This window comes from Peromyscus maniculatus, chromosome 4, assembly GCF_049852395.1.
Source record: "Peromyscus maniculatus bairdii isolate BWxNUB_F1_BW_parent chromosome 4, HU_Pman_BW_mat_3.1, whole genome shotgun sequence".
Taxonomy (NCBI): domain Eukaryota; kingdom Metazoa; phylum Chordata; class Mammalia; order Rodentia; family Cricetidae; genus Peromyscus; species Peromyscus maniculatus.
In genome coordinates, this window is record NC_134855.1 from 122409266 (window position 1) to 122469152 (window position 59887).

A 59887-nucleotide genomic window follows, 5' to 3' on the forward strand; every position below is an offset into this window, starting at 1 on the left:
TCTGAAATGGTAAGACCCAATAAACTCTGTATTCTGTAAGCTGCCTTGTTCATGGTGTCTTATCAGGGCAATAGAAAAGTAATGAGGACGGGGAGTTGGGGAGATAACCCAGTCAGTTACATGTCTGTTGAACAAGGCTGAGGACCTGAGTTCAATCCCCAGCTCCCGTGTGGCATGCTGGCATTTACTTGAAATCCTGTCACTGGGGAAATAGAGACAGGTGGATGATCACCAGAGCTTAAGGGCCAACCTAGCATAATTAGAAAATCCCAATGAAAGACCTTATCTTTAAAAACAAGACACTTAAGAACAATGCCTCTGGTTCACCTCTATGACATACACACTTCCAAAAAAACTCAACTATGATTTAAAAAAACAATTTTTTTTAATGATTTATTTTCATTTCATGTATATCAGTGTTTTGCCTGCATGTGTGTCTGTGTGAGGGTATTGGATTCCCTGGAACTGGAGTTACAGATAGTTGTAAGCTGCCATGTGGGTGCTGAACCCAGGTCCCCTGGCAGAGCAGCTAGAGATTGTAACCACTGAGCCATCTCTCCAGTGGCCCTCCCTCTTTGAGATGGGATCTCTCTATGTAATCTTGACTGTCCTAGAACTCATTATATAGACCAGGCTGGTCTAGAACTCACAGAGATCTGCCTGTCTCTGTTTTCCAAGTGCTGGAACTAGAAATATGTTTTACCATGTCAGGCCCAAAAAAGAAAAAGTCGAGAGATGATTTTGCCTGTCCTATAAAGACCACAAGACGCCCATCATAATCCATTCTCTCACTTTGTCGCATAGAAGCTTTGTTGAGAAAGCTATACACCCCACCCTCGGTTGATGTAGCTACATCCTCCCCAAGGATCCCCCACAAAAGAGTATAAAAGTCACATACTTTATACAGCAAGTATCCTCACACCTTTTCCAGACTTGTACAGACACAGATATCTCTCTCCTGTGGTTCATCAGCTTCTGGTCTATGGCCTGAAAGCTGTTTCTGACTGACCACTGTAGCTCTCCTGTTGGGGGAAAGAGGGGTTCCTGGTACAGCAAGTATACTTGGCCAGTGCAAGCATGGACAAGTTGGAAGGGCCCAGAAACAAACACCTCCAATGGCAGAAGACCTCAACCAATGATGGATGAGGAGTTCAGGGGGTTTCCTCTACCTACCCCATGAGAGGGCAGCCAGGCATGCTTTCTGCCTCCGAGGTCTCCAGTTGCCCGAAGCAGTAACTTTCCAGCTTCTGTGTCCTTTACCAACACTGTCTTTCCTTCCTAGCACCCTTGCCCAGTGCGCACACACCCCAGTGCTTCCTGGAATCACCTCCGAATCCCTGTAATCTGGACACTTGCCTCTGTATCAGTTTCCTGTAAAACCAAGTCCAAGATGGCTACCCACGGTTATATTGGCTTCAGCTAGCATGTATTAGCAACACCCTAGGACATGACAGAGTGAAGCAAGGAGAGAAATCGGGGTCCCTGGTATGCCACACAATTAACTGGGCATCTTTGTAACAGAATTGTCTGGTTTTTAGAAAGAATTTGATTATTTTTAAATTGTGTGTGTGTGTGTGTGTGTGTGTGTGTGTGTGTGTGTGTGTGAGTGTAGGTAGGTAGGTAGTGGTGGAGGCTAGCTTTGTGGGTGCCAGGGACCAAACTCTGCAAGCTTCTGCAAGAGCAGCAGTGCTTAACTGCTGAGCCATCTTTCCAGCCCGAGCTGTCTGATCTTAGCCATTACACCTGCCCAACATCCGTTTTCCCTTTGGGTCCCATCACCCTGGTTTTCTGCTGGGGAGCCACTTTCTTAGGACTGTAGCTAATCTGTTCACTACACCTGATTTAGGGGCAGTGGGAGCATGTGCCTCAGGTCTAGGCCAAGAGAGCAACATGTCCCTGGGCACAGTGATGGTCCAAAATGGGTCCCAGAACCAAATTGACCACGATCTCAGGTAAAAAGGGACAGTGTCCACTACACTACTGTACCAGTGAGACAGAAGTCTGGAGCTGTGGATGGCTATCAGAGCTCCACCTGAACCTCCTACAGAGCCACAGAAGGAGGAAAAGAAGTTCAAAGACAGAGGGCAGTGGTGGTACATTACTACCTAGCTGCTTGGGAGACTTAGGCAGGATTACAAATTCAAGACCAGCACAGGCCATATAGCAAGACCTTGTCTCAATTTCTAAGAACACAGAAAAGATGGAAAGATGACAGTGCTGTTACTTAAGCATTATATCTGCCACCCTGAAACTTGAGCTCTTTAAAAAAACGCTGCTTGGATAGGGGCAGGGTGTGTAGGTGCCATGGTGTACATATGGAGGTTCAAGGACAGTTTGTTGGAGTCAATTATCTACTATGTGGGTAGTAGAGAGTAAACAGTGTGACTGGCTCAGAGACCCAGAACCTTATGATTCTCAGCCCTGATTCCAGCAGGTCTTTCTGAGGGCAGCTTCCTGCCAGCTCTTGGTCATGAAGAAGCATGCAAACTATTGCTAATGCCATTTTAAACTGGGTTTCTGTCACTTGCAACGGAGCAAGCTGTTTAATAAAAAACTAGCCCTAACGGGAGCATTCCCTTACTCACCAGAGGCAGCCAGCCACACGCTTGCAGCCAGAGCAGCTCATTTTGTCCCGTCACTACCTGCATAACTGGGGGAAAGCAAGTCAGCTGCCTTTCCAACTCTGTGGCAACAGTTTGTCCTCTGAAGTAAGGGTGGAGCCCTGAGTGATGGCTGCACCCTGGGCCACATGAAGTCCCAGGTTGAGCTTCTGCCATTGCTGACGCCTTGACCACAGCTGTTCAGCTGTAGCTCTGAAGCTGTAACCCACCCACCTGGTGCTTCAGGGAAGGCAGGACAGACACCCTGGGATCTGCAGATGTCTGATGAGCTGAGCATCCTCGGGCATCGGGAGGAGCGATGACCTTCCAAGCCACTCTTCTGACCCTTGTGTCTTTCTCTGCATGGTCCCAGTTGAACCTGAAACCTTTCCTCTGCTTTGAAGGAAGAATGAGGAAGAGGCGTTTTGACCAGATCTGAAGATCTGAAGGTCTCTGCACTGACTCACAGAAACAGGGTTGCTGACCCATGGGATGTTTTACAGATGTTCCAGATGACACCTGCATGGTGAGGAGCACCCAGGTTAGTGCCTGGCACATCACTAGTGCTCCACAGAGCTCTCTTCCAGAAGCAAAGCCGGAGTCGGAAGAGAAACGGTAATGTATCTCCTCAAGTGTCCAGCCCTTGGCATGATACCTGCCTCAGAGTAGAGAAGAGAGAAGCGGGGAGAAGGTGGAACTAAGGGAAGAGAAAGTGAAGAGAGACGACAAGAAGGGGAAGGATGGAGGTACAGAGAGGGGAAGTAAGAAAATGTCCATGTCATTCAAAGGTTCCCCTAGACCAGGAAGCTCAGCCAGGGTCCGGGGACAGGACTAGGCAGTGAAGACAAGGATGACGAGATCATCATCTCGTCCTAGTCAGTTCAGGGGAAGTAGGCTGTCACACCGGCTGGCAAGGCTTTCTTGGCTAAGGGGCTTCCCAAGGGAGGGTCTGGGCCCTTTCCTGCTGCCCAGTGGTCATGGAAACCACCTCCTTACCCACTCGGCTTGCAGCTTCCCTTTTTCCTCTGGTGTCCAAAGGTCGACTCGACTATTAACCTCTCCCACATTTAGGAATGGAGCTCCAAGGTGAGGAGAGAGGGAGGTATTGCTCAAGGTTGCTGCATTCCCAGTCCGGCACCCTGAAGGAGACCTGTCCACTGCCCAGCCTCCCAGCAGGTATGCCTCAACAGGTGTACTTCATGCTTGGGCTAGTTTCTCACGCTCCAGGGTTTGTCACATGCTTAACCTAGGGCCAGTCTCCAGGGAGGAAGCAGGGCCCTTCACCCAGCAAGTCCTAGCTCCTGAAGCCAAAGACCACAGGAACCTCAGGGTCACCAAGAGCAGAGAACAATGTGTTGCACCTCAAGGCTCATCTATCCACAAGCCAGCCTCTCAGCGCTGGTTTTATCCCACCAACCAACGATGTGTCCTACCCAACTGATAAGATTTGCCTCCTTAAATCCTCTCCACCAAGACAGAACCATCGACCTCTCTCCGGGTAACGGAGTCCAGTGTCACATAAACCCTCAACAAGACAGCTGAAACTCAACACTATTTTGTTTTTTAAAGAGAAGTTTCACATGAACATTTCATTTATTAAAATAGTTTCTGTAAACTCTTTCAGAAGAATATACATTTTCCTTGCTTGAGAAGCATTTCAAGGCACCATAAGATGATGGTCTCTTTAAGAACACCCCTCTATTCATGTGTGAAAATTCCATCAGAAAAAAAAAAATACACATCACACACACACACACACACACACACACACACACACACACACACACACACGAACCCGTACGTGATCTCAGCCACCAAGAAAACAGACACAGGGTCCAGGGCCTGTTGTGGCAGAATGACAACTTTGGAGGGCATCTGACTGTTGATGTCCCAAAAGAAGAGGTGGACTGAATACTTGTCACTGAAAAGAACCCGTGAAGCCGAGGAGAGGTACGCCTCAGAACCCAGAGTCCGAGTAAACGTGGCACCGAGCGTCTCTCCTCCACTTTCTCTCTTCACTTTTTTTCCTCCTCTTCACTCAGGGTGGAATTCTCCTGCAGCGGGGACGTCAGCTTGTTCTGCAGAAGGGCCGCCAGCTTTTTGGAAGTCTTTTTGAGAAACGTGCTACCCGGGTGGGCACTGTTCACGTGCAGGTACAGGTCCTCCTGGGTGGGGCCCGTGTAGCCACAATCCTCACACACATAGAGCTTGTCCCGGCGCTGCTTGTAGGCATACTGCTGCTGCACACCGTGGATCTTCTTCAGGTGGGACTCCAAGGAACATCGCTGCGTGAAGGCTTTGTAACACACATCACATTTGTAGGGGCGAATGCCTGTAAGGATGAGGGGCAGACAGGTCACCAGCTGGTCATAGCCAAGCCCAAGCTTCCCCTCCTAGTAAACCACGGAAGCGTCCCATAACCAAGATCCTTGACAATGTGAGGAAGGCGGGGCCCGAACCATCTACAAGGGTCCCGACATCTACACAAGCAACCCTAATACAGGTGGGCACCAATGAGGCAGAGCCCAACACTTGACGCTAGGAGAAAAACTTGTATTCTTCCCACTCATCTGCCTTAAAGGTTTCATCTTTTAGTGGCAAGGTAAGCCATGTTTTCATTTTTTGTACTGTGGGCTTTCCTGGAAAGAGACACGGAGACAAAGATCCTAGAGTAAGTTTACTGGAGAGGCCATGCCAGGAAGCACGGGTCAGGCAATGAAAGAGAAAGACGCGGAAGGGAGGAAGCCAAGGGTGAACTGTGCTGGAGATGACAGGAGGCGGTGCAGAACACACTCACACTGTGCTAAGCATTTCAGGGGACAGACGAAATGAAGAACTAGCAGTAGGTGGCTGTAGCTCAGCTGGTAAAGGACTGGGTCTGGGCTCCATCCCCAGAACCTGTATTTTACAAAGCAAGGGGTGGGTGTGGTGGCTGTCAGGTCCACAGGAAACTCCATTTGATTAACGTTAAAATTCTGACCTTTAGAAGTCTTACTGTAACAATAGCACAGTGGGAGGGGAAGAAATTTGAAACATTTCTCATTTGCTCAGAACTGTGCTTGTAGCCACTGCTAAATGCGAATGTAACTCATTTACAACGGCACACACCTTTAATCCCAGCCCTCAAGAGGCAGAGGCAAACAGATATCAGGAGCTCAAGGCCAGTCGGGGCTACACCATGAAACCCTGTCTGCAGTTTCTAGGAACCAATGACAGGTGGATCCCTGGCACTTACTGGCCTGCCAGCCTAGCCTAATTGGCAAATTCCAAGCCAAGTGAGAGACCCTTTCTCAGAAAAAGGGGCTGTGGCAGGTCGGGGGCACAGTGAGGAGACTCAGTAACTAAAGTTGTTAGCCACCAAGGCTGACCAGACGATGCCAGAGTTTGGATACCAGAAAGCACATGGTGGAAGGAAAGAAAGAATTGCCTCCCATAAGTTGTCCCCTGACCTCCAAAACTCACACACGGCAAGCACAGGCAGACACACACAGAGACAGACAGACAGACAGACAGACAGACACACACACACACACACACACACACAGACAGACAGACACACACACACACACACACACACACACACATACACACACACACACACACACACACAGGGTGGGGGTAGGGAGAAGATAGAGATCAATAGACACCTGATGTCATTGGCCTACTTCTGGCCACCACACGCTTGTGCTCACACATAAAGATGACTCAGTGTGTTGTTTTGTTTTTTTAAATGAAATGCTGTGTGCAGTGGTGCCTTATAATCCCAGTTAGAGCGTAGGGTCCACCTGGGCTACTCTATATAGAGAAATTCCATCAGCTAGACGTAGGGGGACATTTAAATCTAAAATCAACATCAGGTTCAGAAGCCCATGTCTGTAGGCCCAGCACCTGGGAGGTGGAGACAGGAGGATCAGGAATTCAAGGCCAACCCAAGTCACATGACTACATAAGAGAGATCTCAATAATAAATAAACATTGAAAAAAAAATCTAAAAAGGCCTCCCTCACCTCATACATGTCTCTTCCCCTAGCCCCGGCAAGAGTTTCTTGAGGTGTTCTGCTTTATACAAAATAAAGAAGACATATGTATAGGTACATATTGTTAAATATATTTTTACATGTATTTAATTGCTCTGGACATGGTCTGAACAAGGACTGGGCTCGGTCTGGGGTAAGAGAGGTGCTTGGGGCATCACAGCAAAAATGCTCACCAATCACCAGAAAGCATATTTTTGGCCAGTGAGGCAATGCAAGCCTGTAATGCTAGCATGGGCCGCATAGTGAGAGGCTGTCTCAGAACCAGACAAACAGCAAGCAGACTCCAGGTTCCGATGGGGCAGAGCTGAGACTTTGTCCCTTGTTGCTGAGATAAGGTTTCACCTTGTCACCTTGGCTGGCCTCTGCCTCCTGAGGGCTGGGACTAAAGGCGTGCACCAAACTTGGCCTTCCTTATGATCTATCTCTTCAAGGGCTGGAGAGATGACTCGGCAGTGAAGAGAACTGGCTGCTCATCCAGAGGCCCCAGGTTCGGTTCCCACCATCCACATATACAAGAGACCTAAAACCCTCTCCTGGCCTCCATGAGCTCCAGACCTGGGCTGTGTGCTACACAGACATACAAGTGGACAAAACACTCCCCACAAAAACAAAACAAACAAACAAAAAACTCACATACACAAATAAATAAACAACCTTTCCATACACACATAAAACCTACTTTGATCCTGTTCACACCCCTAACGCTATCACCTACTTTTTATCCTTCCCCATTGCCTTCCTCGTCTCAAATGGTCCACTTTCCACTTTAAAAAAAGCCAGTCAGTGGTGGCACACACCTTTGGTCCCAGCAATTGGGAGGCAGAGGCAGGTAGATCTCTGAGTTTGAGGCCAGCCTGGTTCGACAGAGTGAGTCCAGGACTGCCAGGGCTACACACACAGAAACCCTGTCTCAAAAAACAAACAAACAAAAGAATAACAACAAAAAACAAAGCCAACCAAACAAAAACCAACCTAGATTCCACATAAGAGAAAAAACAAATATCTTCCTTTCGAATCACTTATTTCATTTCACAATTCCCAGTTCCATTTTCCCGCAGATGACATAATTTCACTTTTTTTTTAACAGCTATATGATATTCCATTGCACGTATATATGCAAGAAATAAATGCTTCTGGTCCTAGGTGTGGAGCTTCCTACTCCAGGGTGACCCAGACGACACTGGACCTAGCATGTGCAGAACCATATCACCTTTCCTGTAGTGTTTAACACATAGTCTGCACATATTTTCTACGGGCAGAGCACCCAGCAAGGGCTGAGAAGCCAGGGCTAGGAGATTTTGGGAGCCCTGCATTACCTGGCCAGTGAAGAAAGGGGCTGACTAGGAGGTTTCTTCCAAGAGGATATAGTGTAGGCGCTGACCCTGTTTTTTTGTTTGTTTGTTTGTTTTGTTTTGTTTTTTGAGACAGGTTTTCTCTGTGTAGCTTTGCACCTTTCCTGGATCTCGCTCTGTAGACCAGGCTGGCCTTGAACTCACAGAGATGTGCCTGCCTCTGCCTCCCAGTGCTGGGATTAAAGGCGTGTGCCACCACCACCCAGCATGACCCTGGTTTTGAGGCTGGGTGCCTCATGAGGTAGACACAGGAGACAGACCATAAAAGCTCTAGTTACGACACGGCTAGCTTATAAACCTGCCCCCTGCCCCAACGTCCCTGCTTCCTCTTCTGACTCTGTAATCTCATTCCTGCAGACAGACAGACGTCTTGTCAAAAAAGCTCCTTCCTGGGCTTGGGAAATAGCGCTTCGATCCCAGAGCATGGCTGTTTGCCACTCCTTCAAGGGAATGAAGGTAGATTGGTGTAAGGGGGATGGGTACTAAGCTCCCCTCCCCCAACACCGAGACCTCGCCCTTCATCTCACTCTGTGGCAGAAGCCCATCTTGTCCTACTCAAAAGAACAGGTTGGGAACCGAAAGCACCATCTGTTGCCAGACATAATTAACCTACTGACACCTACCTGAGTGGTTCCAAAGTCCAAGGCCACTGAAAAGCCAGGCACTGCACATCTGCCACTCATTAACGGAGTCCACGGTTAATCTGTTAACCCCTCCGCAGCTCAGTCTCCTCACCCACAAAACGCAGAGAGTACTCACACCCAGGGATGGCTGGTCCCAGGATTAACTGGATAGCACAGGCACAGGACCTGACCTGGCCAACACTAAGTATTCAGAGAGCTAGGGCCTCAGTGTTTAGAATCCAGCTCAACACAATGGAAACACGGCACGCAGGAATCCGCTGCCATATCCCTAAGTAGTGTTTGTCTTTCAACTACACCTTTCTTATGCACTATGTATTTCACAACAACAAAAAAGGATTTTTAAAAAATGTGGTTCCTAGGTGACTATTAGCGATGTCCCTCGCCGACTGATCTTTTGAATTCTCTATCCTAGGCCTTTATTACCTAGTTCAAAAAAAAAAAGTTTTTTGGGGGGCTTAACAAAGAGCTTTGAGTTGCTTATTCCGAACCCTAGGCTGAGTTCATGTCCCACATCTCCAGGTAAATCCCTCACTGCTGGAACTTTCTGCCTGCTTCCCTGCCTCAGGTCAAGTGCTCCTCTCCTGACTCTGATCCGACTGTGAACTACAGCAAGAAGCTTTGACACTGGCCTCCTTGTGGGAGTAGACAGAGGGCCTCCCAGGAAGGGAAGCAGGCCATACCCGTAAACCCAGACTCTTCCGGCCCTTTGGCCAAGTAAGTTCACTCATGGGAAGTTACGTTAGAGACAGACTCACGTTGTGTGTGTGTGTGTGTGGGATAGACAAGAAAATTCATGGTGGCATTGTCAGAATTAAATAAAACAGAAGGGGGTGGGGGCGGAGATAACCTGAAAATGGAAGCAAGCAGTTCTATTGGGAAGCTAGAAAAGGTCTGTGCCTCTGTGACGGAAATTTTGTCGTGATTTCGTTTAAATGGACAGTGATGGAAAGGAGTAAGGTACATCCACTAGGTAGACACCAAGCAAGGCCCAAGGTCTAGTTCCCATGACAGCAGCTGCATGCCTTAAAAACTTCCAGGAGAAAAACAAAACAAACAAACAAACAAACAAATGGCAAATCGCTTTCAGAAAGGAACTAGGCTTGTATGGAGGCTTGCTTTTTTAAAATCTTATTTTCAATTTCCCCCACACACAAATATATTATCTTTTTGGCTGAAAAAAAAAATATAAGTCAAACTAAAAAGGAAACCACCGAGGAGGCAATTCCGCAAGCGAGCTGGGGAGCGGATTCCACACTTCTTCAGCTAGCAGCCCGGCCGGCCTTAAACTTCTTTCTGATCTGCATTTTTCCCAATCCAGTCAATCCTTCTCCTTAGCTCCAAACAAAGACACCATTGTCTTCTCTGCTTTAGTCGGGCTGCGGTTTGTTTGCCTTCTGGCCTCTCTCAATGTAGCCCCTGATGGAAGATAAGGCAAGAGGGCCCCTGTCTGGTGGGCAGCCCCTCCCCAGCCCTGACCTCAAATTGGAATTCCTCAGGTTCTCTCTATGGAACTCAGTGCACAGGAAAGGCATGAGCCTCTTACTTCATCTGGGGCTCCAAGGTTCTTTTTAATTTTTTTCCTCTAGCCCAGGTTGGCCTCAAACTCACTGTGTCTGGGGATAACCGTGAAGACCTTGATCCTCCTGCCTCCACCTAGGAGTTTGAGGCCTGCCTGGTCTACATAGTGAGTTCTAGGTCAGCCAGAATTACATGGTGAGAACCTGTCTCAAAAACAAAAAAAAAACCCACAAAATGTATTTATTTTTATTTTATGTGTATGAGCCTACATGTATGTACATGTACCACGTGAGTGCAGTGTCTGCAGAAGCCAGAAGGCATCAGATCCCCTAGAGCTGGAGTTACAGATGGTGGTAAGCTACCATGTGGGTGCTGATAACTGAACCCAGGTCCTCTGCAAGAAAAACAAATGCTCAGTCTGACATTAAATTTCAATAATCCTCCTGCCTCAGCCTCTGAGTGCTGGGATTATAGGCACGAGCCACCACACCTTGAGAAACGTGAGTTATCATTTTCCAGGCCCAACCAAGCCTCTCTCCAAGACTTAGCAGAACCCCACTGATGTGCTTGACCTTGCCAATCAACCATTTGTGATAGTGGACACTTGCTACAGCTTTTTACGCCATCTGACATCTTCAACAGCATAAACATTCATTTTACCGAGCAGGAAAATAAAATACTTTCAATAAATACTGTATCTGAACAATGAGGTTGGTACCTCAGGGCATCAAAACGTGTGGCTGTACATGCCCACCAACTCCCAGGTGCTGCGGGTCCTCGAACCACACCGAGAAGCGTAGGTGTGGACACTCGCTGTGGAGTCCAGCATGTGTAAGGGTTGGTCAGGTTTTTTTTTTTCCACTCAAACACTCTCTCCCCCAAACAAATCATTTTTGCCAACAGGCAGCCCCTCTTAGGAAGTAACCTAGCTGGCCCAACTGTAGAACATTCAAAAGAACGGGCTATAAAAACAGATCTGTGTTATTCTTCTCAGGCTGTGAACCAAACATGCACGGCTTGTTCCTTTAATTGCGCAGGGCTCCTCTGTCTGTCCTGATGTAGGTGAGCCTGGCTTCTGTGATCCTGCCCCTGACACCAGACAAAAGCAGTCATCTCTGTCAAGTACACAGAAGACAGTGTTGGCTTCCCACCCAGACTCACTTCGTGGGCTGACGCATAGCCCCAGTGGCCATGTGAGCTGGTGGCTAACAGCTCTTGGGTGTCCCCTTCTCCAAGGAATGAGCACTAGCGAGTAACTTTCCCAATGCCCGGGAGTGAAAAAGTCTTCAGCTTTGTCTAATTGAAACCTGTGGACAGGACAGCACTGAGGTATGCTTCAAACCCCAGAGCCGTCTGGGAAGGGCTGAGGCTAGCACATTTTTCTCTTTCCCACTTGCCTTCACTGCTTGTCAAGTTCCTCCCAGGAGCCCTCCTTCATAAATCGTTTTAATACAGAGCTGCTTCCAGGGTTCAGGATCCAAGACTGTTCGGAACGAAAACTGCCACTCATTTTTTTGTTGTTGTTGTTCATTCTGGTTTGTTTGTTTGTTTGTTTTGGGGGGCGGGTTGTTTGTTGCTTGTCTAGAACTCATGATGAGACCAGGCTGACCTGCAGCTCACAATCCTCCTCTCTTCACCTCCCTAGTAATTAAAGGCATGGACCACCACGGCCAGCTACTGGCATTTTTTTTTAAAGTGTGATGGAGGCTTTCCTCTGCATCACTGGGTTTATTCCAGTGAGCCATCATCTGGACCATACCCTCACTCTCTAGCCCGGTCACACACACAAACCATGGAGAGACCGAGACAGGGTCACGGAAAGAGAACCCTGTAGTTACTTTTTTCTTGGTGAAGTCATACTCCGCCCCGCACCCCCCCCCCCAAAAAAAAAAAAAAAAAGAATTCCTAATCTTTTCTTTCATCTGCTTGGATATTAATGTAAGACATTTTCAGGTTCTGGTTCCCCTGAACCTTTTTCAGAAAGTTTCTTTTGTATTCTGAGTCTTTCCTTAGATGCCCTCCGCAGTTTCCAGAATGAAAAGAGACGCAGTTGGTGGTGGGTGAGAGGCAAGGTTAGCGCTCACTGTCCGCTCCTGTCTTTGACAAACTTATCAGCATTGCTAACCATTCTCTAATGGAGGTTCCTAGCGTTCCAGCTAGGTTTTTAAAATGCTAAGGCTTGGTCCTTTTAGACTCGATGCAAACATATCCCTCACTTAGCTGTCCGCTGTATTTGTGTTGAGTGTCTGTATCTTTGTTTCTGGCCTAAATACACTTAGAATAGTCAACAGCCGAACTGTGATGTTCACAGCTCAACCAGAGGCAAAGAACAAGTTCCCACTAAATTCTAGGATGATCTTTTGGAGCCGGTGAGATTGGATCGCAGGAACTAACACATCGGAGAACTTTCCAATGTTGTTTTTGTAGTGAAATCACACCAAGGGTAAAGCCCAGGAGCCAATCATAGCCTGGTCTCCTCCTCTAGCCCCTAGCACATGAGGTCAATGACGACTCATCTTTATCACCAGCTAAGACAAACGTAAGGCCCCAGCTTTACGGTCCTTGGAGGCATACCTCCAACCAGAAAGGAAGGCTGGCCATGGAAATGGATTCAAGTCATTTCCACAGCACTACTACTCATTGATTACTTTGAAGGCAAAAGTTATGATTAAAATTCTAGAAATGTCTACCCATCAATTTCAATTATTATAGTGCTGTCCAATAGAAATTAAGGGGCAAACCACTTTAAAATTTAGAAATTTCTAGAAGGAGCCAGGTACAGTGGCATGTACTTTTAACTCCAGTACTCAGCAGGCTAAAGCAGGAGAATGTAGAGTTCAAGGCCAGCCTACACCACAGGAGACACTGTCTCAAAACATAAATAAGCAAGCAAACAAATAGAAACAGGTAAGATTCTTTTTTTTTTTTTTTTTTTTTTTTTTTGAAACAGGGTCTCACTGTATTCCCGACTGGCTTAGAACTCCATATGTAGACCAGGTTGTCCTAGAACTCACTGAGATCCTCCTGGCTCTGCCCCATGAGTACTGGGACTAAAGAGATTACCTTCAATGAATCATTTTAAACTTTAAATTTTGAGATTGTTTTTCTTATTAAGTCTTCCAAATCCAGTGTCTTAAACTACATCTAGTTGTTACACATCCCAAGGCAGGGGCTCAGCAGCCAATGGCTGTGGTCCAGACTGGTGTGGCCCCAGATTTCCACCTCTGGAGGTGCCTGTCAATCATAGAACTGCTGGTTCACAACCACCCAGGGCTACTCAGTGAGTTCAAGGCCAGTCTGGTCAAATTAGTGAGACCCTTCTTGAAATAAAAAGTTAACACAGCTAGCTAGGATTATAGCTCAGTGTTAGAGAACTTGCCCAGTGTGTTCAAGACCCTGGATTCAATTTCCATTATGTATAAATAAATTAATGAATTAGTCTTTAGAGACTGTAGCCAGATTCAAAGGTGGTACAGATCCCATTTATATCATCAAGTTAAAAAATAGTCATATATTAATTAGAAGTCCTGACCCCCCCTTGGAAAGCAGATTACTGGGAGAGGGTAATGACTTCTAGGTCTAGAAATAGTCTGATTTTTTTTTTTAAACTTGATTTTAATTGCATGCATCTAAGGACTTGTAATTTATGCATTTTTCTAGATATGTAATTTGGGTTTTTTTGTTTGTTTGTTTTGTTTTTGTTTGTATGTGTATATGTGTGTACGTATGTGGTGTGTGTGTGTGTGTGTGTATGTCTGAGACAGGGTTTCTCTGTGTAGCCCTAGCTGCCCTGGAACTTGCTCTGTAGACCAGGCTGGCCTCAAACTCAGATATCCACCTGCCTCTGCCTCCTGAGTGCTGGGACTGAAGGCATGAGCTGCCACTACCACTACCACCACTTGGTTATGTCATTTCAATGGAAAATTCAGTTTAGGCTGGGCAGTGGTGGTGCACGCCTTTAATCCCAGCATTCAGGTGGCAGAGGCAGGCGGATCTCTATGAGGTCAAGGCCAGCCTGGTCTACAGAGCGAGTTCCAGGACAGGCTCCAAAGCTACATAGAGAAACCCTGTCTCTAAAACCAAAAAAAAAAAAAAAAGAAAGAAAGAAAAAAGAAAAGAAAAAGAAAGAAAAAAGAAAAGTTTAGAAAAAAAATTTTTTTTTAGAGGGAAGGTATAGCCAGGCTTGGTGGCAAATGACTTTAATCCCAACACTCCAGAGGTAGAGGCAGGTGGATCTCTGAGTTCGAGTCCAGTCTTGTCTATAGAGTGACTTCCAGGACAGCCAGAGATACACAGAGAAACCCTGTCCCACCACACCCCCCCCCACACACACACACGAAAAGAAACCCCCAAAAGAAAAGTATCTTTTGTAGACCACCTCACTTTGTAAAGAGGGGGCCACTCTTGCCAGGCCAGGGAGGCAGCTCATGTCACCATACTTCACTTGGTGAAGTATGGCTTAACCAAGAAAAAAGATAAGCATAAGAATTAGGAAAGAAAATGGAATAGACAGGACCTAAGAAGGTCCCTGGGTGAGACTGAAGAGCTGAAATCTGTCTAGTGGGAGAACCCTAAATTCTGAAAGAATTTGAGGGACAGGGGGCTATGTACACAGTGTGAGAAGCTATTGGGAAGGTGGGTTGTGGGTCAGGACAGTACTTATACTTTAAGATGGGTTGTGTTTGCCTGGCAGTGGTGGTGCCCACTTTTAGTCCCAGCACTTGGGAGGCAGAGGCAGGCGGATCTCTTTGAATTTTAGCCTGGTCTATAGAGTAAGTTCCAGTACAGCCAGGGATACACACAGAGAAACCCTGTTGGGGCAGGGGCAGGGGGTGGGGTGGGTGTGTGTGTGTGTGTGTGTGCGCGCACGGCAGATGGGTCATGTTTAAATGGGATGAGATGGGATGGCATTGATGGAAATTTGATGACAAGCCCCACATAGCGAGAGGCCTCACGTGAAATGGAGGTGTCTGTATCTACTCTACCTGGAGTTGCAGAATTTTGAGCAGAGAAGTGGCATCCTGACAATTTTCCTCCAGGACTTACTGGGCCAAAGGTATAAACTGGGCCGCAAGTGGAGAAGCCTAGGGGCCCGATGTGCCTAAGATAAAACTAATGAAGCTTGTGACCAATCAGCAGGTTTTGGACTGAGGCAAAAGGTCATCCCCCAGACTCTCTGAAACACACAAGAGGAGGTCTCCGATCCAGACTGCCTGAGTTGGAAAATGGTAGTTCAGTGGTGGAGTGCTTGTTTAGCATGCTCAAGGCCTTAGATTCTATCCCTTGCATTTAAAAAGAGAGAGGAGGAAGAAGAAAAGTTGGGAAGCCAAGGAAGAGGCCCCGAGGAAGCTCAGGGCAGCTGTTGTGCCGCCTCAGGAGGATCGGGAGCCCTGAGTCAGGCTTACTTTAGGAGGTTAGCCAGGCACAGCGGTGCACATCTGTGATCCCTGCACTTGGGAAGCACAGGAAAGAGGACAGAGAGTTCAAGGGCAGGCCACGTGACCAGGCCTCATCTTAAAAAACCGAAACCAAAACCAATGACGGCAAGAGTCCAGTAAGAGGCACAGAAGGTTTGAAGCTGGTCCTAAGCATCCCATTCTGCAGCCAGACTACGGGGGCTGCGTTACCGTGGCGAATTCCTGCGATAGCCTCCCTCGAACCTGTATATCACGTCCATCTTACAGGAGCAAAATCAGGCCATGAGAGGTGGCCTGCATGTCCCGGGTGACAAGGCTGGCAGGTGGCAGAGTCAGGGGGTGAACTCAGTTGGGATAGCCCCAAATGCCTCATCCTGTGTCCATCCTGCTCCACACTGCAAACTTGTTTCTTGGGTCGGGGGTGGGGGTGGGGGGATGGGGGTAGGGGTGGGAGTGGGGGTGGGGGTGGGGGTGGACAGACCAGAAGTGAGCGAGTCACGTGTGCAGCCTCACCTGTATGTGTGCGTACATGCCTCTTTAGGTCGAAGGTGTCATTGAAGCCCTTGCCGCAGAAGGTGCACAGGTGCCTCTTTACCTGGTTGTGGCACTTGAGGTGACGGTTGAGCATGCGCTGCAGGCGGAAGCTCTTGCCACACAGTTCGCAGTTGTGAATCACGGAGTCATTGCACGTGCCTGTGGTAAACTGGGAGCAGAGAGAGTGTGTGAGATCACAGGGGCTCCCTTGGGAACCCGGCCATGAGCTCTCTCAAGGCTGAGCCTGACTATGGCTTCTGTTCCCTCTAAGCTTTGGGAAAGGTGTGAAGACACTGGTACTGGGAAATGTTTTTGCACAGCATCCTTCCTTTCTCCCTCCGCAGACCTCTGACTCCTATCTCTGCGCTGTCTTACAGCAGCTTTTTTTGTTGTTGTTTTTAAAGCAACAAAAGTCCTGGATGTCCTGAAACTCTCTCTGTAGACCAGGCTGGCCTCACACTCACAGAGATCCGACTGCCTCTGCCTCCTGAGTGCTGGAATTAAAGGCATTTTACAGCAGCCTTTTAACAAGGCACGGGCATCTGATCACCTGACTGATGAAAAAGACATCCCCTTAAGGGAGAAGAGAGGATCCCAGGAGCTAGAGCCCCAGCGGCCACATGGACCATGAGGAAGAAGCAAATGCTGAGGACGGAGGAACAGAAGGAAGGGGTCTGGGTCTTGCTGTCAATGGTTTCCAAAGACAGCACAGTCAACTCTTTTTTTCTGTGCCCCTGAGTACTGTTCCAGACACCAAGAAGTAGAAACGGGGTTGGAGAGATAGTTCAGTGAATAAAGGCACTTGCTGCTAACCTTGATGGCAAAGATTGATGACCCGAATTCAATCCCTGGGACCAACATGGCCGAAGTAGAGAACCAACTCCCAAAAGCTGTCACACACTGTAGCATACCCACGCACAATAAATAAACGTAATCCAAAATTTTAAAAAGGGGTAGGGGAAAGATGGAGATGATTTCTCTTCCCCTGAACCTGGGCAGGGCTCATGACTAACGGAGAGCAGAAATAATGTGTTAATTCTGGGATGCAGGACACCTGGAAGCTTCATTGCCTCCTTCTCATAAGCCAGCCTCCATGTCTGAAGCCAAGGAAGCCCAAACTAGCCATGTGGAGAGCCAGAACCCCATGCAGGGGCACCATGGTGCTAGCTCTGCCTAGATGGATCTTCCAACCTAACCTGGGGTCACCACCACCTAGCCGACTGGCCCCGGACAATGCCTTTCAGGTGAAAACTGCCTAGCTGGGCCACGCCCCAGGTCCAGACACCCAAACTGTGCACAAATAAAACCATCACTTGGGAAAATGACTCAGCCAGGATTCCAGAGCTTTATCATCAGTGAGACCATGACAGAATTCCAGCTTCTGGACTGTCCCCATCCCCAGTGCAGGATTCTCTCAGTGGTATTTGCTGTCTCCCTGGACAAACACTGGATTGACCCTCTGTGGGATGTGAAGCACCACACCTGATGTGCTCAAAGATCAGTTGTGCCACCAGGTCAGGCCCTGTAGACGGTCCATTTGCTCTGCCAGAACTGTCTATAAGAAGCCCAAGGACTGGAGCATCAGGGCACTCACCTGCATGTGCAAGTCCTGTGGGTATCCCTAGTACTACCAAAAATAAATAAATAGCTGTGTGGTGGGGTGATATACCTTTAATCCCAGCACTTGGGAGGCAGAGGCAGGCAGATCTCTGAGTTCGAGGCCAGCCTGGTCTACAGAGTGAATTCTGGGATAGCCAGGGCTACACAGAGACACCCTGCCTCAACTAACTAACTAACAACTAACTAAATGGATGAATGAATAAATGGGGGGGGGGTAGCGGAGTGGAAGGCAGGAAGAGGAAAAAGAAATGAGGCTAGACACTAATCCTTGGCGTTCAGTCATCCTTAGCACACAGAGATTGGTAACAGGATCCTCTGCAGATACTAAATGCTTCGGGTGCTCAGGCCCCTGATCTGAAACACTGTGGCTTTGGACCCAGTATGCATATCATCCCATAGACAGCTGCATGACCTAAACAGATGTCTATAGAACCTTGTACCGATGTAAACTCTACGTGACTAGTGTTAGGCTGTACTATTTAAGGAATAAGGACAAGAGAGAAGAAAAAGATCTGTACATGTTTAGCATAGACACTATATTCTTTTCAAATGGTTGAATCCACGGGCTGTGGAAGTCATGGGTATAGAGGGCTGCCTGTATGTACTTCACTGCCCTTTATTCCAGAGAGCATATTGCATTTATGCTTCTGAAGAGTTCGTGTGGGCTCCTCCATTCAAGGCCTTGAGGACAGTCAGCACATGTCCACACACACACCGCTGCCTCCCATTCCTCCATGCCCGAGGGCAGCTCAGAGTGTGCCGGGCAGCCGGGAGCAAGTAGAAGGATGCCAAGGAGGCTGTAGGATCCCAGGAGAGGGTTTCCTAGGCAGCTTCCTCTCCTATTCATTCTCACTGGTTCAGAGCTTAATTTGTCTGACTTAGCACTGAGTGACTGATGGGCTCTATGGTCAAGGCACCACCAACACCAAAGTGGCTTTTCCCCAAAAAGACGCCATAGTGGCTGGGATGTGAAACATCAAGGGAGAGGACTGCAGAGACACCAAGTCCCGCTGTCAAGCAGAAATTAGAGGGGATAAGAAAATGGTGTGTGTGTGTGGGGGGGTGGTTGGGGATTTAGTTCAGTGGTAAAGTGCTTGCCTAGTAAGCACAAGGCCCTGGGTTTGGTCCTCAGCTCCAGAGGAAAAGAAAAAAGAGAAAAAAAAAAAAGAAAGAAAGAAAAAGAAAATGGTGGGAAATAACAATCTGTGTCTGGTTCAGTGTGAGCTGCCAGGCCTGGGAAAGCAGTTACTAGACTGTGGAAAAGGGCAGTGTCTACCTTGGGGACCCAATGGGTGGGACCTATTCCAAAGGCAAGAGAGAGCTCTGGAAAACAAAGGAGGAAAGACTAAATGAGGCCCACTGAGAACTCTAGGCTTCTAAATGACAAGTCTACAGAGGGCAAACGTCACCTGACTGCGTAAGGAACTCTCAATCAAGACAGAGACAACTGAAGTGTGGTAGTACACTCCTTTATTCTCAACTCTCGGGAGGCAGAGGCAGGTAGATCTCTGAGTTTGAGGCCAGCCTAGTCTACAGAGTGAGTTCCAGGAGTCTCAAAAAAATGTAAAAATAAAAACAAAAAAAGAGAGGGCTGGAGAGATGCCTCAGGGATGTTAAGAGCACCTGTCGCTCTTCCAGAGAAAGGTCCCACACCCACGTGAGAGCTTACTGTGTGTAACACCAGTTCTAAGGGATCTAATACCTTCTTCTGACCTCCTTGAGCACCAGGCACACACATGATATATGTACATACATGCAGCAAAACATTCATACACATAAAACAAATAAATCCTAATTTTTTTTAAAAGAGAGACAATTGGCTAAGGATCACTGCCAATAACTAGTTCCTGCCGTATTATATCACTCCTCATAAGGGAAGGGGTATTTGGTTTGTGGGGGTATTTCATGTGTGGTGCTTTAAAAATTCATTCTAAGCCAGGCAGTGGTGGCACAGGCCTTTAATCCCAGCACTCGAGAGGCAGCAGAGGCAGGCGGATCTCTGTGAGTTCAAGGCCAGCCTGGTCTACAGAGAAAGAAGCCAGGACTGCTTCACAGAGAAACCCTGTCTTGAAAAACCAAAATAAAACACAATAAATACAAATTTGGTCTATAATAGCAAGAGACTGGACACTAGCTGACTGTCTATTAGCACAGGCTTCAAAGGAAAGGATGGGAGCACCAAGCGGTCCAGCGGGGACATCTGGCTGCAACCTCCAGAGAAAGCCGGCAAGGACTATCCAGCCATTCCACAGACATAGGAAATATGATACACATTATTTTAGCTACTAAATTTGGGGTTACTTGCACAGAAGAAATGGATTAACCAAAACAGTAACCGTGGGCTGGAGAGATGGCCCAGCAGTTAAGAACACATACTGCTTTTGCAGAAGGCCTGAGTTCAGTTCCCAGCACCCATGCATGACAGGTGACTCCAGCTCCAGGGCATCTGACCCTGTCTTCTGGCCTGAGGGCACCTGCACTCATGTGCACACCACCCTCATCTGCACATGATTGAAAATAAATTGACTGGAGAGATGGCTTGGTGGTTAAGAGCATTGGTTGCATAAGACGACTTGGGTTCAATTTCCAGCACTCATATAGTAGCTCACAACCGTGTGTAACTCCAGTTCCAGGGGACCCAAGACCCTCTGCTGGTCTATATGAGTACCAGGCACTTACATGGCACACAGAGAGCCGTGCAGCATAAATTCCTCTACGCATAAAATAAATACATTTTTAAAAACAAATAAATCAAAATAAAATCCTAAAAATCAGTAACAAACAGATTTTTTTTTCCCCCAGAATATATCAGCTTTGTCGTACTGCTTGCATTATTCTCCTTGTTAATTTTGGAACTGGAGATGGAACCCAGAGCTTTTGTACATTAAGAACTCAGTCTTATCACACAGCTGCATCCCCAGCCCCAAGGTGCCATTTCTCAGTCCCCTCTCCCAGGATTCCTGGACCAGTTCTCCCTCCCCAGGTCCTGTGTCTGCTGTCTGGGCCATCTTCATTATGCTCACACGGGTATACAACTAACATCCTCTCTCCTCAGTGTTCAAAGCAGAGATATCCAGTCTGATTTCTTTACTCGGTTCTACAAGTAATAAGTTACATCATAAACCAAAACTTAGACCAAAATTACATCTTACCCATGTTAATTATACAATGGCTGTGGCAGAGTGGAGAGCTAGCTCTCACTAAGCTAAGTGCTGACAAGCATGAAGACTTACTTAGATGCTCAGAACACCTAAAAAGACAGATGGAGTGGTGTATCGTTGAATCCCTGAGCTGAGGAGACATAGAGAAGGATTCCTTGGGTAGGCAGTCTAGTGGTGACCTCCAGAACAGGGAGAGACCCTATATATCAGAGAAGGTAGACGGTGTCTCTGAAGATGACACCTGGGGTTTCCTCTGACCTCCACAGGCTGTACCCACACTTACATGAACACACTTGTACCACCCCACATACACCCAATAAACAATCATAGTAGATAGAGGCAAGAAATGCCAAGAAATTGAATAAATATTTAGCTCTGATCATCTGTATGATATGAAATGTCATTTGATATCCTGGATCATACCAGGGGTGGTGGCACATGCTTTTTAATCCCAGCACTTGGAAGGCAGAGTGGGGTAGGAGGGGGGGTGGATTTCTGAGTTCAAGGCCAGCCTGATCTATATATACAATGAGTTCCAGGACAACCAGGGCTACACAAAAAACTGTCTTGAAAAACCAAAATCAAAACCCCAGATCACAGTTCCTCTATGTGTGAACATACTAAGTGGTACCACATAGTCCCCTCTGGAGTGTGAGAAGCTAAGACCAGAGCCAGTTTTCCAGCTCCCCAAATTCAACATGTGCTCCACTTCCCACAATCCGAGAATGTAAGCAAGTAATTTAACTCCTCTAAGCCTTAATTTCATCACCCATAAAATATGAATAATGGTATTTGCTTCTTGGGAGTAAATTAAAGATTTAAAGAGAAGAAAGCTACTTATTAAAAAAAAAAACCACAATAAAACAATAAAAGTAAGTTCCAAATTTCTATAATGCTAAAACAAAAGTAACTGAGGGCGGGCGAGGGAGATGGCTCAGAGGATAGTGGATGCTTGTAGCCAAGGCTGACGATTTCTGAGTTTGATCTATGGAATCCATATGGTGAATGGTAGAAGAACCAACTCCCGCAAGACATTTACACACACACACACACACACACCACACTTTAACCACGGCAAGAAAACATACACAAAAATAATTGGTCAAAATTCCCTGTTCCTTAATCTGCTTTTCAATTTTGCTCTCTCTGATGGGAGAGAGAAATCACCTTTAGTGTGAGCCATAAGCCCCGAGTCCTTCACCCCAAATTCTGCAATCCAAAAAGCTGTGGCCATCGACCTTCTTTCCTGCCTTCCGGTAGAATCTGACCCCAGCAATGTGGAAGTAAACATAGACCCTGTTCCCCTCAGAGTCAGTATCATTCCTTCTTAAAAAGGGTTTGATTATGAAAAAACCTTTTTAGCCGGGCGTGGTGGCACACGCCTTTAATCCCAGCACTCCGGGAGGCAGAGCCAGGTGGATCTCTGTGAGTTCCAGACCAGCCTGGTCTACAAAGTGAGTTCCAGGGCAGTCAGGATTACACAGAGAAACCCTGTCTCAAAAAAAACAAAACAACAAAAAAACTTTTTAGATTTAATTTTTAGCCTACGTTTATGGATGTTTTGCCCATATATATATATATATATATATATATATATATATATATATATATACATGCACCGCATGTGCGTCTGGTACTCTAGAAAAGTACAGAAGAGGGCATCACATCCCCTGGATTGGAGTCATCGAAGGTTAGAAGTCACTTTGTGGATGCTGGGAGCTGAACCTGGGTCCTCTGCAAGGGAAATAAGTGCTCTCAACGACTGAGCCATCTCTCCAGCCCCCCGCTTGTGTTTGATACAGAAGTTACTCATGTGTTTAACCACCAGGTGCTGTTTCAGGTCTTCCAGGGGGAGATCTTCTGGAAATGCTCCCTAGTCTCACCTTATCTGAAGTCAACGCTTTGCCAGGGCTTATTAGTGAAGGAGAGAAACTACCACAGAGGCTGGGAAATGACATCAGCCTGGAAATTAATTCAGAGCAAGATAAAGAGAGGATGAGCGATTCGCCAAGCCTGGGACTTGGCTTGTCTCTGCTCACAGCCCTGTTCTCTGTTGGATCTCAGCTTTCATTTAATAAAAGAAGCCAAATTCCAACTAAGTTCTAAAAAGCAGGCCTCCGTGGCCAAAAACAAAACAAAATACAACAACAACAAAAAACCAAACCACAACAAACCAATCATTGTGTGAGGACTTCTGGAAGTGTCCGAAGCATCCAGGGAGGCAAGCTGGATCTGACACCGACTTCCCAGGTGTCTAAGATCATTGCCTGCCAAACTGCTAAGGGAAAACCCACCCAGAAGGGACGGCCCTTTATGTTCTTGTGATGCTTCCACAGACCCAGCCACTAAATTAATGCCCCTCCATCTGCAGGAGAATCCTGAGTCTACAGATACTCTCTGGTGGCCATTTGGGGGCCGCTGTCATATGTGTTAGCTACACCCACCTGCTCAAAACATGCTAAATACATTTCTCCAACTCCTTTGGGCCTCCTGGGTCCATGTACCATTCATTACCCAAGGCTCCTCAACTTCTGCACATGACAGAATGGAGCACCTCCTCAAAGGAAGAGATGATAAAGAGAATGTCTCATTAGCCAGAAGTGGAGCTAGAGAGATGAGATGGTTCAGCAGTTAAGAGCACTTACTGTTCTTGCAGAAACTCAAGATTCAGTTCCTAGCACCTACAACTAACTGCCTGTAACTCCAGTCCCAGATGATACAATGACCTCTTCTGACCTTTGTGGGCACCCGCACACACATCATGCACATAAACTCACACAGGCACACGCACATACACATAAATAAAAATAAGCAAATAAATAAACCAGCCTTGTTGATAAATAAGTAAGAAACCAAAACTTGCCCAGCGGTGGTGGCGCACACTTTTAATTCTAGTACTTAGCAGGCAGAGGCAGGCAGATCTCTGTGAGTTCAAGGCCAGCCTGGTCTACAGAGTGAGTTCCAGGACAGTCAGGGCTACACAGAGAAACCCTGTCTAGAAAAAAACAAAGAAACAAAAACAAGACTCAAGGAAATGGGACTGACTTGTGGAGATATGGCTTATAGACACCAAGTTGAGATTTTGAATGTCTATTCCCCCAAAATTCTGTGCCTACATTTTCCTCAAGACAAGGATATAGATCTGGCCATTTCTTATCTCATATCATGGTAAGGAATACTCTCCATATTCCTTAATCTAAGACTCAATAAAGGCTCAAGTGTCAGAGCTACATGTTGACTATGGCGAGGTACTACTGTAACACTGAAATGATGCTTGTACTGAGCATAGCCAGCAACAACTATCAGGAACTTAGCGAAAACTCTATGGTTCCACAGTTCTTCCCCTGAAAGGGAGTCTGGGCCATAGAAAGTCCCCATAGTTTATCCTCCAAATCTTCATTCACAAAGGAAACCAAGTCTTCATGTTGGGTTTTCTTTGTTTTTTGTTTGTTTGTTTTTGATTTTGTTACTTTTTTTTCTCCAAGACAGGGCTTCACTGTGTAGCTCTAGTTGTCCTGGAACTCACTATGTAGATCAGGTTGGCCTCAAACACACACAGATCCGCCTGCCTATGCCTGCCTCTCAAGTGCCTGGATTAAAGGTGTGTACCACTACGCCCAGCTAAGCGTCTTTCTTTCTTTCTTTCTTTCTTTCTTTCTTTCTTTCTTTCTTTCTTTCTTTCTTTCTTTCTTTCTTTCTTTCTTTCTTTCTTTCTTTTTTGAAATGTAGTTGTGTGGTTACACAGTTTGCCTTGCCAGAAACTACTGTCTTCAGCTTCCCAGTCGCTGGGACTACAGGTGTGCATAACCACACCAAGCAGGCATCAAGCATTCTCCTGCCTTTCCTAACAAACTACCCCTATGAAACCAAACAGAATGTGAGCGAAAATCTGTCTCTACCAAAATATGCCTTGTTGCCAGGTGGTGGTGGGATCCCAGCACTCGGGAGGCAGAGGCAGGCCAATCTCTGTGAGTTCGAGGCCAGCTTGGTTTACATGCTAATTCCAGGGTAGCCAGGGCTACACAGAGAAACCCTGTCTCAAAAAACCTAAAAACAAAACAAAAAAAAAAAACAAAGAAATATGTCTTCTGAAAGTCTCCTAGGGTATGGCTCAGTGGGAAAGCATGTGATTAGCATGAGCAAGGCCTCAAGGTCAACACTGGCTACAGCTAACTGATGAACAGAACTGGATTATCACTATTTTGCAATACCAAAATATTTATGCCCTAAGCACCAATAGCTCCTATTATCACAGAAAGGTAACAAACACGCGCTGCCTCTTTAGGGAACCCGACCCTTCACCCTGTCACACACACTGTGACACAGTCAAGCTGAAACTCAGTAACTGATCAAGCATACAGAGCAGTGCTGTCCCATACAGCTTCTATGATGGGAAATCTTCATCCGGAACTGGCCAATTCAGCAGCACTAAGGACTTTCGCTTTTAATCCTATGTGACTTAAGCTACCTGTGACAAGGACTACCCTACCCTGTTGGATGATGTACCCTTATCCCTAAAATCCACTTGGAGTTAACAGAGAATGAGAAATGCCCACAGTGACTAACTGAGCAAAATCCAGATTGTTGTGACCTCTACAAAGCGAATGACCCACTGCTCCAACAATTAGCTTGCAAGTACATAAAAAAGGGGAGGAAAAAAACATGTAAATTAAAAGCAACTAAAGGCCATGCCAAACGTCAATCACGCTGTGTGGACGTTACATGGACCTGATTAAACAAACTGGAGGAGGAGAGTAGGCATTTACAAGCCATTTAACAATGTGAACACATAATTCAAGTGGGTGTGATTGGGGCACATTTGGAACCACTTATAATTGAAATACAGTCAGTCATTGCTTAATGATGGATCCATTCCGAGAAAGCTGGGTTAGGCAATTTTACCATTGCATGGACATTACAGAGTGTATTTACACAAGCTGAGCTGGCTAAGACGTCACACAGCATTATAATTTTACAGGATCACAGTTCTATGTATGGCCCGTAGTTATGTAGAACATGACTAGTATATCTGGAAACTGCTTCAGTGTCTTATATGGGAAGGTGGGGGATGGAAGCCAGTAAGGATGGGCTGAGACCAAGTGACAGATACCTATTCTTTTGTCTTTGAAACTCGTCATAATTAAAATTGTAGGGAAAAAAGGGCACCTATTTGACACATACTGTCACCACCCACTAGAGAGCCAAGTGAAAGGTGGACTACTTTTTCTTTTTTATTGAGACAAGGTCTCACTATGTAGCCCTGGCTGACCTGTAACTGCATATGTAGACCAGGGTGCCTTTGAACCCACAAAGATCTGCCTGCCTCTGCCTCCAGTGCTGAGATCAAAGGCGTTCGCCACCAAGCCTAGCTGTACTTCTTCAGAACTCACAAGGGAGGGGAAGGCCAAAGGAAAAGAGAACAGATTAGGATGGGGTAAGAACAGAAATTTGCCTGCTAGTTCCTACTTGCACCAGGGACCTGCCAGCCAGTGAGTCAACTCACAGAGTTCACTTTAGATTAGACGTAGAAGACTTGGAGACAGAAGGCACCTGCATTTCCAGGGTTTGTCTAGCCCACAGTTAGAGATCTGCAAATGAGGTCCTTGATTGGACCCAGATGTATGTATCTCCCCACCACAACCTGTTTTTTAAATTACCAAAGTCTTAGTCTTAAAGAGATCACGTCACAACCTGCCCCAAAGCCCACAATGGAAGGTCAGACAAGCAGGGATGAGCTACATCTTCCCAACCTGGTTTCAAGCCTTCTTCCCAGACCCACTCACCACAGTCAAACCCCAGGTTCCTGCTGCAGGGCAGGGCATTAAGAAAACCTTCACCAAGGGGCTGTGGGCTGCCTTCCTGTTGGGCAGTTGGTGATGGCTCAAGCGTGCTAATGATTCCCCACTCATTTTTTTCATGTAACTCACACAGTTCTTCACAAGGAGGCTTTGAGGAGCAAGATGTTCCCAGTCAAGTCTTCCCTTCTCAGAAGGCTTCCAAAGCTGCTCCTCTGCCCATGGAGGAACACTCTTCTTGGCTTGGCCCTTCAACCCGCTCTCATCTTGTCCTAAGCTTCATTTCCCACTCCACGCTGCCAACTCCGCCCCTGATCCTAGTGGGTATATTTCCTATCCTTTGCTCACCAGAACATTGATTCCTTACTCAAGCACAAGGCTCAGCCCACATCACCCTAACACCACTCACCCTCATTTCCACAGCCCTCCTATCCATATCAACAACCCTTCCCAACTCAGCAAGCACATCTTGGCTGGTGCTTCCGGTTTGGTCCTCATTCTCCTCTCCGGAGATGCTGCAGGTGTTTCCCCCACCAGACCAGAGAGCATCATCCATGGTTAATGAGCATACACCGGGCTGCATTCCACCTCACACTGAAGTAGGTAGAGATCATGCACACTTGAATACGTTTTACAAATAAGGAAACCGAAGCCCAGAACAATGAAGAACTGCTCAAGCTCACACAGTTCTGAAGAACTTACAAATGCACGTCTTTGATACTTAATCTCTACTGCCAGAGTGTTCTGGAAGGAACACATGGAGTCCGAGTGTTTTATCTCTTGGCTGTCTTGTACACAGCAGACACACTGCCTGCTGCTGGATGTTTTGTGTCGTGTGTAGTCCGTCCGTCCGTGTGTCACCCCCCCAGGCTCACACTTGCCCTTTCTTTGGTCCTACAAGCCCACTGACCAATGTGTGTCTTCAAGTTTTAAAACTAAGCCATTAAAGCAGTACACATGGCTGGGGCCGCAACTCCGTTATATAGTGCTTGTCTAACATGGAAGGTGGGGACGATCAGCTCTACGGGGGCGAAAATATGCCATGCCATGAATGGACCTCATCCTTGAATGGCTTTCTTCCTCTTCCACTCAAAAAAATTAAACCTGTTTGCTTGTTTGTTTGTTTGTTTGTTTGTTGAAATAGGGTCACCCTATGTTGCCCTCTCTGGCTTGGAACTCCATTATGTAAACCAGGCTGGCCTGTAACTCACAGCGATCCATCTGCCTCTGCCTCCTGAGTGTTGGAACTAAGGGCATGGGCCACCCCACCAGGCTAAGAAACTAATTCTTAGAGGAAATTCTTTGAGTTCTGAATGCCTTATGAAATAGTCACACAATGTGCTAAGAGATGGGCAATTTGATCAGCCACTTGAAAACTGCTAATACCAGGGCAGATATTTCCAGAGGCTTCGGTGATTCTCATACCAAAATGTCTCCACTGCTGGCCTAGAAAGGCCTTCAGACGCCTTCCGTGAATAAATACTCCCTAGGAAATGGAAAAGTGTGGGGAGCAGGTTGCTTGTTAACGGTCTGCAAATATGCCCGGGCCCCTCCCCCACCACAGAGGCAATTTATCTTGGAAATGACTGGTTTATTGACTCCCTTAATCCAAAATTCCAACACTTGTGTCTGCCTAAGGCAGAAAATAGATCTTCCAGAATCTCATGAGACTGGCTTTCTCTCCTTACCAAGATGGGGATGGAGGAGGGGCAAACTAACGAACTACTGTCCCTCCCCAAACAACCTCACAATTGTCTTTCTAGCCAGGTGATAAATATGCAAGTGGGGCACTTTGTAGTATTTCCCAAAGGGCAAGAGCTATCCACTTCAGGAAAACGTTTCCCTCCCACTTAACCCCACCTGGCCCAGAAGCCTCCAGACTGCTCACTCCAAACCTTAGTGCACTCTGTGAAGTATAGTACCCCAGCTTGCAACATCCTAGAGTCTTTCCGGTGCTCTGGCCTCAAATCCTAATTCAGAACCAAATGCGCCCCGGCCCACCCCGAGGGGCCGGGGGGCGCAGGAAAAGCTGCTTTCTTTATCCCCATCTAACCCCTAGATTCACGCTTCCCTCCCCGATACTCTGGGGCGCCCTAGAATTATGGCGCACTTTGCATAAGGTGGCACTATAGCCCGCCAGGCTAGGACCTGGGGTTTATGCATAAAACAAGCCGCCTCCCCTCCCCCTCTAGCTAGCTGTGAGTCAGCGGGGCAGGATTCCTTAATCCTAGGGGTAGCGGATACCTTTGAACAGGTGGTCATGGAAGTTCCACCCAACAAAGCGCTGATGGCCATCCAGATAAGATGTTGCCTTCTATAGCTTTTGAGGGGCACAGACATTCCAATCCACTAGGGGAGGAACGCTGAAGAAAAAAATCTGCTGGTGAGCCTTTTTATCTTTTACCCACTCATTTAATTCTTGAAGATTTGAGAGAAAAGGCAAAAACTAAAGTGCCCCGCACAAGCTTCCCGTCTAACAGGCTCCACCAGGGCACTGGAAATAGCGGTGACTGCGAGGCCCATTGTGTCCCAAAAAAACAAGGAGGGAAACAAAACTCTCAGGACTTCAAGGTGCCAAGGACTGCGTCCCAGAGCGCATCACGTCTAAGACCGCGGGTCGCGCTTTTTCTCCATCCGAAGTCTCGGGCCGTCTTGTTAATAGTCTGGCCTTGGACACAGGGTGGGCAGCTGAACCTGGGTAGTTGGGCTCGATCTTAAGTGGTTCCCGAAGCCACTGCCAGCGTCAGACAGGGCCACCACTCTGGGGGTTGGGTCGGCTTAAGATGTTGGCAGCCCGGGCACTGTGGTGCAGGGGACAGGTCGCGCGGAGCCTGGCTGCCGCCCAGGGGGCAGGTGCAGGAGTGACGGGCCGGCGTGCGGCGCCTGGGCCCCGGGTGCGCGGGCGGGCGCGGCAGGGAGGGGCGCCGGGGCTCCGGAGCCGGACGCCAGGGCGTGGTGCAGGTGGCGGCGGGGGCAGAGTCGACACCCTACCTTGATTTTTGACCTGGCAACCGGCCGCTGCATCGCTGCCAGGTGTCCATCGGGGACTTCGGCGTCGTGGAGCTCTGGGGTTTCAGGCTCCGGTGCGCGCGGGGACGAGCTGCTCTCGGTGCCTCCGGGCTCCCCGGCGCTGCTGCTACTGCTGCTGCTGCTGCAACCGCTGCTACTGCCGCCGTCGCTGCGGCAGTCCTCGGGGGGGTCGGAGAGCAGACAGCCCAGGCTCACTGTGGAGGAGGGGGCCGCACCCCAACACTCAACCCACACGCGGCGTCACGCCCGGGCGCCCACGGCAGTTTGACCTGCGGGCGGTGCCGCCGCCCCGCCCCGGACCTGGGCACCACGCCAAGTGGGCGACGTCCCGAGGGTAGACGAGTCAACCGGGCGGTCAGCCCCTCGAACTAACTTAGGGTGCCAGGAGACCGGTCCTCAGGCCACCCCGGCGCCCACGAAGCACCAGGGGCCATGCGCCGCGGAGAACCCCGCGCGCCAAGTTTCCTCTCGCGCCCGCGGAGGCGGGTGTGCCCTCGCCTTGCCTCGTTCCAGAGAGGTTAGCGGACCTTCACGTGCGGCTTAGAGGACGTAGGGTGCAAGGGAACCCCCAATGCCTTCCACCCCCTTCCAGGGCCAGCTCGGCCCGCGCTGCAGCCAACGGTCCCGCCGCCCCGCAATTAGCCCTGTCTAGGGAGAAAGCACCAGCGTCCCAGGTTTCCCAGCCTGGCCCTCGATCCCCCTCCCTCAAGACCCCCCACGACCCCAGCCGAGAGGGGGAAGGGCTGGGAACGTCAGCCCTGGTCGCGATCAGGAGGGCCGCGGTCACCCTGCCCCCACCCGGGAGCCCCGAGCCCAGGCCGGGCCCCCGCGCTCCTCACCTGGGATGTAGGTGTCTGCCCTTTTGTCATCCGGGAGCTCATCCCAGCTGCGGACCGAGACTCCGGGGCTCCTCCTCTTCACCAGAAAGACTTTGGGCATGGTGGGATCCCCTCTTCCGACTGCGGCCCCCTCCTCCCCGCTGCTCCCCGCTAGTGGCGGTGGAGGCGCCTGAATCCCCTGGCTCCCGGAGCCCACCTTCCCGCCTTGTTTGCCCTCTTCCTGCACCTCCCGCCGCGCTGCCCCGGCCTTTTCCCTCACTCCGGGTGACTCGCAGCCTCCGGGCACGGCGACACCTATGCCTTAAATCGCGCGTGAGACCACGCCGGGGAAAAAGTTTCATAAGGTGGAATAGAAAAGGCACCAGGAAACTTGGGAGTGAGCATGCGCCCTGCAACATAACGGTGTCAACAAGCTCGCTACCTGTCCGACCGGTTCCGGCGGCCGGGGCTGCCTGATCCAGCCCTTCCTTAGGCATGAATGTTTGCAAAAGAATTTAACGTCCGATTCTTCCCCCCTCCTCTTTTTAAAAAAGGAAGAACATTTTTAAAATAAACCCTCTGCCTCATACCTCCATCACATGCACTTTATAGGATAAACTCTTAAAACAAGCCCCAGGTCCACTGCCCCGGGCACCCCTTCTACGAGTTGGGGTCTCCCATGAATTGGCCCCCACCTCCGAAGTGGATTTGTCTCTGTCAAGCAAGCCAGAAATTGGCTCTGGACCTTGCGGGACTGTTTCCAGGCTTTCTGGAACCTCGGTGGTCGGATGTAGGAGGGTCCTCAAGACGCTTGTCAGGTAAAGGGAGGGGGGCTGAGAGCTTCGGTGTCCTATCATCTGGAACACCCCTCAATAATAAGTCTAAAAATCTTGCATCTTTGGAGCACGTCGCTTTACTGATCTGTGCCACTCAATCTAAGAAAATAAGGCTTATTTTACCAAAGCAGCTTCCACCCCGAAACCTTGCACCCCAGGAGTCCCTTCACCCAAGATAAACGCACAATCAAGACAAAAGCCAAGTGCATATCATGAGAACGCTTACTTAAAGCGAGTCTCTAGTCCTCAGCTTGTCCCATTACTTCCTACCCTAACCACTGGATCCTCAAATTCGGAGGCAGGAAAGGACCCACCCAGGAAGCCAAGGATTGAAAATTGATACACACTCTCTCCTCCTCTATCAGCAAAGACGGCTAGAAAGCTTTGAGTTTTTGTTTTTATTTTTTTTTCCTGTTTACCTTCCTTCCTGGAGGGAAGTGTGTGTGTGTGTGGGGGGGGGGAGTCTGGTAGATACTAATTTTATAGGGTTGGTCTGCTCACTTTGGGGACCCCGATCCCTCTATATCAAGGTCCTGTTGAGCTGCGCCCAGAACAACCCGCGCAGTCGATGTCGTGGGCTCCCAACTCCAGGAGGTGAGCAGACGAATGCCAGCTCCTGGAGGCTGCCGGGGCGCGTCTGGCCAGGGGTGTTCCGGCGTCTGAGGTTCACGGAACCGCCAGGCTCACCTGCCCATAACACGACCCGATGCGCTCTCGGCTCACTTGGCCCGGGGAATCAACACAGGGGCTGTCCCCGTCTTCTTCCGCCTTGGGAATGGCCTTTAGGGATACAGCAGCCTGGTAACGGATTTTCTGGACTTGGCTGGCGTATTCTCAGGGAGCACAGAGAGGGGGCGCAACTCCGGCGAGGCTGTGCAGGGGAATAAAGCGTAAGCACCATGACTACCGGTCCGCCTTCAAGGATTGACCCCACCTGAGATAAACTCTGAATTCAGGTTTCCTCCGAGAAAACTCGTCTAAGAATGAAAAGGACTTTGATCCTGGTAAACTAGAGGAGGGAGACATGTCTATAGCGGCACAAGAAAATGAGGCTTGTTGGCTACGGAGCTGATGGCGCAGCTTCTGGGCAACTCTGCAGATGTATTTTTATCTGCCAACAAACTGGAGACTTGCTAGAAAGAAGGAGCGTGGTGAATGAAAGAGTAAAAATAAAACCACGAAGCCACAGAATTATCCTCCATCTTTAAGAATCTTCAAAACTTCATTCAAAATTCCTTATTTTTATTCAGGAACCGGTCAGTTCTATTGATAACGCTAGCTTTTCTGCCTCCCTCCCTCCCTTCTTCCGGGTTTCAAATCACTGAACACCTGGGTCATTATTTTTGTTCTTTAAAAAGATCACATAGACTTGTGGTTTATACACTTAGACACCTCAAAAGGCTCTGCAAACTCCAGGACACTGAGAATGAGGAATAACATAATTGCTTTTAGTCTGCGATTTGAGGGAGCGGGGTATACATCTATATTTGCTAGCTGTTTCTTTTTATTGAAAATAATTATTTTTCATATATTCTGATCATAGTTTCCCTCCCCCAACTTTGCCAGATTCTAAGAAGTATTTTATGGGAAAAGAATCCTAATGTGTTTTTATTCTCTTATTTTTAAAACTCAGTCTTGATATGTGTTTATCAATACCATTAACATACAAAGGACCGACCAGTCTTGCCTTTAATGCAGCCTCAAAAGCAGTACGCAAACCACCCTAATAAAAAAAAAAAAAAAAACCAAGCCAGGCGGTAATGGTATACACCTTTAATCCCAGCACTTGGGAGGAAGAGGCAGGCTGCTCTCTGTGAGTTCATGGCCAGCCTGGTCTAGAGAGTGAGTTCCAGGACAGCCAGGACTGTTGTTACACAGAGAAACTCTGTCTGGAAAAAACAAAACAACAAAACAAAACGTAACAAAAACCAAAATCTCAGGTTTGAAAGTCTTGTATGGGATCCTTAGACTGGATATCCAGCTCAGTAGAATGCTTCCAGTGCCAGGATACTCACCATCTCCAGCAATTCTGTGGTCTGTGGTTAGACATATCTCCTTCAGCTTGTGTTTCCATCTCAACTCTTTTTTTTTTTTTTTAAATTTTCTGAAGCTGAGGACCGAACCCAGGGCCTTGTGCTTGCTAGGCAAGAGCTCTACCACTGAGCTAAATCCCTAACCCCCCATCTCAACTCTTATTCTATCCTGGAGGTGGTACACTATTATTTTTTTTTAAGATTTATTTATTTATTTTGTATACAGCATATATGACTATAGGTCAGAAGAGGGCACCAGATCTCATTACAGATGGTTGTGAACCACCATGTGGTTGCTAGGAATTGAACTCAGGACCTCTGGAAGAGTAGTCAGTGCTCTTAATTAACCTCTGAGCCATCTCTCCAGCCCAGAATACTATTCTTTTTTTTTTTAATTTTATTTATTTTATTTTACAATACCATTCAGTTCTACATATCAGCCACGGGTTCCTCTATTCTCCCCCCTCCCACACTCTCCCCTTACCCCCAGCCCACCCCCCATTCCCACCTCCTCCAGGGCAAATCCTCCCCCCAGGACTGCGATCAACCTGGTAGACTCAGTCCAGGCAGGTCCAGTCCCTTCCTCCCAGACTGAGCCAAGTGTCCCTGCATAAGCTCCAGGTTTCAAACAGCCAACTCATGCAATGAGCACAGGACCCGGTCCCACTGCCTAGTTGCCTCCCAAACTGATCAAGCCAATCAACTGTCACACCTACAGAATACTATTCTTGAAGTCCCCTCCCCTGTCTCCTCTTCCCATGGTTCAAGTTCTGGTCAGCAGATTTATATATTCTTAGTTAAGGCTTCTTTTCTCTAGAAACTACTGTCAGGTTGGAAATAGACAGGTACAGACCTGCTCAGTGGTACTTGTAGAACCCACAGCCACAGGAAATAGGATGCTGTTGGAGGAATAGCCCAGTGTTTAACGGACAAGTCAGAAGTAACACACCGCCACCCCCCCCCCACACACACCATTTATTTGTCTGATCTGAATTTCAGATCAGCCGGGATTGCACAGAGACTCTGAAAGTGTGTGTGTGTGTGTGTGTGTGTGTGTGTGTGTGTGTGTGTGTGTGTTTGTGTGTGTGTGTAAGAAGACTCAACGTTCCTGAAGGACTAGTGTGTGGACCCAGTGTAGGCAGAGTTTTTTGTTGGGACTGCTGGCTCCCAAATAACCACACAGAGACTTCTTATTAATTATGAAAGCTCAGCCAATAACTTAGGCTTGCTTCTAGCTAGCTCTTACAACTTAAATTAGCCCATTTCTATTCATCTATATGCTGTCCTGAGGCTCATTTACCTCATCTACGTACTTTTCATGCTGCTGCTTCTGCCTCTGCCTGGCAACTCCCCCAACTCCACCCTTCTTCTCCCCAGCATTCTCTCTGCTCCCCAAATCCTGCCTAGTTACTGGCCGTGTAGCTTTTTTTTAATTAAACCAGTCACAGTGACATATATTTACACAGTGTAAAGGAATATTCCACAACCCAATGGACCAGATGCCAATAGAAATGCAAAAGCAGTGGCGTGAATGCTCCCAGGCTCTCATCTGGGATTCTCTAACATGTGCAAAGCTCCCCGTAGGAACCAGCAGGGCCTTTCCCACTTGAGCCAAGACTCCCAAGGGAAACTTCGCTGCTGTCTACTCGGTCTGCAAACAGTGGAAGTTTCCTGAGAAGGTCTCCGTGTCTCCTCCTCCGAGGCATGCCACAGTCTGGGAAAGGCAGGAGAGTTTTCTCATCTGCTCCAGGGCATGCCTTCCCTGTAGTCTTTCTCAGTGGCCAATTGCTTCTTCCAGCTCTAAGCCTGTGTGGCTCTAGACAGGCTGGCTCGACCCCTCCTGTGGGAGGTGGACATCTCACCCAGCTAATTAGAGCCTCTGTCAACTCGGCCATAGCGACTACCTCGATGTCAAACATGAGACCCAAACAGAACCAGCTCTGAAGATGAGCAAGGGAGGAGAGCCCTGTCCTCCAGGGTGTGGAGAGTGATCAAGCCTGTGGTAGACAGCCTCCTGAGAAGGATGCCAAGAAAGGCAGGTAAGGCTGAAAGCAAGGCCTTTTCCTCTAGAGCCGTGAAAGCATGGTGAACTGCAGAAGACAGTGGCTGAGGTCCTAGGTCTCTTCACTGTTTCTACAGCCATGGCTGTGAGTGGCCACTGGCGCATGCATAGAGCTAACATGCTTCTAGTGACAGAAGGAATGGTTAGGGGACAATACTATTCATTCTAAAGGAACATAGCCCTTCAAATAGGAGGGTCTGAGATCTCAAAGTCCTTTCCTCCTCTTCTTGCCTTTTCCCACCATCATAGACTAAAATATGCATACTGTCTCCCACAAAAAGGATATCCTGGTCTCTATTCATGGAAGCCATGGAAGAAACCACGAGTGTGACCTTACCTAGAACAAAAGTCTTTACAGGTATAATTAAGGATTTGAGATTAGATTATCCTCAGTTATCTGGGAGGCCACTAAATGTTGTGATAAATGTCATTATGAGAGGGAGAAAGAGGCAGATTATACAGTTAAAAGGATGCCTTGTGACTATGCAGGCAGAGCCTGGAATAATGGCACCACCAGCCAAGAAATGTTGGTGGCCACAGGAACCACAAAAGGCAGAAGTATAGTGTCCTGTTGACACCCTGGTTTCAGTTCTAGGGTACAGGTATAGGACTTCTGTCCTCCAGAACTATGTAAGAGCACATTTCTGGGTTTATTTATTTACTTTGTGTTTATGTGAGCTTGTGTGATGTGGGGATGAGTGGGGGTGAGCGTGTGTATCTATGCTCTTCAGAGGTCAGAGGAGGGTTGCAGGTGTGCTCTTCTCTTTCTCTTCGTTCCTTTGAGGGTCTCTCGCTGAACTTGGAGCTTGCAAACCTCAGAGACCCTTCTGCCTACATTCCTTCAGTGCTGAGGTTACAGGCATTTGTAGGACCATTCCTGGCTTTTCACATGGGTGCTGGGATCCGAACTCCAGGCCTCTAACTGCTGAGCCATCTCTCTGGCCCAAGTTTCTGCTGTTTTAAGGCACCAAGGTTGTGGCAATTATAGCAACCACAGGGAAGCAATGCTCCCATAACCCCCTGCTGCTCCCTCGCCTTCCTTTCGTGCCTCCTCTTCTTTCTCTGGATCATGTTCCCCATTTCCCTCCAGCCCTCCTTACTAACTGCAAAAGAAGAGTTAACTTGATAATTAATGTCCCTTCCATACCACTTTGTTAGGAAAGTTTCTGTCCTTGAATGTCCTCTGTGTTATTAGTCTCATTCGTTTTTCTTTTCTTTAAGATCTGATGCCAGGCCTGGTGATAGTGGTGCACACCTTTGATCCCATTGCTTGGGAAACAGAGGCAGATCTCTCTGGTTTCAAGGCCAGCCTGGTCTACATAGTGAGTTCCAAGACAGTCAGGGCTACGTAGAGAAACCCTGTCTCAAAAAAAAAAAAAAAAAAAAAAAAAAAAAAAAAAAAAAGATTTGGTGTTTATTTATAGAGGGTGGAGATGAGGGTGGGATATGCACATGTATGCAGCTTCCTCCTGGAGGCCAGAAGAGGGCGTCAGATTCCCATTAGTCATGCCATGTGACATTGTTTCATCCAGTGATTCACATTAGAAAACTCTGCCAGGTACAATGTATGGATGTTCGGCAGCCACCTTGTAGCAAGGAGGATGTTAACATGATACTGAAAACTCCAAAGCAAGAGCTGGTAAAGCAGAGAGTGAGCCTTTGAGGGCTTGGGCGGCTGAAAGCAGGCTGCGACTGTCCAGTTCGTAAAGGGCGTGGAAGAAAGTGCTTTCTGTTGTGTAAAGCCCAGTTCCAGTTGTGCAGCAATGTGTACCCAGCACACTCAACACGTAAATCCTGACGAAGCCTGATCTAGACGACGTTGGAGAGAGAACTTTCTTCTTTCCAGCAAACTCCTAATTTTCATTAGCCATCTGACTCGTGAAAATTATTTTATACAGATATCAAGAAAGTTCATTATCTCAGTCTTTTCCTTAATGATACAGGGTTTCATGGTACGTCAGCTGTGCAATGCGTCAAAATGGAATTCATCTGGGAACGGGAACGCATACCTCTAATTTTAGCAAGATACAAGAGGGTCACAAGTTCAAGGCCAGCCTGGAGTACAAATAGTGAGACCTTGTCTCAAAAATCCTACAACTAGGAACTAGGGAGATGGCTCAGCGGTTAAAGCACTAGCTCTTCTTTCGGGGGACCTGGCTTCAATTCCCAGAACCCACATGGCAGCTCACAACTGTCTATAACTTCATTTCCAGGGGATCTGACACCCTCTTCTGGCCTCTGAGGGCACCACCAGGCACACACATGGTGCATAGACATACATGCAAACAAAAGGCCCATACACATGAAAAATACTAAAAATTTAAAAAGTTAAATCCTATGGCTAGGGAGGTAACATGGTAGTCAGGTGCTAGCCTAGCAGGCATAAAGCTACAGGCTCAGGCCCTAACTCCTAGAGTTACCAACTCTCCTCTATATTATTATTATTATTATTATTTTATTTATACAAGATCTCACTCTGTAGCCCGGGCTAGCCTCAAACTCATCTGCCTGTCTCTGCCTCCTGAGTGCTAGGATTAAAATCGAATACCACCACACCGGCCAAATTTAAAAACTTATTATTTTTAGCACATGTATATGATATGTATGTATGTATGTATGTATGTATGTATGTATGTATGTATGTATGTTTTTGTATGTTTGTATTTGTTTGGTATGTGTGTGTGTGTGTGTGTGTGTGTGTGTGTGTGTGTGTGTATGAGTGGGCAAGAGCTAGCCTGCAGGTGGAAGTTAGAGAGAGGGTAGCTTCTGGGAGTTGGTTTCTCCTTCCACTGTGGGATGCAGGGATTGAACTCAGGCCATCAGGCTTGCGCAGCAAGCATCTCACCAGCTGAGCCATCCGGCTGGTGCTGAGTCCCCATCAGCACTGCTGAGTTCTTCTGTACTCAGATCAGTGCAGAGGCTCGTTTATTTGCTTCATTGTCCTGGGAAATATTTGTCATGTGAGCGTCTGAAGCTCCTGCGTGGTGAACAGGGCATCTTCCTCATCTATGCACGGTGCAGTTACTCATCTTCCTGGATCAGTCTATGCACAGCGCAGTTACCCATCTTCCTAGATCAGTCTATGCACAGTGCAGTTACCCATCTTCCTAGATCAGTCTATGCACAGTGCAGTTATCCGTCTTCCTGGATCAGTCTATGCACGGTGCAGTTACTCATCTTCCTGGATCAGTCTATGCACAGCACAGTTACCCATCTTCCTAGATCAGTCTATGCACAATGCAGGTACCCATCTTCCTAGATCAGTCTATGCACAATGCAGGTACCCATCTTCCTGGATCAGTCTATGCAGAGCACAGTTACCCATCTTCCTGGATCAGCCTATGAACAGCGCAGTTACCCATCTTCCTGGATCAGTCTATGTAGCAGGAATCTTAAAAGTTCTTATTAATAAAATCAAACCTGAGCCAGGTATTGGGGTGAATGCTGGTAGATCAGATGCAGAACAAGCCACAGCTATCTCACCTTGCCAATTCCTCAGCTGGTCTTGTTTCCTCAGACTGAAGGCCTCTGAGTCCTCATCCAGAATGGCTCTCAGCTGAACTGTGCTGCTAGAAGCCTGAAAGCTTAACCAGCCAAATGCTTCTAGTTTCTGGTTCTCACGCCTTATATACCTTTCTGCTTTCTACCACCACTCCCTGGGATTAAAGGCTTGCTTTCTGGGATTAAAGGCGTGATGAGTCACCATGCCTGTCTGTATCCTTGAACACATGGATTTCTGCCTCTGGAATGCTAGGATTAAAGGCATGTGCTACCACTGCCTATCCTTTATGTTTAATATTGTGGCTGCTCTGTCTCTGATGCCAGATAAGTTTATTAGCATGCACAATATTTGGGGGAACACAATACCACAAGTCTATGAACAGCGCAGTTACCCATTTCCTGGATCAGTCTATGCACAGCACAGTTGCCTGTCTTCCCGGGTTCTTCATGTTCCTTCTGTATGCTAGAGGTGCTTGCACGATTGTTTCTCAACTCTGGACTTTGAAGGTGCTCTGTTGCTTCCTAACTACTGAAAATAAAGGTCAACTTAGAGGCAAGAAAAGCCATTCCTTCCATGGGTGACTCCAGGATTGAGGACACGTATTTGGTGGCTCTGCCCTTACTAGAATCTCAGAGTTCTTTCTTTCTAGCCAGCAGAATGACAAGATTTGGTGTTTTCCACTCACATTTTAAAATTTCCAACCTAAGGACTGGAGAGGCAGCTCAGCAGTCACGAGTGCTCAGGGTTGCTGCAGAAGACCTGGGTTTGGTTCCCGGTACCCACATGGTCACTCAAAAATACCTGGAACTCCAGTTCCAGATCTGACATCCTCTTCTGACCTCCATGGGCTCCTCTCCATACACCATGCCTATATTGCTCATTCAGGTTCACACACATACATATTAAATAAATAAAGAGTTAAAAAAAAAATTCCAACCCAGAAGTGGGTGGGAAGCCATCTTCAAGCGACAACATCATACTATAGGAGAGATAAGTAGTGCAAACTTTCCAGGGTCATCTCTGCTGGGATAAGAAGAGGTCAGGAAGCACAAGTGGGGAGCCAGGCTAGGCAACATTTGGGGGATCCTTAAAGATGAAAAGGGATTCCAGACTGGGTGTGCTGATGGCTCATGTCCATCATCTCTTGTTGAGTAACTTTTTCTGGGGAGACGTGAACACACATGTCTGTTCACCCCAGATAGGGCACCAACAACAAACCAAAATGATTCCACACAGGTCTAATTTTGTGAATCAGGGAGTTAAGTGGGGTTATTTACAGGAGCAGGGGTGACTTAAAGGCAGCTTTGTCACAAAGAAGGCCAGCCAGAATGCTGTTGTGGTGCTGAGTATCTTGTGGAGTCCCCCAGTGTCTTTGCTACTGTGGTGTTTTGAATGAAAATGGCCCCCATAGGCTCATACATTGAAAAGCTTGGTCCTCAGTTGATGAACTGTTTGAGAAGGATTAGGAAAATTAAGAGGTGTGGTCTTGTTGAAGGAGGTGTGTCACTGGGGGTGGGTTTGAGATTTCAAAAGCCCACACCAGGCCCAGTCTCTCTCTCTCTCTCTCTCTCTCTCTCTCTCTCTCTCTCTCTCTCTCTCTCTCTTCCTGTTGCCTGCAGATCAGGATGTAAAACTCTCAGCTACTGCTCCAGCGCCATGCCAGTCTGCTTCCTGCCATGATGATCATGAACTGACCCTCTGAAACTGTAAGCAAGTCCCCAGCCAAATGCTTTATTTTATAACTTGCCTTGGTCATGGTGTCTCTCCATAGCAATAGGACAGTAACTAAAATGACTACATGGAGAAGCCAAGGTGAAGCTAAAAGGATGATTATCTCTGCCCTTTGTGCTGAGTCCTTCATGTAAGAGATGGGCACAAACCAATGAAGTAACTAACTCTCAAGATTGTTGGCCCTGCCTCGTGTACCTCCAACCACTCAGCCTGCACCCACAGCCAAGGTCATCCACAACAAGTTTGGCGTCATGGAGGAACATATGGCTACACTCCATGCCATCACTGCCACCCAGAAGGCCATAAACAACCCCTCTGAGAGAGGTGGTGAGATGGCCATGGGGGCTGGCTCCCCATTCTATCATACCTGAATGTTCTGGAGTTGCTGAGCCATCCCAGAACCGAATGAGAAGCTTGCTAGCGTAGCCTTCCATGTTCCCACTCTTACTGTGCCTGTTATGGATCTGACCTGCTGCCTGGAGGAAGCTGTCAAATACAATGGCGTCAAGAAGGTGGTGACTGCCGGGTGTGGTGGCACATGCCTTTAATCCCAGTATGGGAGAGGCAAAGACAGGCAGATCTTTCTGAGTTCTGGGTTAGCCAGGGCTGTGTAGTGAGACCCTGACTCACAAAAACCAAAACCAAAACCAAACAACAACAACAACAACAAAACCCACACAAGTGACATGGGCATCTGAGGGTGCCCTGAAGCACATCCTGAGGTATACCAAGGGCCGTGTTGTCTCCTGCAACTTTAACAGACTCACCCATCTTCCTTTGATGCTGGGGCCAGGATTGCCCTCAATGGCCACTTTGTCAAGCTCATCTCCTAGAATGATAATGAGTTTGGCTGAAGCAACTAAATGGGAGACCTTGCCGTCCACATGGCCACCCTGAGTAAAGAGCCCTGCCAGGACCAACACCCCAGCAAGAACACCAGAAGAAGGGGGTGTCCTTCAATTGCTGTGGAGTTCCTGGCCCAACTCAGTCCCCAACACTGAGCATCTCCCCTCATAGTTCCCATCCCAGATGCCCACAAGAAGGGGAGGGGTTTAGGAAGCACTACTTTCTCACACACCATCAATAGTGCTCACTGCACCACCACATCCTCCAAATTCATACTTGATTCTATGGGCAGCAGAAAGGTGTCCAAGAGGCTTTGAGCTGGAGGGCAAATGGCCACATCCTCATTAGAATGAATTCTGCAATGGTGAAAGAGGTGCTAGAGTTTGAATGTGGAGCTCCCCTTAAAATTCCTGTTGAAATTTGATTCCAAATGTAGGTCTGAGAGGTAGGGTCTTTTGGAAAGTGATTAACTTCGATGGTTCCATTCATAAATGAATAGACGCCTCTAAAGAAGAGACCTCAGAAAGAGATCACTTATGCTGTCCTCTGCCTTCTGATGTGAGGATGAGCCAGCACACACCTGTGAGAGCATCCTGCTCTCGGGCCTCTAGAACAGTAGATGATTGACTTCTGTGCTTTATAAATCATGCAGTCTGTGGTATTTTGTTATAGAAAAACAAATAGACTAAAACAATACTGTATTTGATATATCCAGTAGTGCCTCTTTAGATGATATTTCAACACAAACCCTGGCTTCAACTCAACTATCACCATTTCTCCCATGTCCTCATTTATCTGTCTGTCTGTCTGTCTGTCTACGTCATTTCTCTTTTGTTAATATAAAGTTGCCTCCATTTATTTTGAATCAGGGTCTCATTGTGTAGCTATGGATGGCCTGAAACTCACTAAGTAGACAACATTGGCCTTGAACTTGTGGCAATCCTCCTGCCTCTGCCTCCAGAGTGCTGGTATTATAGGCATGTGCCACTATGCCTGGATTCCCTCTAAATACTTGTCCAGTTGTATTCCAAACACTGTATCAAGATGATATCTTCATTATACTCCAATTTTTGTTTCTTTGGGTAAAATTTATATATGTTTTCTGAATTTCCTAATATTTGTGTATTTTTAAAGCTTAAATACCTCACTTTACTTCTCTCTTTTCCTACACATCCATTGGCAAGAAATTCTGCTTTTGATTATGCAGAAACATCTTATTTTACCTGCATCTTTAAACAAGTGTTTCAATTGAAAATGGAATAGTTGGTGGCTACTTCCTCTTAGCTCTTTAAAGAAATCCCAGTGTATTCAGGCTCCCATTGTTTCTGTTGAGAAGGAAGCTGCAAGTCTTCTTCTTGTTTTCCAGAGGCTGCAGTGTCCTTTTGGCCCTCTGGTTGGTTCTTAAGATCGTGTCCTGATAATTTCTTCCATTGTATAGCTGCAGGTAAGGTGTCCATGTATCTGTGAGCAACTCTCAAGAAAACTCATTGCACACCCAGCACACACACACACACACACACACACACACACACACACACGCATGCACACACAGCTAGTTGGGAAGAGGAAGGTGAGGGAGACAAGAGAGGGAAATGGGGAGGGGGATACGATAGAAACACATCCCATGCATGTGTGAAAAATCTCATAATGGAACCCATCATTATGTTTAATCAATATATGCTAAGGAAACATTTTAAAATGTGTGTCTTTAGTTTTCAACAACTAAATGAGAAAATACTACTATGTAGATTTTTTTTTTCAAGACAGATTTTCTCTGTAGCCCTGGATATCCTGGAACTCTTTCTGTAGATCAGGCTGGCTTCCTCAAACTCACAGAAATCCACCTGCCTCTGCTTCTCGAGTGCTGGGATTAAAGCCGAGCACCGCCGGGCGGTGGTGGCGCACGCCTTTAATCCCAGCACTCGGGAGGCAGAGCCAGGTGGATCGCTGTGAGTTCGAGGCCAGCCTGGGCTACCAAGTGAGCTCCAGGAAAGGCGCAAAACTACACAGAGAAACCCTGTCTCGAAAAACCAAAAAAAAAAAAAAATAAAAAAATAAATAAATAAATAAATAAATAAAGCCGAGCACCACCACCACCACCTGACTGGACTTCATTTGTTTTGAGGAGCTTCTTAAATTCTGTGACATTTCTCTTCTATTTTGGAGAATCCTCAGCCATTATTGATTCAATATTGCTCCTGTCCCCTGTCTTAGTCACTGTTCTGTTGCTGTGAAGAGACACCATGACCAAGGCAACTATTATAAGAGAGAGCATTGAAATGGGGACTGGCTTACAGTTTCATCATGGCTGGAAGAATGGCAGCCTACAGGAGGAGCTGGAGCAAGCAGTAGCTAAGAACTACATCCTGATCTGTAGGCAAGAGTGAAGGGCTCTAGCAGGCCCGAGCATGGCAAACACACCCCGGCAGGTTTTGTCCTTCCCCTTGCTAAATTGTTAGGTTACATTCCTAAAGCTAGCCACCAAGATCTATTCCCTTATTTGGCCACTTTGTTATGCCTGACTCATTCCTAAGGCAGGTCACCAAGGTCTACCTATCAAAGCATTCAAGGTCCAGCAATCAAAATTATTTTGACTAACCTAATTAAAATACCCAATCAGAACTTACCAACACACCCTAGCTCATTCTAACACATTCTCCCCCTTTTCCCTCTCAAAATTAACACCAGCAAGCTGGGTGGTCGTGGCACATGCCTTTAATTCCAGCACTTGGGAGGCAGAGGCAGGTGGATGGGTCTCTGTGAGTTCAAGGCCAGCCTGGTTACAGAGTGAGTTCCGGGACAGCCAGAACTGTTACACAGAGAAACTTTGTCAAGAAAATAATTAAATCACACTTGCAAAGCTGTTCGCTGCTCTTTCTGCCTGATTCTGATTCAGCCACCTTGTCTCTTTGCCTTGCTTAATACAGGATCTCTTTGTGTTTGGTTTGTATTTGAAAATTGGTGTTTGGGTGTGGTCTGTGCCTAATCTGGGGTCCAGAGGGGAGTATCCGAAGTATGTACAGGTCCCTTCAGAGAGATGGGGGACTTGGCATGGGCTTTTGAAACCTCAAAGGCTACCCCCAGTGACACACTTCCTCCAACAAGGCCACACTTTTTAATTCTTCTAAACCTATCAAAGAGTTCCACTCCCTGGTGACTAAGCATTCTAATCTATGAGCCTATGGGACCCATTTTATTCAAACCACCACAGCCCGTTCCATCTTTTCAGCTTGTTTGTGGTATTCCACTTAAGGAATTTTCAACATGTGTCACATTTTCTATGCTTTAAAAATGATTTTTTAAAATGTCCCCATTATTTTTGTCTCTGTATTAATTTTCTCTTCTTGAGTCTAATCCACACTTAAGACTATCCATTGGCTTTCACTTTCAGTTATTACATTTTTCAATTCTCATTAGACTCTTGATTTTCAAAGATTAATTTTAGGTGTGTGTGTGTGTGTGTGTGCGTGCGCACATGCCACATCACAGTGTAGAGGCCAAAGGACAACCTGTGGGAATCAGTTTTTCCACCACGTGGGTCCGGGGATTGAACTCAGGTCCTCAGGCTAGACAGCAAGTGCCTTTACCCACTGACCTACCTGGTCAGCCCCTTGACTCTTTTTCATAGATTTCAATTATTTCTTGAAATTCTTTGCTATTTGTTCTCTCTCTCTTTTTGTTTTTCTTTTAGGTGGCAAAGCATGTTCTCCAGGAGCAAAAAAGAGTTCAGTTCTGATACTGCAGAAGAACACAGTGCTCACATTTGTTTTTTGAAACAGGGTCTCGTGTATCCCAGGCTAGACCTGAACTCCTAATTCTCCTGCCTCTACCTCCCAAGTGTGGTGTTGAGGTTGCATCTTTTCCTCTACCTCCATCTCTTCCACTTGACTGATGACCACCATATCATCATATTATTCATATACTCTTAGCATGCAAGAGCCTGGGTTCAATCCCCAGACCCCTCAAATAAAGATTAAATATACTAGTATATAGATTATTCATTTGTTAGGCTACTTCCCTATTTTATTTATTTATTTATTTATTTATTTATTTATTTATTTATTTATTTATTTATTTGCTGGCTGCTGTCTCCTAATTTTTTCTTGACTTTCAGTCATATTGAGTACATACTAAGATTTTGTTTGTTTGTTTCTGGAAAGGGTATCTGTCTGTCCTGGAATTCACTATGTAGATCATGTTGGCCTCAAACTCCCAGAGATCCACCTGCCTCCCAAGCAATGGGATTAAAGGTGTGCACCATTGCACCATCGCACCCAGCCGACCTTGAACTTCTGATCCTCCTGCCTGCATCTCCCCAGTATTGGAATTACAGGTATGCAACACCACACCCAGTTTTATGTGGTACTGAGGATTGAACCCAGGGCTTCCTGTATGCTTAGGTTAGCACTCTATCAACTGAGTTACGTCTTCACCCCTGAATGATAGGTATTGTGCATGGAAGATTTAGAGGCTTCGGGTGATGGATATATTTCTCCACTGTCTCTCTAGTGACCTGTTTCAAAGGCATGGCCCTCTAATGCTTTTTTAAAGATCATTTTTGGTTTATTGAGACAGGGTTTCTCTGTGTGGCCCTGACTGCCCTGGAACTTGCTTTGTAAACCAGGCTAGCCTTGAACTCACAGAGACCTGCTTACCTCTGCCTCCCAAGTGCTGGGATTAATGCCACCACCATGCCTATTTCTTTTTAATGTGTATGTGTTGAGTAAATGTCAGTGTCTATGGTTGCCAGAGAAGATCAGAAGAGGGAGCTGGTAGTTGTGAGCTGCTCAAAGTGGGTGCTGAAAACTGAACCTGGATCCTCTGCAAGAGCAACAGGTGCCGTAAACCATCTTTCCAGCCTGCCTCCAATACTTTCAACTGTAACTGTTGTGTGTTCTTCAAGCGCTGCCCTCGGGCAGATCTTATACTTCTCCCCTTTTTTAATGTTGATATTCTGGGTTTTTGCTGTTTGTTTTTGTTTTGAGACTGGGTATCCCTAGGTAGAGGTCTCCCCTTCAGGCTAGTCACAAACTTGTGACAGTCCTCTGACCTCAGCCTCCCAATTGTTGGGATCACAAGTGTGAGCCACTCTACCCAGAGACATCATGGTTGTATGAGGCTCTGGCTGATTATCTGACAGCTCCGGAGGTCAGAAGTCTAACAGTTCTCTGCGGTATTGTGGACGCTCTTGGACAGAATCAATATCCTTTCCTGTTCGGGAATCTTCATCTTTTTTTTTTAATTTATTTATTTATTACATATACAGTGTTCTGCATGTATGCCTGCCTGACAGAAGAGAGTGCCAGATCTCATTACAGATGGTTGTGAGCCACCATGTGGTTGCTGGGAATTGAACTCAGGACCTCTGGAAGAGCAGCCTGTGCTCTTAACCTCTGAGCCATCTCTCCAGATTCCCCTGGAACCTTCAACTTTGGTTGGCTTTCTTTCAAAGTTAGTTAGTTCATCTCTCTCATACTTATCAGTCTGGCCTCTTCTTCTGCCCCCTCTTCCACTTCAAGGGCTCCTTAGGATGAGTGCCTCTCTATTTTATATACATTTGCCTAGCTCCATGCCAAGAGTGTGCTCTGTGAGATTCCACAGCAGCCAGCTAAGCCAGAGCAGACAACCACAGAGCAGAGGGCCAGCCTGAGCTGTAGAACCAGAGTCAGCCACGAACTGCAAACCACTAAACACACACCCTGATCCTTCTGGCATGGTTCATAGGCCATTGATATGCTTATAATTAATTCAAAGGCAAATAATTCAAGTTTATATTTGAGAATTTGCCTTTATGCTGGTTAAGCGAATATAGATTTATGAATCTTTCATTTTAGGGTTTCCTGACCTCGATTGCTCCTGAATCATTGTGGTTATTTCTTAGCTGATCTATCCTCCTTCATTCTCAAATGCTTTTATTTCATGGTTGCTGGGAAGCAAGAGAAATAAGAAAGGACATGGGAGAAGGGGTTGGGTCTCAATGTCCACTTCAAGGGCACACACACCCTAGTGATCACCCTTCTTTCCAGGAGGTCTTGCCTCCTAAACTTTCCAGCCAACAGTACACAGGCCGAGGCACAAGCCCCTTTGGAGAACATTATAGAGCCACACTACAGCAGGCTGTGAGCACTTACTGTGACTACCAGCTCTTCACCTCTGCAGCCGTCCACTCTCAAAGCCATAGCCCTGGTGTAAGGAAAATTCTACCAAAGACCTGCTTAGTGCTCCTCAAAATGGCTTAGGTCATTAAAAAGCAAGCAAGTAAAACCTCAGAAACAGTAGCAGTGTAGATGTACTTACAGAGAAGCCAGAACTGGTCTGGTGGGATCGCAGAACAGAGAAAAATTGATGAAAACGGAATGAAATATAGACTTTAGCTAATAACGGCATATATATATATATATATATATATATATATATATATATATATATATATATACTGTTTCAAAGAACAAACAACAACAACAAAATTCTAAGTTCTCATTTTAAAAGACAAAGAATCTTGGTTGGTTTCAATGTCACTAATAACACTGATTAAAAAATGTGATAGAAATTAGCCGGGCAGTGGTGGCACACGCCTTTAATCCCAGCACTCAGGAGGCAGAGGCAGGCGGATCTCTGTGAGTTTGAGGCCAGCCTGGTCCCCAAAGAGAATTCCAGGAAAGGCGCAAAGCTACACAGAGAAACCCTGTCTCGAAAAACAAAACAAAACAAAAAACAAACAAACAAAAAAAGTGATAGAAATTGTTTAGAATTGGGGCTGGAGAGATTGCTCAGTGGTTAAGAGCACTGGTTGCTCTGCCAGAGGACCTGGGTTCATTTTCCAGTATCCACATGGCAGCTCACAATTGTCTGTAACTCCAGTTCCAGGGGATCTGGCATCCTCACACAGACATACATGCAAGTAAAACACCAATGCACATAAAATAAATAATCTTTAAAAAAAAAAAAAAGCCGGGCGGTGGTGGCGCACGCCTGTAATCCGAGCACTCGGGAGGCAGAGGCAGGTGGATCTCTGTGAGTTTGAGGCCAGCCTGGTCTACAGAGCTTGTCCAGGACAGGCTCCAAAGCTACAGAGAAACCCTGTCTTGAAAAACCAAAACCAAACCCCCACAAAAAAAGGAAATTGTATAGAATAAAATAATGAGAATGAAAGTAGAAACGGGGGGGGGGGGGGGGGTTTAGCTCAGCTCAGTGGTAGAGCGCTTGCTTAGCAGGGGGTGGGGGGTGGGGGCTGGGGGCCGGTGCAAAGAAAGTAGAAACAGGGATAGAAAGATGTTCAGTTGTCACATGCCACAGACTCACAGACTAATTCAACTCATATGTTGTACATCTGCAAATATGAATTGCATGTCTTCTTGGCCTTTGGTTAAGACTGGGTGTGGTAAACATGAGCCCCTATTGCGGCCACGATTGGTGGGAATTGTGGATCCAGCAGCTTTCATGCACTCTGCCTTGGGAACCACTCTGATTTTTTTTTTTTTTTTTTCCCCCACTCATCTTCCATGACTGTTTCATCTGCTACTCAACAGTAGAAAAGTAACAGGTTTTTAGTGGCTGCCATCAACTAACTAAACCATACATAGGACGTAGGACATTGAGGAAGGCGGATGGAGAAATGGATGTTGCAAAGGCATCTTGAGTCAGGTCCTTCCTTCCTTCCTTCCTTCCTTCCTTCCTTCCTTCCTTCCTTCCTTCCTTCCTCCCTCCCTCCCTCCCTTCCTTCCTTTCCTTCCTTTTCTTTACTTCGGTTTTTCAATACAGAGTTTCTCTGCATAACCCTGGCTGTCCTGGAACTCCCTCCATAGACCAGGCTGGCCTTGAACTCACAAAGACACCCCTGCCTCTGCCTCCTGAGTGCTGTCCTTGAAGGTGTGTGCCACCACCACCGGGTATGGGTCAGGAGAAGCAGAAAATACTGTGTTGAGGAACGCTCACAGGGAAGCCTGGAAATGAGGGCAGGAGGAGGAAAGGCCAGAGCATCCTGCAAGTCCAGGTTCAGCCTGCAAAACTACCGGATTTCAGTCAGCTTTTCACCCGATCGTCTTGGGGCGTGTGTGTGTGTGTGTGTGTGTGTGTGTGTGTGTGTGTGTGTGTGTGTGTGTGGCAGGGGTTGGTGTTTCCTAGCGGGGCCAGTGTCAAATCTGTGTGGCAGTACCTGTTACCCAGTGGCAAGCTCTGGGTCAGTGGTTCTCAGCTTTCCTAATGCTCCAACCCTTTAATACAGTTCCTCATGTTGTGGTGATCCCCAAGCATAAAATTATTTTGTTGCTACTTCATAACTGTATTTTTGCCACGGTTATGAATTGTAATGTAGATAGCTGATATGCAGGATATCTGATATTCAACCCCTGTGAAAGGGTCATTTGCCCTCTAAGGAGTCGCGACTCACAGCTTGAGAAATGCTGCTGTGGGTGAAGGTGCAGATGTGAGTCTTTAGCAGTTTCACCCGTAACAGCTGAGGTAACAGCTGAGACTGTAAAAGGGATCCCAGGGGAAGTGGGCAGGGCAATGGTAGGTAGCTTCTGCTACAGAAGATGACTAATTCTTCCCATGATTTATGACAATGATAAAATCTAATTTGCATGCGCACCTACAAGAATGGCTGAAGTGTTACACACGCACGTGGGTCCTAGTGCTTCCTAAATGTGGGTGGAGGCAGTGCCTGGAAGTATCTTACGTTTCTAGCTCAGCCACTTCAGAAAACCATTTGGCTGAACTCACTATGAACATACAGAGACCCCACGATAAAGTAGCTCTACCCTGTGAATTTGCCCAATAAAAATGACTGCTCAAATCCACACACATCAAAAGTGGGCCTGGTTCTGTCTGCCGAGAATCCCTTGGGAGACTGCAGCTGGAGGACTGTGGGTTCAAAGGGAGCCTGGGCAACTTGGTCAGACCCTATTTCAACATTCAAAGTATATTTTAAAGGGACGGCCATATATCTCGGTTGTACAGTTCTTGTCTGGCATGCTCAGGGACCTAGATTTGATCCCTAACACTGTCCACCAAAGAGACAGAAGCCAGTATCTACTGGTTACATGTGATAAGTACATGATTCCATAACTATGTGATTATTTTTCATGTTTTAATTTATTATTTAATAATTTTAATTAAAATGTAATTACATAATTTCCCCCTCTTCCCTTTTCTCCCTCCCATCCTCCCATGTCCTCTTCCTCCATCCCCTCTTAATCTCCCCTCAAATTAATGGCCTTTTCTTTATTATTTTTACATTTATATGTGCATAAATATATATACAACTTGCTGGGCCCATTTAGTATAGCTTGGGTCTATATGATTGGATAAGCAATTAGGGACTTATCCTTGGGAGAGGCTAAGTCTCTCTCTCAGCCGTTATTAATTGTCTGTGGTTATTTGTCTGAGTGTGGGACACTGAAATTTCCCCTTCTACATTAGCATGTCTGTTGGTGTTATTGTTCAGGTCTTGTTTAGGCAATCTTATTGATGAAGTACCATGGGTACAGCTGCCTTGTCATCTCCAGGAGATACAATCTCACGGACTTCCTGGTCCTTTGGTTCTCATAGTCCCTCCTCCCCCAAGATGTCCCCAGAACTTTAGGTACAGCAGTTTTGTTAAAGATGTGTATCCATTGGGGACACTTTTTTTTTTTTTGAGACAGAGTTTCTCTGTGTAGCTTTGACGCCTTTCCTGGGACTCACTCTGTAGCTCAGTCTAGCCTCGAACTCAGAGATCCGCCTGCCTCGGCTTCCCAAGTGCTGAGATTGAAGGCGTGTACCACCACTGTCCAGCCACTTAATTTATTTTTGAGACAGGGTCCCTTTATGTAGCCTTGGCTGTCCTGGAACTCACTATGTAAACCAAGCTGGCCTTGAAGTCACAAACACCTGCTTGGCTCTGCCTTTGGAGTGCTGGGATTAAAAGCATGCGCTACCACACCCAGCTTAATTTTACTCTTTAGTTATGCATGTGTGTGTGCGCCTGTGTGAGCATATGCCGCATATGTGTGGGTCACTGTGGAGGCCAGAAGAGGGCACCAGCTCCCTTGGAGCTGAAGTTACAGGTAGTTATGAGCGGCTCAAACAGGGATGCTGAGAAAGGAAGTCTGATTCTCTTCGAGAGCCAGTGCTCTTAACCACTGAGCCAGCTCTCCAGCCCCCATGTGCTCTTTTTAAAACAACTTACTGAGTCCACTAGCATTACCAGTATGTGCATGAGAGTCGGGCTATCTACTATGCAGCCCGAAGGCTGCATCCCTGAAGAAAATGCACTCTCCCTCCATTTACAACATCCTCAAGATGATCAGAGTAGAGTGAAGGAGAATATAGGGACTGGGGTTAAAGGGAGGGTGGACCACACAAGCATAGCCCTAAGGAGCTTTTGTGGAGGGTGGAACTATAAGATTTTTTTTTATAGCGACTACATACATCTACACATGTTCAAGTCTGTAGAGTTTTATAACAAAAAGATCAAAATAAAAACAAGGTTTTGTTTTGTTTTTAAGATATTATTAAGGCCAGGAGGTGACCTTGGCACATGCCTTCAATCCCAGCATTTGGGAGGCAGAGCCAGGCAGATCTCTGTGAGTTTGAGGCCAGCCTGGTCTACAGAGCAAGATCCAGGACAGGCACCAAAACTACACAGAGAAACCCTATCTCGGGGAAAAAAAAAAGATATTAAATAAAAATATATTTTTAAAAAAAAGATAGAGCTGGAGAGATGACTCAGTGGTTAAGAGAGTGAACTGCTCTTTCAGAGGACCTGAGTTCTGATCCTAGTACCCATATCAGGTAGTTCTAGCTCCAGATAGATGCCTTTGAGGAGAACCCACAATACCACTTTACTAAACCAGTACAATCCCTAACTACATTGTAAATATTTGTCCTTCTAACACAGGTAAGTGTTGTGCCCAGATCGTGACCCCCAGAGAGACCACCAAAGACGAGCATGCCGGAATGCAAAAGCAAGGTTTAATTCTGGGTATCCAAAAGCAATACAAGCCTAGGTAGGGATCCAATACATCCAACGCAGTGGAGGCTGGAGGAAGTGCCCACCTGTCTGCAAGCTCAGTTTTTAAAGGGAAAAGTCACAAGGTTACATCATTTAGGGGTGCTAGTGTGGATATAATTCTGATTGGCTCGCTTTTAGGGACTTCTAGAAATTACTTTTAAGGGAGTGGTTGCCCGCCACCATTTTTCATTGGCTGCCCTCAGATGGGGACATTTCTGTGGTCAGTTACCCTGGAAACCAGAGAGAGGACGTTCCATAATCTGGCAGGCATTACCTCGTGACTATCTTGTGACTCTGTACTTTTACACTTCCTGGTTTCTGGAATCTGAACTGACTGGTTTCAGTAACTAATGGCCTATTCCCAAAAGGAGAAATCTTAGGCCCTAAGGGTGAAAGCATTTTGGTCTTATTTCTAAGATGGCTCATTTTTGTCTCACATTTCCCCCTTCTCATGTGCCTAATGGAACCCAATCATGGGTTTTGGACAGTTAGCTCCTAAGTATCACTCTCTAATAATGGCCATGTATAGTTAGCCATCTTGTCTCTATGCCAGGGAGTTTCATTTTGACCCAGCATTTCAGCCTTTTCTGAACAGGGAACATGGGTGACGTATTCTCTTCTAGAACTGCTTCGAGCTGGCATTGGGGCGCCGTTGTCAAGGGGCCCCAAAAGGCTGAAAAGCTAGTCAAAGACTGGGCAAGGGGGCATTTGTCAGAAGCATGTAGCTGCCTGACTCCATAGGGACAGGGAAGAACCATATTAGCTGGGCTGGTCCATGTCAGCTTTTAGCAAGTCCGGAGCTCATAGTCGTCTGGAGCAGTGGAGTCAGCAACTGAAACTTGGAGGTGACTGCCAGCCAAGTGGAAATCTGTTGAGACAAATTTAAGCTAGGAACAGAAGTTAAAATTTATGAACTTATTTGGAGCCCTTATGTCCATACCCTTAGTAATGGGAAAAGCAGTAGCCCCAAGATCAGGAGAGAGGAAAAATACCATCTTTAGGAACACTTATCTGGGGTCCTTTCAACCTCTGTGAAATGGGTCTAGGTTTTTATGGCTCTTTTGATCCTTTGAGGCCTACTTACAAAATGACATAAAAGTTTTAGATACATTAGTATCACCAATCTGTACTGAAATCCATATTGTAGACAAAGCAGGTAATGGGTATCTTGTAAAACAGCAGAAGTGGACTCATACCTTTGAGTCCCAACAAGTTACATTTAAATATGACATCTAAAACAAATCCAAAATATTGAGCTTGTGACTGAACAGTAAGTAGTCATTGCTCTACCAGCTCATCAGGACTCCTAAATGTTAAGCTCTGAACTATAGAACAGGAGAGTAATCTGAAACTTATCTCATTTTGGACTCATATCTGAACCTTTATGACTTACTTAAACTTTTATATCTTAGAACATTTTCCTAAAAGTGAGCTAACAAGCTAGCTATAGCCTTGCAGAAGGATCTGGTTGATGCTGCCATGCTGACAAAGTTAGAGCTAGCCTGGCCATCAGTACTGTCAGAGATCTGAGAAGGATAAACTATATCTGAGTGCAGACCAAGAAGTTTCCAATCCTATAAATTACAGGGACCAATCCCTACCCAGGTCTCCATAGCGTTGGAGGCACCAGTCAGAACAGCATCAATCTTCTTCCACCATCAGGTCCATAAGGCAGAGTATTTTTCCTGTGGAATAGGGACATGGAAGACTGACTTTGATCAGGCAAAAGGGTGCAATCAATTCCAGTGTCTTACTGCTTGTCCACAGTCTGGGCTGGGTCCTGGCGGCAGGCGTTGCATTGGGGCATCTTGCCCTGTGGTCAGTGTTGTCATATTTCAGGCAGAGACGTTGTGGTGCCTTGTACATAATCTTCTTTGGAGACCTTGGGTCACTGCTAGGATCTGGAAGCCTGTCTGATATAGTAAGCTTTTAGATCAACATTTAAATGCCATATTCTGCAGATCTCTGAAGTATGAGGGCTGTCCAGGTATATCTGAATAGACAAACTTTGTTTCTAATTACTTGTTTCAAACTAAACCCTGAAAACATATGCAAGGGACTGAGTAAATGAGTAAACTTATCCCTGTAATACTTACCCTGACTACAATTAAAAAACTTGATTACTTTTGACTGATTATTTATGTTCTCTAACAGTCTACAATAAGTAGCCTAAAAACAATGCTGTTAAGTTGAAACTCTTCTAGCATCAAATACAGGTTCAGTGAGGAAACCAAAACAAAATATCAATATTTTTTAAGTCATTGGTTTTTAACTATAAAAACTGTTCTTAAAAGATTAAGATCTCTCAAATGTCTTCTGTAATATCAACAATAAAGTATCTTCGTTTGGTGATGTTAATGTAATGTAAATTGAACTTTGTTGGCTTGGATTTTCGTTTGTTTTAGATAGGGTGTTGTTATACAAACGAGGCCACGTAGTCCAGGCTGGCCTTGAATTTGCAATTATCACAACTCAGTCCCCTATGTGTTGGAATTACAAGTGTATACTGCCACACCCAGGTTGGTATTGTGTTCTTAATTTCAAATTCTACATTTTAAATAAGGTTTATTTTATTTTATGTGTATGAGTGTTTTGCCTGCATGTATGTGTAGTTACCTCATGCCTGCAGAGGTCAAAAGAAGGTAGATACCCTAGAAATGGAGTTACAGATGGCTGTGAGCCACTATGTGGGGGCTGGGAATGAAACCAGCGTTCTCGGCAAGAGCAGTGGGTGCTCTTAACCACTAAACCATCTCTCCAGCCCTAAAGGGTTAAAATTGCATTTATTTATTCATGTACATGTATGTGTGTACACATGTGCACCATGGTACATATAGAGTGAGAGGAAATTTTGTAGAAATAGGTTCTCCCCTTTTACCATGTGGGTCTCTAGATAGAACTTGGGTTGTCTGGCTTGGTAGCTATTGAGGTTCATTGCTGGCCCTCATCTCTACTTTAAAACCAGAAACAAGGGCTGGAGAGATGGCTCAGAGGTTAAGAGCATTGGCTGTTCTTCCAAAGGTCCTGAGTTCAATTCCCAGCAACCACATGGTGGCTCACAACCATTTATGATGAGGTCTGGTGCCCTCTTCTGGCATGCAGGCAGAACACTGTATACATTATAAATAAATAAATCATAAAAAACTAAAACCAGAAACAAGTCTGGAAGAGTGGCACATGCATTTAACCCCAGCACTGGGAGGCAGAGGCAGAGGCAGAGGCAGAGGCAGAGGCAGAGGCAGAGGCAGAGGCAGAGGCAGAGGCAGAGGCAGAGGCAGAGGCAGAGGCAGAGGCAGAGGCAGAGGCAGAGGCAGAGGCAGGAGGTTTTCTGAGTTAGAGGCCAGCTCTGGTCTACAGAGCCAGTTCAGAGCCAGTTCCAGGACAGCCAGGGAGGGCTATACAGAGAAACCTTGTCTCAAAAAACCAAAAAAGAGAGAAAGAAAGAAAAAAAATTATATTATCCAATGAATTGTTGCCATGATTTTGAATAAACTGTTTTCTCTTAGGTCAAATACAAATAAGAAAACAAAATCTTTTTTTTTCTTTTTTGTTTTCTTCAATAGGCTTTTTAAAAAATTGTATTTTATTTAGTGTGTGTATATGTGTGTTGGTTAGTTTTTGTCATCTTTTTTTTGTTGTTGTTGTTTTGTTTTGTTTTTTCAAGACAGGGTTTCTTTGTGTAGCTTTGCGCCTTTCCTGGAACTCACTTGGTAGACCAGGTTGGCCTCAAACTCACAGAGATCCGCCTGGCTCTGCCTCCCGAGTGCTGGGATTAAAGGCGTGCGCCACCACAGCCCGGCTAGTTTTTGTCATCTTGACACAACCTGGAGTCATCTTGGAAGAGGGACTCTCAACTGAGAAAATGTCCCCACCAGATTTACCTGAGGGCAAGCCTACGGTGCATTTTCTTCATTGATAAACGATGCGGGAGGGCCCAGCTTACTGTGAGTGGTGCCACCCCTGGGCTGGGGATCCTGGTATCATAAGAAGGTATTGTATGCTGAGCACTCCATGAGAAGCAAGCAAGCCACTAAGCGGCATTCCTCCACGACCTCTGCATCAACTCCTGCCTCCAGGTTCCTGCCTTGGGTTCTTGCCCTGGCTTCACTCAGTGATGGAATGTGGCTGTGGGTTGTAAGATGAAATAAACTCTTTCCTCCATGTGGTAGTTTGAATGTAATTGGGCCCCATAAGCTCACAGGGAGTGGTACTATTAGGAGGTGTGGCCTTGTTGGAGTGGGTGTGGCCTTGTTGGAGGAAGTGTTACTGTTGGGGCGGGCTTTGAGGTCTCCTTTGCTCAAGCTATGCTCAGTGTATGCAGTTGCTTCCTGTTGCCTGTGGATCAAGATATAGGACTCTCAGCTCCTTCTCCAGCACCATGTCTGCCTGCATGCCGCCATGCCCCACCATGATGATAATGGACTAAACTTCTGAAATTGTAAAGCACCCCAATGAGATGTTTTCTTTTTAAGAGTTTCTGTGATCATGGTTTCTCATGATGATGATAATAATAATAATAATAATAATAATAATAATAATAATAATAATAGGCCAAGTGTGGTGCACATGCCTGGGATCTCAGCACTCAGGACATAGAGGCAGGGAGATCAGAGGTTCAATGTCATTCTCAGCTACATAATGAGTTTAGGGTTAGCCTGGACTATATGAGATCCTGTCTAACAACAAAACAAAACATCTGTTATAATATTAGTTTACACATCCCCTTTTAATTTTCCACAGGATTTAAAAACAAATACAGGGGCTAAAAAGATGCCTCAGTGGTTAAAGAGCATCCATACAGCGGCTTACAATCATCCCTAACTCTGGTTTCAGGGGATCTTAAGCCCTCTTATAATCTCTGCCCACACCAGGCACACACATGATACACATACATACATGTAAGCAAAACACTCATATATATAAAATAAATAAATCTAAAAAAAAATCACATACCTATAAATTGATGTTAATGAGAATAAAATTGCATAAAGCCATGATTTTTTTGTTTGTTTGCTTGTTTGAGACAAGGTCTCACTATTTAGCTCTGGCTGTCCTGGAACTCACTCTGTAGACCAGGCTGGCCTCAAACTCACAGAGATCCACCTGCCTCTGCCTCCAGGGTGCTGGGATTAAAGACATGTATCACCATGCCTGATTAAATTGTATAAAGTCATAATTCTTAATATCAATAACCAAGTGGAAAGTTTTATAAGAGTAGGATCTTTGTGACTCAAATTGTGTGTATCAATTCAGATCATATAACTTAGATAATTTATGTGATCTCCATGGTAACAACAGCAGCATTTACAGAATTTGCACAAAAGCAAATGTGATGGGAATAAAAATGCATCACTACACAAAATCAATTCAACACACAAAAAAGAGAGAGATAAGGCAAAATGTCTTCAGACCACTGGGAATGGCCACCAGATCCACTTAAAGTAAAGGAGTAAGACAAAAGTAAACAGGAATTATGGTCATGGAGTGAAGCGTAAGTATCATAAACTGATGGTGAGGGAAGTCAACCTAGTTAGCTTTCTACGCTGTAATAAAACATTCTGACCAAAACTAACTCAGGGAGGAAAGGGTTCATTTGGCTTACAAGTCCCAGTCCTAGAGGGAACTCAGGGAGAAGCAGAAATGGGAACCTGGACACGGGAACTGAAGCCGAGGCCCTGGAGGAACTGGCTTCTTATCGACTTGCTCAGCCTTTTTTTTTTTTTTTTAAATACAATGCAGGACTACGTGCCCAGGAGTGGCACCACCCACATCCGGCTGGGCCTTCTCACATCAATCATTAATCAAGGAAACGCCCCTAGACTTACCTACAGCCCAGTCTTATGGTGTCACTTTCTTGGTTGAGGTTTCCTCTTTCCAGGTAACTCTAGCTCATGTTAAGTTGCAAACAAACAAACAAACTGAGCATCACTGAATGACCCAGCTAACAAGAGTTGAGTAAGAAAGAGACACAGGCAGTAAGGCGGCTGTATCTGCAGACTTCTTTCATCTTTGACCCTTGTGCTGGTCGTTTTATGTCAACTTGACATAAGCTCGAGTCATTAGCGAGGAGGGAGCCTTAATTTAAAAAGTTCCTCCATAAGATCAGGCTGCAGGCAAGTCTGTGGGGGCATTTTTTAAATTAGCGATTGATGGAGGGAGCGCCCAGCCTATTGTGAGTGGGGCCACCCCTGGACATGTGGTTCTGGACTCTATAAGAAAGCAGGCTGAGCAAGCCAGTAAGCAGCACCCCTCCATGGCCTCTGCATCAGCTCCTGCCTCCAGGTTCCTGGCCCGTTTGAGGTTCCTGTCCTGACTTTCTTCAATGATGAACAATGATGCAGAAGGGTAAGATAAATAAACCCTTTCCTCCCCAAGTTGTTTTTGGTCATGTTGTTTCATCATAACAATAGTAACCCTAACTAAGACAGACCTGAAGACCAGAGAAAAAATCATTTTAAGCTGATAAATCCAGCAGAGAGGTGTAAATATATTTAAGATATAAAATATATTTAATCCTTTAATCCCAGCACTCAGGGGGCAGAGGCAGGTGGATCTCTGAGTTCGAGGCGAGCCTGATCTACAGAGCAAGTCCCAGGACAGCCAAGTATACACAGAGAAATCCTGTCTCAAAAAGAAAAAAAAAAAAGGTGTACTGAGTAATAGAGAGGGTCCATGCATGCTGTTTAAATCATGTTTGCCGGAAAAAGTTGCTAGCAGGAAGGCATCCAAGCTATGACAAGATCTGTTTCACAAACAGAAGAAGAAACCTCAACGCAGGATGTAGGGAGACCATACTCATTCAGTAACTGTAGAATAAATATGGGTCACAAAACTTTAGAATGAATGCGATCACAAAATAATAGCAATGGAAACCCCACACCAGCATGATAGTTAGTTGATAAAATTTTTACCATGGAGTGGAAGGTTAAAATCCTGAGACTTCTCTCCACACACACTGACTTAACAGCTGTGTAGTAGATGGTGATGGGAAAAGCCAAGTTGTTTGATGTGCTGTTTGAAGGAGAATGGCCCCCACAGGCTTGTGTATTTGAATGCTTGGTCCCTAGTCCGTGGAACTGTTGGGGAAGGATTAGGAGGTGTGGCGTTGTTGGTGGAAGTGTGCCACTGGGCTTGGAATTGGATGTTTCAAAAGCCCTTGCCATTTCCAGTTGTCTCTCTCTCTTTCTCTCTCTTCCTACTTCATGGTTGTTACCTGAAGATGTAAGCTCTCAGCACCATGACTGCCTGCTTACCCACCTGCTCCCTACCATGATGATCATGAACTCTACCTCTCTGAAACTGTGAGAAAGCCCCCTATAATAAATAAAGTCTTTCTTTATAAATTGCCTAAATTGCCT

At 46.4% G+C, this 59887-nt stretch overlaps 1 protein-coding gene across 1 annotated transcript; it reads right to left on the reverse strand.

Moving 5' to 3' along the window:
* Positions 1-4154: 4154 nt before the first annotated feature.
* On the reverse strand, positions 4155-31041 carry Ovol2 (ovo like zinc finger 2). Its single transcript, XM_006984464.4, has 4 exons — positions 30548-31041; positions 29670-29902; positions 16082-16271; positions 4155-4932 (listed from the first exon to the last, which is right to left on the reverse strand). Exons 1-4 carry the CDS (start codon positions 30645-30647, stop codon positions 4616-4618), a joined length of 840 nt encoding a protein of 279 aa, XP_006984526.1. The 5' UTR covers positions 30648-31041; the 3' UTR covers positions 4155-4615.
* Positions 31042-59887: the final 28846 nt, after the last annotated feature.

Coding starts and splice junctions, on each gene's coding strand:
- Ovol2 (XM_006984464.4), bottom strand. CDS start 30,647: ATGCCCAAAGTCTTTCTGGTGAAGAGGAGGAGCCCCGGAGTCTCGGTC. Junction 16,272..29,669: donor TTGCCAGGTCAAAAATCAAG/GTAGGGTGTCGA, acceptor CTCTGCTCCCAG/TTTACCACAGGCACGTGCAA. Junction 4,933..16,081: donor GCATGTACGCACACATACAG/GTGAGGCTGCAC, acceptor TCATCCTTACAG/GCATTCGCCCCTACAAATGT.